Here is a 71,559-nt window from a genome sequence, read left to right as displayed (position 1 = left end):
GGTTTGGTGGTGATGAACTCCTTTAGCTTTTTCTTGTCTGTGAAGCTCTTTATCTGACCTTCAATTCTGAATGATAGCTTTGCTGGGTAGAGTAATCTTGGTTGTAGGTTCTTGCTATTCATCACTTTGAATATTTCTTGCCACTCCCATCTGGCCTGCATAGTTTCTGTTGAGAAATCAGCTGACAGTCATATGGGTACTCCCTTGTAGGTAACTAATGGTTTTTCTCTTGCTGCTTTCAAGATTCTCTCTTTGTCTTTTGCCCTTGGCATTTAAGTACGATATGTCTTGCTGTGGTGCTCTTTGGATTCCTCTTGTTTGGGGTTCTCTGCGCTTCCTGGACTTGTAAGTCTATTTCTTTCACCAGGTAGGGAAAGTTTTCTGTCATTATTTCTTCTAATAGGTTTTTAATATTTTGCTCTCTCTCTTCTTCTGGCACCCCAATAATTCAGATGTTGGTATGCTTAAAGTTGTCCCAGAGGCTCCTTACACTATCTTCATATTTTTGGATTCTTTTTTCTTTTTGTTTTTCTGGTTGGGTGTTTTTTGTTTCCTCATATTTCAGATCTTTGGTTTGATTCTTAGGGTCCTTTGATCTACAGTTGAATTTCTGTATATTCTTTATTTCAGACAGTGTATGCTTAATTTCTGACTGGTCCTTTTCCATTTTTTTTTTGGTATTCTCATTAAGATCCTTAAAGGTCTCACTAAGTTCCTCAGAGGTTTTTAGAAGATTCTTGAGTAACCTTATAAATGTGGTTTTGAACTCTGTCCAGTAGTTTGCTTTCCTTCATTTCTTTCATTTGTGACATGTTTCTTTGTCTCCTGAGGTGGACACTCTTGGTGCACCCCTTTGTGGGCTGAGTGCAAAGTCTTGGTGTAGTTAAGCCTTGATTGCTGTTGGTACACTGGGAGGAATTGACCTCCAGGCCAATTGGCTGTGAGGACCCGCTGTGTCTATAATGGAAGAACTGCTGTGCTGGAGACACGCTTATGGGGCAGGACTTTCTTCAGTGGGGCTTTGGTGCTCACTGAGTCTGCCTCTTAAATGTGTCACCTATGGATGTGAGTAGTTGAAATCTGGTGTTGTCTCACACTGACCACTAGATAGACTAGCTTCTGGATCTCCAATGGTGTGCAGGTCAGCTACTGTCTGAGGCCACCCAGCAGGAGCTACAGCGAGAACTACATTTTTCTCCTCTTTGCTTGGGGTTTGGAGGTTTTGGAGCTGTCTGACCAGAGCTGCAGTTTGTTAGGTTAAGCTGCGATAGGGCAGGCCATTTATATGCAAAAGCCGCTGCATGGAGCTTGGGTGGGTTTGTAGATTGTGCGGGACGGGGTCTCAGGGAGTCACTCGGCTAGCGCGTGGCAAACAGCGATGGCTGCCAGTTAGCCGTCTCTGCGTCTCTGCGTTTCCAAGTCCCTGTGTCCCATGCCCCAGCGCAATAAATAATAATTGCTGCGTGCACCTCTGCAAGAAAGCCACCCTCACTTTCCGACCCGATGGCAGACAGTCCAGCTTCTCCCCGTAGGAGTTTGGGTCCCCAGCGTCTCCCCAGAAACTTGTGTTCAGAGTAATCAGGATCTTGTCTCCCTTTGAGTTGAAAAAAGCAGTGCACCCAGTTGCACTCAGCCAGCCCGATTTGCGAGCCTCTGTACCTCAGCTTTTCAGCACTTGTGCACGTCTCAATGCTCTTTTTTCTTTCCTTCTAGTTGTAGAACTTCCACTCAGCCAGCTTTCCCATGGTTCTGGGTGATAGACGTTTTGTCTTTTAGTTGTAGTTTTGAAATTGTTGTGTGAGGCAGCAGTTTAGGTGTTTACCTATGCTGCCATCTTGGTTTGTGCCCCTCTTTTCTTCTTTTTAAAAAAATATATTTTTATTGATTTCAGAGAGGAAGGGAGAGGGAAAAAGAGATAGAGGCATCACAACCCCCACTAGGGATTAAGGCCACAACCTGGGCAGGCCAATGCTCTATCTACGTGCCAAACCAGCTAGTACTGTATATATTCCTTTCCAAAAGTGACAGAGGTGGTGTAAATTTTAAAAATAGATGTCTTTATTGATTTCAGAGAGGAAGGGAGAGTGAGATAGTTTTGCTGAGTATGGCCTTCTAGGTTAATAATATTTTATTTCATTACATTCTACTGTCTTCTGTTTTTTTTTTTTTTAAAATAAATCTTTATTCAGATTATTATAATTGTTTCTCCTTTTTCCCCCCATAGCTCCCCTCCACCCGGTTCCAACCCCACCTTCTGCCCTTACCTCCCCCACACTGTCCTCATCCATGGGTGTATGATTTTTGTCCAGTCTCTTCCTGAACTCCCCATACCCCTTTCCCCCTGAGAATTATCAGTCCACTCCCTTTCTATGCCCCTGATTCTATTATATTCACCAGATTATTCTGTCCCTCAGGTTTTTAATTCACTTGATTTTTAGGTTCACTTGTTGATAGATATGTATTTGTTGTTCATAATTTTTATCTTTACTTTTTTTCTTCTTCCTCTTCTTTAAGAATACCTTTCAGCATTTCATATAATACTGGTTTGGTGGTGATGAACTCCTTTAGCTTTTTCTTATCTGTGAAGCTCTTTATCTGACCTTCCATTCTGAATGATAGCTTTGCTGGGTAGAGTAATCTTGGTTGTAGGTTCTTGCTATTCATCACTTTGAATATTTCTTGCCACTCCCATCTGGCCTGCATAGTTTCTGTTGAGAAATCAGCTGATAATCGTATGGGTGTTCCCTTGTAGGTAATTAACTGTTTTCCTCTTGCTGCTTTTAAGATTCTCTCTTTGTCTTTTGCTCTTGGCATTTTAATTATGATGTGTCTTGGTGTGGTCCTCTTTGGATTCTTTTTGTTTGGGTTCTGTGGGCTTCCTGGACTTGTAAGTCTATTTCTTTCACCAGGTGGGGGAAGTTTTCGGTCATTATTTCTTCAAATAGGTTTTCAGTATCTTGCTCTCTGTCTTCTTCTGGCACCCCCATAATTCTGATGTTGGTACGCTTGAAGTTGTCCCAGGGTCTTCTTACACTATCTTCAACTTTTTGGATTTTTTTTTCTTTTTGCTTTTTCGGTTGAGTGTTTTTTGCTTTTTTGTATTTCAATTCTTTGACTTGATTCTTGTGTTCCTCTAGTCTGTTGTTGGGTTATTATTATATTATTTATTTCAGTCAGTGTATGTTTAATTTCTAGTTGATCCTTTTTCATATCTTCGAGGGTCTCATTATATTTATCGGTCTTTTCTAGGATATTCTTGAAAAGCCTTATAACCGTGGTTTTGAATTCTATATCCAGTAGTTTGTTTTCCTCCATTTCTTTTGTTTGTGATCTGTTTCTTTGACGCCACATTTTCGTTGCTTCCCTGAGTTGGTAGGGTAGATTTGTGTGCTAGGTTTCCTATATGGCCCATTGGGTCGGCCTTTCCAGTTAACCTGAGGTGGACACTCTTGGTGCACCCCTTTGTGGACTGTGTTTACAGCCTTGTTATAGTTAAGTCTTGATTGTTGTTGGTATCACTGGGAGGAATTGACCTCCAGGCCAGTTGGCTATAAGGATCAGCTGTGTCTACACTGGGAGAAGTTCGGTGCTGGAGACAGCCTTATAGGATTAGACTTGCCAAATTGCAATAGCCTCTGTGCTCAGCTTGGAAGGGGTGGAGTCTCAGGGCGGAGCAGACAGTCTTGGCTTCCCGTCAGCCTTGCCCTTGCGTGCACGCGTCGCCTCCAGACCTCTGCCTTCCCTGGCTCCCGAGTCTCCGCCCGAGAGTCCAGATTCCCCCCACAAGAGCGTGGGTCCCCAGGGGCTCGCCTGGAACTGGGGTTCAGTGCAAGCAGAATTGGGGTTCAGTGCAGTCATGAGCTTCGGACTCCCTTCTGCTAGGGAAAGCCTGTGGCAACCTCCGCAGCCTTTGTGCACACTGGCGCGCGGCTCCAGAGCTCTGCCTGCTGGGGCTCCCCCGGGTCTCCTCCAGGTCTCCGAGTCTCCGGGTGCCTTTCTCTCTACCTGACAGTCCAGACTCCCCCTGTATGAGCCTGGGTCCACGGGGTTTTGCCCGGGACTGGGGTTCAGTGCAGTCAGAACTGGGGTTCAGTGCGGTCGGGGGCTTCCTTCCCCCTTCCGCCAGAGAAAGTCAGCCAGGCTCTCAGCCACCCTTCCTCTCTGCGCGCACAAAGACCCTTTGCTGTACCTCCAATTCTCTGTGAGCTTTTCTCTTTCCTTCTAGTTTTAGAATTTTCACTCAGCCAGCTTTCCTGTGGTTCTGGATGGTGTCCGTTCTGTCTTTTAGTTGTAGTTTTGAAACTGTTGTGTGAGGCAACAGTTTAGGTGCTTACCTATGCCGCCATCTTGGTTTCTCCTCTTCTGTTTTTTTTTTTTTTTTTTTTTATTGTTTCTTTTGGATAGCAGATAGTCTAATTGTCTCCTGAATCTCTGAAGGTAGGCTCCTTTGCTATTTCTTTTCCACAAGGGCACTTCAGATTCAGCTTGGGAATCTCTTTTAGAAAGACAAATGACTGTGGACTCACTAAAGGACATTTTCTTGAGAAGGCTCCTTCTGAAGGTATCCTTTCTAAAGGAAAGTTGATGAGTGATAGCTCCTGGTGTGGTAAACATGGGCAGGATAGTTCCTGTGGCCAGAGAAAGCCTTCAAAGAGCTTTGAGATGCAATGTTGGAAGTTGCTGGTATGCACTGAAATGGTAAAAGGCCAAGTGTGTGTGTGTGTGTGTGTGTGTGTGTGTGTGTGTGTGTAACCAACCTGTCTTTTTTTTACCCCCTTTCTATGTAGGGATTGAAATTTTGGGGGTGGGGACAGGAAGACCCAATAAGGAGATACTGGAATTGCTGTTATTAGGGTAGGTGGGGACTTGCATAATTTAACTGAACACATGTAGCATATGTCACCATGGGTTTGTGGAGTAGTTGATATTGGTTATAAATGGATGGTGAGTGAATGTATAATTAAATACATTTATTTCACAGCAAGAGAACTTGTATTAGCTTGGTTTGTGGCCTGAACAAAGCTAAATGCCATATACACATATATCTGTAATTTACCTTCTAGTACAGAAGACCTTAGACTAAAGACATGTCCAATGTGAAGTTTTAGTGATTCCTAAAATGGCATAATACTGGTGTGTCTTTTCTCCTCTTCTGCCAGTATTTTTTGTTTGTTTCTTATGTTTTAATTTTACCTCCTACACATAGCTTATAGCTTACTTTTAAGTTAAAAATTTCAATCTAAAAATCTTAGTTTAGCCCACATACATTTATTTTCTCTACTAATATATTTGGCTTTATGTCAACCTTCTTTTTTTCTCTGTTTTTTTATTTTTATTTTTATTTTTATTTTTAGAAAGAGAGAGAAACATCCATGTGAGGATGAAACATCAATAGACTGCATCCTGCTCACCCCCTATGGGGGCTCGAGTCTGCAAATGAACGACACTGGCCAGAGCTCAACCTTCTTATTTTATTTATGTTTTTTTTTTAAAACTATGTTTTAATTGATTTTTTTTTAGAGAGAGAGGGTGGGAGAGGGAGAAAGAAAGAGAAACACTGATGTGAGTGAGAAACATCAATCAGCTGCTTCCTGCACACACTCCAGCTGAGATCGAACCCTGAAACCTGGGCTTGTGCCTTGTTGATGGAGAACCAAACCAGTGACCTTTTGCTGCACAGGATGATGCTCAGCCAACGAGCCATACCAGCCAGGGCTTGTTTTTCTGTTTGCTTATTTACTTATTTCTATTTTTAAAATCTTCTCCTTTCTTGTCTTCTGGAGTGATTAACCACCCCCCTTCCTTCCACTAATGCTATAAACTCTATGTCTTTTATTTTAGAGGTTTCCCCAGAATGTGTAGTATGCACAATTAATAAAGTCTAAATTTTATCAATATCTTTATATTCTTACTGTATAATACAATATATAAAGGGTTTTTTGATTCTCCAAATTAAATATTATTATTATTTAAAGTAATCATTATCTTTTGTTCACCATTTGTTTTTTACATTTTAATTCTTCATGCGAAGACTATTTTTTTCATTTAATTAATGAAAAATTAATTAAATAAAAATAATTCATTTCATTTCATCTCATTATTTTAGAGAGGCTTTCTAAATGGCCTACTTGCTCAGGTTCTGTCTGACTTAAAATGTCTTTTTTTTTCTTCTTTTGGTTAATCCTCACCTGAGGATACTTTTTCATTTGTTTTTAGAGAGAGTGGAAAGAAGGGGAGAGAAACATCAATGTGAGAGAGACACATTGATTGGTTGCCTCCCTGAATCGAACCCAGGACCCTTTAGTCCGCAGGCCAACGCATTGACCCACTAAGCCAAACTGGCTAGGGCTTAAAATGTTTTTAGTTTGCTGTTGTTCTTAAGATAGTTTTGCTGAGTATGACCTTCTAGGTTAATAATATTTTATTTCATTACATTCTACTGTCTTCTGTTTTTTTGTTGCTTCTTTTGGATAGCAGATAGTCTAATTGTTCTTTTGCAGGAGATATATATTTTTCCTATCTGGTTGCTTTTAAAATATTCTCTTTGCTTTTGGTGTTCTAAAGTTTCATGAGAATGTGTGTGGTGTATGGTTTTGCTGAGTGTCTTGAATCTGAGTATGATGTCTTTCACTAATGTAGAACCTTTCCAGACATTTATCTCTTAGAATATGAATTTTGTCTATGTAATCTTTTCACAGTTCTCATTGATTTATATTGGGCTATCTCACCGCAATCACCATTTCTCTCTCTCTCTCTTTTTTTTTAAAAAAAGATATCTTTACTGATTTCAGAGAGGAAGGAAGATGGAGATAGAGAAACATCAATATGAGAGAGAATCATTGATCAGCTGCCTCCTGCACACCTCCCACTGGGGCTGGAGCCTGCAACCTGGGCATGTGCCCTTGACTGGAATCGAACCTAGGACCCTTCAGTGTGCAGGCCGACACTCTATCCAGTGAGCCAAACCGTCTAGGGCCACCATTTCTCTTAAAGTCATTTTTATATTTAATGTTTCTATCTTGCTGCACTGCATTCTGGATAATTTCTTCACATATATTCTGAGTTCACTTATTCTGTCTTCAGCTGTATCCAAGCTGCATTTTAGCTTGAAAATTAAGATTAAAAAATATTTAGTGATATATAATTGACATACAGAAATACACTTATTTAAAATATACAATTTAATGAGATTTAATATATGTATATATTGATCAAGCCATCTTGAAAATGAAGATAAAATTCTTATTATCATAAAAATTTCCTCACATATCTTTGTAATTAATCTTTCCCTCTATCTTCAAACCAAGCAAAACTAATCTGCTTTCTATTATAGTTTAGTTTTTATTTTCTTCAACTTTATATAAGTAGAATAATAAATAATAATAAATTTAAGCAAGGAAGTGAAAAATCTGTACACTGAAAACTATAAGACACTGATGAAAATAACTAAAGAAGACACAAATAAATGGAAAGATATTGTGAATTGTGTGTTAATGGATTGAGAGAATTAATATTGTTATAATGTCATACTACCCAAAGCAATCTGAAGATTTCAAGCAATCTTTATCAAAATTCCAATGGCACTTTTTTTTTTTACAGAAATAGAAAAAACAATCCCACAATTTGATGGAACCATAAAAGACCCCGATAACCAAAGTAATCTTGAGAAAGAAGAACAAAGTGAAGGCATTACACTTTCTAATTTTAAATTATACTGAGTGGCCAGATTATTATGATCTCTGAATGCATAATAATCTGGCCACTCAGTGTATATCCCATATAATAAAAAGTTAATATGCAATTGTCCCCTTGACCAGGAGTTCGGACCAGCAGGCCGGCCGGCCAACTGCCCAGGTCCCCTCCCCCTGCCCAGGCTGGCCGGACCCCACCCATGCATGAATTCATGCACCAGGACTCTAATATACATACACACACACACACACACACACACACACACACACACACTGAGTGGCCAGATAATTATGCATTCAGAGATCATAATAATCTGGCCACTCAGTGTATATGATAAAGCTAGATAAAGCTAGAGTAATCAAAACAGTATGGTACTGGAATAAAAATAGACACATAGATCAGTAGAACAGTCTAGAAAGTCCAGAAATAAAATCATGCAATTAATTATCAACAAAAGAGCCAAAAATATACAATAAGGAAATGAACAGTCTCTTCAATAAATGGTGTTGGGAAAACTGATAGCCACTCGCAAAACAATGATACTGAACCTTTATCTTGCACCACTTACCAAAAAGCAACTAAAAATAAAGACTTAAACATAATACCTAGAACAAAAAATAGAACACAAAATATAACTTATTTTCTATGGTCATGAAATGTCTGAAAGCATAAAGAGAGTCAATATAAAGTTAACAACTTTTTAAAAAGCTTCTTGGGTATTTATGCTTTTTAAAAAAATGGGAATTATGGCCCTGGCCAGTGTTGCTCAGTTGGTTGAGTGTTGTCCCAAGCACAGAAAGGTCACTGGTTTGAATCCCAGTCAGGGGACATACTCAAGTTGCGGGTTTGTTCCCCGGTTGGGGTGCATATGACAGGTTGATGTTTCTCTCTCCCTCTCTAAAATCAAGAAAAACATATTAAAAATATAAATTGTGTTATATCTATATTTGTGGAGAATTGACACCTGGGTATATATCACTATCTACACTAATAAAAGAGAAAGATGCAAATTGACCATACCTCCACAACACCCACCAGCCAATCAGGAATGAGTATGCAAATTAACCCAACAAAGATTGCAAGTTAATTTGCATACACAGGCACGGAGTGAAGACTGAAGACTGAAGGCTCTGCTGCGGCTGGAGCCAAGCCTGAAGGCTGAAGGCTTGGCTCTGCTGAAGGCTGAAGGCTTGACTCTGCTGCAGCCCGGATCCCGGGTGCCAGAGGAAAACCGGTGCTGGCAGCCAGGGCAAGGAAGACCTATTGCACAAATCTTCGTGCAATGGGCCTCTAGTTTATTTAGAATTTCATTGTTTTCTTTCATGGATATTTTATAATTTTCAGCATATAAATCTGGCACATATTTTGTTAGATTTACACTTAAACATTTAAATTTTTAAAAATTGATTTTAGAGAGCGAAGACAGGAAAGAGAGAGAAACATTGATATGAAAGAGACACTTAGGAAGAAGAGCTTGATGATGATCTGAGTACATTAAATATTGTATTTGAAAGATGGAAATCAGCCCTCTGTGTAATATATTATGTGTGTTTATTTAAGGGAGTACTTGTTCACAAATATGCAAAAGATTTTGCTTGGGCAAGGTGAGTAAAATGAAACAGGTAATATCACATTAAACACTTTGCACATCCTATCTAATAAAAGAGTAATATGCAAATTAACCATCACTCTGCTACAACCATAAGCCACGCCCACCAGCCAATCAGGAGTGAATATGCAAATAAATCCAACCAAGATGGCTACAGCCACAGAGAGCAGGAGGGAGGCTTGGGTTTCCCCGGTAATGGAGGAAGCCAAGCTTTCCACCTGCCCTTGCCAGCCTAGGCCTCCACTCAAGGCTACAAAGTTTCAATGATAGAAGATACATAAACCCAAACAGAAATGGCAGCAGCCACGGTGCTGGAAAGAGCAGGAGGCTAGGGTTGCCCCAGGCGATGGAGGAAACCAAGCTTTCTGCACACCCTGGCTGGCCCAGGCCTCTGCTCCAGGCTACAAAGTTTCAATTGTAGAAGATAAATAAACCCCAGATACTGGGGCCTCTGCTTGGGTCGCCAGGGGGGGTGGCCAGCCTGCAAACCACCACAGGCCCCTTGCCCAGGCTGCCCCACACCCCAAGGGAACCCCCACCCTGATCCGGGACACCCTTCAGGGCAAACCAGCTGGCCTCCACCCGTGCACCAGGCCTCTATCCTATCTAATAAAAGAGTAATATGCAGATTGACCATCACTCCAACACACAAGATGGCTGCCCCCATGTGGTCAAAGATCCTGCCCCCATGTGGACACAAGATGGCCACCATAAGAAGGCCAGCAGGGGAGGGCAGTTGGGAGGGACCAGGCCTGCAGGGGAGGGCAGTTAGGGGTGACCAGGCCTGCAGGGGAAGGCAGTTGGGAGGGACCCAGGCCTGCAGGGGAGAGCAGTTGGGGGGGACCAGGCCTGCAGGGGAGGGCAGTTAGGCATTACCAGGCCTGCAGGGGAAGGCAGTTGGGGGGGACCCAGGCCTGCAGGGGAGAGCAGTTGTAAGGGACCAGGCCTGCAGGGGAGGGCAGTTAGGCATTACCAGGCCTGCAGGGGAAGGCAGTTGGGGGGGACCCAGGCCTGCAGGGGAGAGCAGTTGTAAGGGACCAGGCCTGCAGGGGAGGGCAGTTAGGCATTACCAGGCCTGCAGGGGAGAGCAGTTGGGAGGAACAAGGCCTGCAGGGGAGGTCAGTTAAGGGAAAACAGGCTGGCAGGGGAGCAGTTAGGCATCAGTCAGGCTGGCAGGGGAGTGGTTAGGGGGTGATCAGGCTGGCAGGCAGAAGCGGTTAGGGGCAATCAGGAAGGCAGGTAGGCGAGCAGTTGGGAGCCAGCAGTCCTGGATTGTGATAGGGATGTCCGACTGCCCGTTTAGGCCCCATCCTGGTGGGCAGTCGGACATCCCTCGAGGGGTCCCAGATTGGAGAGGGTGCAGGCTGGGCTGAAGGACACACACCCCCGTGTACGAATTTCGTGCACCGGGCCTCTAGTTTATCATAAAGTTACACCTTAGGAAATTGCAAGAGAGCCTGGCATACACTTTTGAAGTCATGTGTCTCCCACCTCTAGTTCTTTTTAAATTTAAAAATTTTATTTTTAAATTACAGTTGATATTCAATATTATTAGTTTCAGGTATACAGTATACTGGTTAGACACTTATATAATTTATGAAGCGATCCCCCTGAAAATTCTAGTACCCACCTGGTACCATACAAAGTTATCACAATATTATTGACTATGTTCCTCATGGTGTATTTACACCCCTGTGACTATTTTTGTGACTACCAATTTGTACTTCTTAATCCCTTCACCTTTTTTTATCCAGTACCCTCTACTTCCTCCCATCTGTCAACCCTCAGTTCTCTGTATCTGTGAGTCTGTTTCTGTTTTTTTTTTGTTGTTGTTCATTTATTTTGTTTTTTAGATTCCAAATATAAATAAAATCATATGGTATTTGTCTTTCTTTGGCTGACTTATTTTACATAGCATAATACCCTCCAGGTCCATTCATGTTGTCACAAATGGTAAGTTTCATTCTGTTTATGATTGAGTAATATTCCATTGTATATAGGCACCACATCTTTTTTTAAAATTTTAAATTGAGTTTAGAGAGAGAGAGGAAAGGCGGGGAGAGAGAGAGAGAGAGAGAGAGAGAGAGAGAGAGAGAGAGAGAGAGAAAGAGAGAAAGAGAAACAATGATGTGAGAGAGAAACATCTATTGGTTGTCTCCTGTGTGTGTTCCAACCAGGGATCAAACCTACAACCTGGGTATGTGCCCTGACTGGGAATCAAACCTGTGACCTTTGGTGTATGGATGATGCTCTAACCATTTGAGCCATACCAGCCAGGGCAGTACCACATCTTTATCTACTTGTTTGTTTGTTTGTTTGTTTATTTATTTATTTATTTATTTTTAAATATATTTTTATTGATTTCAGAGAGGAAGGGAGAGGGAGAAAAAGATAGAAACATCAATGATGAGAGGGAATAATTGATTGGCTGCCTCCTGCATGCCCCCTACTGGAGATAGAGCCCACAACCTGGGCATGTGCCCTTGACCGGAATTGAACCCGGGACCCTTTAGTTCACAGGCCGGCGCTCTATCCACTGAGCCAAACTGGCTAGGGCTCCACTTGTTTATTGATGGACACTTGAGTTGCTTCCATAGCTTGGCTATTGTAAATAGTGCTGCAACATAGGGAAGCACTTATATGCATATGTATTTTTGAATTAGTGTTTTGAATTTTTTTGAATATTACCCAGAAGTGTTCTTTTTAAAAATATATATTTAGGTGCTCCTATATTGGGTGCATATATATTTGCCAGGGTTATATCCTCTTGTTGGATCTATGCCATTAGTATTATGTAGTGACTTTTGTTGTCTCTTATGATGGCCTTCATTTTGAAGTCTATTTTGTCAGATATGAACATTGCTATTCCAGCTTTTTTCTCCTTTTCCATTTGCATGGAAATTTTTTTCCCATTTTTTCACTCTCATCCTGTGTAAGTCTTTTGTCCTGTGGTGGGACTCTTGTAGACAGCATATAATGGAGTCATGTTTTTATATCCATTCAGCTACTCTGTGTCTTTTGATTGGAGCATTTAATCCATTTACATTTAAGGTTATTATTGATAGGTACTTATTTATTGACATTCTAATTCTGTATGCCTACATTTCTCTATTTCTTCTTCTCATTAGAGCAGTCCCTTTAGCATTTCTTGTAATGCTGGCTTGGTGGTGATGTACTCTTTGAGCCATTTTTTTTTTTGGTCTGGGAAGCTCTTTATTTCACCATCTATTTTGAATGATAGCCTTGCTGGATATAGTAATCTTGGTTTCAGATCTTGCCTTCTTTCTTTGTTGTTGTTTTTTGGTTAATCCGCACCCAAGGATATTTTCCCATCTATTTATTTATTTGTTTATTTATTTATTTATTTATTTATTTATTTATTTATTTATTATTTTTAAAATATATTTTTATTGATTTCAGAGAGATAGAAACATCTCTGATGAGAGAGAATGATTGATTGGCTGCCTCCTTCACGTCCTCCACTGGGGATCGAGCCCACAACCCAGGCATGTGCCCTTGACTGGAATCTGGGACCTTTCAGTCTGCAGGCCTAGGCTCTATCCACTGAGCCAAACCGGCTAGGGCATCTTTACCATTGATTTTTTTAGAGAGAGTGGAAGGTAGAGGGAAAGACAGAGAGAAATATTGATGTGAGAGAAACACATTAATTGGTTGCCTCCTGCATGCATCCCAACCAGTGCCCAGGTCAGGGAGGAGCCTGCAACCAAGGTACATACCCTTGACTGGAATTGAACCCAATACCCTTTGGTCTGCAGGCTGATGCTCTATCTACTGAGCCAAACTGGCTAGGATCAGATCCTTGCTTTCCATTACCTTGAGTACTTCATGCCATTCCCTCTGGCCTGTAGAGTTTCTGATGAGCCTTATGGAAGCTCCTTTGTAGGCAAGTTTGTTTTTCTCTTGCTGCCTTTAAGATTCTCTCTTTGTCTTTAATTTTTGGTATTTTAATTACGATGTGTCTGGGCTTGGGCCTGTTTGGGTTCTTCTTGCTTAGGACTCTCTGTGCCTCCTGAAATTGTGTGACTTTTTCCTTTACCAGGTGAGGAAGTTTTTTTGCCATTATTTCTTCAAACATATTCTCTATCCCTTTCTTCCTTTCTTCCTCTTCTTGCACACCTGCTATTCGAATATTGTTACATTTCACGTTGTCCCACAACTCCCTTAAGCTGTCCTCCTGTTTTTAAACTGTTTTTTTCTCTCTTTGGTTCTCTGATTGAGAGATTCTTTCAATCCTGTCTTCTAATTCACTGATTTGATCCTCAGCTTCTTCTAATCTGCTGTGTATTCCTTTCAATGTGTTCTTTATTTGTGCTATGTTATTCTTTATTTCTGTTTTCATAGTTACTATATCTTTATTCATGCTGTTGAGCATCTTTACCATTATTATTCTGAACTCTATATCAGATAAATTTTTAAATTTCCACTTTATTTATCTCTTCTTCTGGAGAATTCTCTTGTCCTTTCATTTAGGGGTTGCTTCTTTGTCTCCTCATTTTGGCTGCCTGTTTGGGTTTGTGACTATGTATTAGGTAGATCAGCTAGGCCTCTCAATCTTTAGTGCAGGACAGTGTCAAATGACTCAAAGCATCCAGAAACTGCTTCTGCCTACAGACTGAATTCCATCTTGAATAGACCTCAGGGAATCGTCCACAGGTGTGGCGAGAGATTTTTCAACAGCGTGGGGCAGTTGCTTCTGCCTGGAGGCTAATTGTTATTCTCAGTCTCTTAATGGGCCTCAGGAACTCTGCAAAGTGGGGCAAGGTGCTTTCCAATAGGGTGGGTCAACTGTCTTCTCCCCAGGCAAAGCTGCCTGTATAGCAAATGCCTGCATGAGAAAGATGACCTCTGCAGCATGAGGGAATGACTCAGCACAGGAAACTGGGGTGTCTGCCTTCTGAGCTCTTAACCCCAGAGACCCGATCCTGGCTTCTGCTCAGATAGTTCTAGTCCACTCTGCCCTCCCTCTGCCAGAGCACAAAGTGAGTATCTCCACAGGGAATTTTGCGTGTTGGCTTTTTAAGAGGGTGCCTGCATTCCAGCCATCACTCCCTGGCCAACAGCAACCCCGGTGTTTTTCACAGCCAGATTTTATGTGGGTACCTTTCTCAGTTCTGGTGTTCTCTGCTGAGCAGCCCAGCTTGGAGATTCCACCCGAGAGCTCTCAGTGGCAACCCCCCACAACTGAGATATTGACAGAAGTTATCTTGAAATGCAGGCAGATAGAGCAGGGATCCAGTGGGAAACAAAGGCAGGTGGAACATAGGAAGGGGCAGATGGGGCAGTTTGAGCCAGCCTAATCAAAGAAACCAACCATGCTGAAATAATATATTTTTGGATACAGAGTGCGAGGCATGGGAAACCAAGGGAGGGCCGGCAGCAATAAAGTGTATTGACCCATAGGAACAGGGAAAGTTCAGATCTGTTGCTAGGCCAGAACAATGAGGGAATTAATCAGGTGGCAACACAGATATAGAGCAGGCTTATAGCAGATATATATACCTCTAGAGTACAAGGCTTCATGGGCAGCCCATTATTGCCCCCCGTCACTCACCACCGGGAGTCTGAATCTGCTTATAATAAGTTTTCCACACTTTTGCTTAAATCTTCTGGTCTACAGAGCTCATTCTTCAGCTTTGCAAGACATGACTTGACTATCTTGGCTATCCACTTCATTAATTTCTCCATACATATACTAGTAATATTTCTGAAGTGTATTATAAATATATTCTTGTTGAGGATATTTTTATCAATTTTGAAAGGCTTTCTGCCTCTCCTTGGCTGAAGGGATGTGTAGGATGGTGTAGCAAGCATCCTCAAACTATGGCCCGCAGGCCACATGCGGCCCACCGACATTTATCTGGCCCGCCGGGTGCCGCTGCCTGTCCTGCTTAGCAGCCGACTCATCCTGGGCCTGCAGTGCGCATAGGAATTTGTTCATAGTTTTTTTTTTTAAACTATAGTCTGGCCCTCCAACGGTCTGAGGGACAGTGAACTGGCCCCCTGTTTAAAAAGTTTGAGGACCCCTGGGAGAATGTGGAATGCTAAGCTTATAATTACAACTTAAAGATTAAGAAGCTCAGATATAGGCTAGGGTCAGAAACATTAAGACATAGCAGACATGGACTGCCCTTGGTCTTGGGGTTGGGCTGGCACCGAGGTCGCAGCATTCAGGATGAATTTAATTCAGCTTGTGCGTGACCACTGGGTACATATACTTGTCCCTATGGGATTTGTCGTTGGATGTTATCTAGACAGAAAGAGTGATGAAAAGCTAACTGCCTTCCGGAAGAGTTTGTTATTTAAAAGAGAACTGAGACCCAATGAAGAAGTCACCTGGAAGTGAAGGCTGTGGCTGAATTACAGAATGGTCACATTTTTTAAATTATCAGAAAAATAAAAAAACTGAACAATTTGGAAAAAAAAAAGAAGACATAGCAGACATGGTAGTGGTATACTGAGTTTTTTGTACTCTGACAAAATTTCATAAGTCACTAATGATATATGTAAGAAAGCCCTATAGATTTGAGTACAAGGTAAAAAACTGTCTAGGAGGAGATAGTTCATGGAGATCAGGACAGGAGCTGCATTTGCAGAGAAAAGGAGGCAATTTTCCCCTTTCCTCAGGTCCAGCTCATCTTTTTAAAAAATATACATATTTTTATTGATTTCAGAGAGGAAGGGAGAGGAAGAGAGAGATAGAAACATCAATGATGAGAGAGAACCATTGATCGGCTGCCTCCAGGATGGAGCCCGCAACCCAAGCATGTGCCCTGAGAAGGAACTGAACCATGACCTCCTGGTTCATAGGTCAACACTCAACCACTGAGCCATGCTGGTTAGGCCAGCTCATCTTTTTAAGAGGAGCTTATTCATTTTCTCACTAAATACCTGTTTGACTTGTTTGTTCCTCAGGGTGTAGATGAAGGGGTTAAACATCGGGGTCACCACTGTGTTGAGCAAGGCCACAACCTTGCTCCTGTCCTTCTCCTGGTCACCCTTGCCCAACCGGATATACATGAAGATGCAGCTGCCATAGAAGAGAGACACAACAATGATGTGGGAGGAACAGGTTGAGAAGGCTTTCTGCCTCTCCTTCGCTGAGGGGATGCGTAGGATGGTGTAGAGGATGTGGCCATAGCAGGTGGCCGTCACAGACAGAGTGCCCAGTAAGCTGAAGTTGGCCACAATAAAACCCAGAAGCTCTATCAGACTTGTATCTGCACATATGAGTTCCAGGAGTGGAAAGTTGTCACAGAAGAAATGATTAATGATATTGGGACCACAAAATGGCTGCTGAAATACGATGAAAGTTGGAATGATGATGAGGATGAATCCTGTCATCCATGAACAAAGAACTAGATGGACACAGACCCTTTTGCTCATGATGGTGGCATAACGCAAGGGATTACATATGGCCACATACCTGTCAAAGGACATCACTGCCAGTAGGAAGAACTCTGTTGTGCCCAGGAAGAAATACAGGAAACTTTGTATGAAGCAGCCTAGTAGGGAGATGGTCTTATATCCGGTCAGGATGTTGGTCAGCATTTTGGGGAAGATGACTGAGGTGAACCAGATCTCCAGGATAGCAAAGTTGCGGAGGAAATAGTACATGGGAGTGTGGAGGCGCTTGTCCATGAGGGTGATGACCACGATGAGGAGATTCCCCAGTAGAGTGAGGAGGTAGGTCAGGAGGAGCCCCAGGAAGATGAGCATCTGCAGCTCACAGGCATCTGAGAGCCCCAGGAGGACAAACTCAGTGACAGTGGTGTGGTTTCCCATGGCTCCTCTGACCTCTGCTAGGATGACCAATCAGAGGTGTGCAGCATTAGGAGCTGTGATGATCTGGGGAATCTGAGGCCACCTAAAACTGAAAGGAAAGAGGAATGAGTGTCACACTTCGAATGGAAGGAATCCTTTATTTATGTGAAGGACATATCTTCCCACCACTGACCACACAGGCTTGTTTTGCAGAGCCCCTGTCTTATGTTTGGTTCCTGGTGTGTCTGCGAGTTAGAAGAGAAAGTGGTGATCTACAGGGTGACCTACGTAACACCTCAAACCAAAAATTATCCTTGCTTACTTTTCTTAACCAAACTTCTATTACTGATTCTTCAATGAATTCCTTTGCGTTAACATTATAACCTATTTTCAACATTTTACATTTTTATTTTATTTTGTATTCAGTATTATTTTTATCTTTATTCCAATACTGGGTCTTCATTCATGAGTAATTCATATTTGAGGTGGTAACTTTTCTGCTTTACTTAGTTCATGATACAGATCCATGTCCATGGGTAAACTGATTTAGAATGTGTAGACACTCTATTGCTGTTTTAAGATTACCTGAATCTCTGATGCTTTTCATTAGTATTTGGATTAATACAAAGGAAAGAGAAAATCTGTGAGAGAAAAGCCCAACTCTTACAAACAAAAATATTCAAGTAATATATGCATAAATAAAAGTTCTTTAGTGGGAGCTTAGATTCAAGGTTCTTAATGATGTTCCAAAAGATATATCTAGATTTTCCTCTCATTACATCTTCCAATGGGCTCTAGATAAAATAGACTCTGTGATTTTTTTGATTATTTATGCATTTCATGCATTTGTGCTTTTGCATGTGGCATTCATTCTGTTTAGAATCATCAGCCATTCAAATCTTATTTATCCTTTAAGTCCCTCCCCCATACATGCTGTTTTTTCCTATGGAGACTTTTATTTTGAATGAATGATTCTTTCCTCTGTATCCCTCACAATGTTATTATATCTCATTTAATTTTCATTGTGTTTTGTTTTTCATTTCTTGATGGGTCAAAAACTTCTTTATTAATCTTTGCATTTTATATAGCCCTTAGAACAAGTTACTTGAAACAATCAGATTTAATAAACACTTATCAAATGAGTGAATAATACCTCAAATGTGTAAGAGATGGATTTGGTGGTGTTTTGACATACAAGAGGCCGAGGACATATCACTTATGTAATATTTCCTAGGGGATAGCAACTTTGCAGAATCATACGTCTTACATTGACTTATCTGAAGAGAGTTTGCTTTTCTTTATAAAGAGGTGGAGATGTCTCCCCACAACATTCTTAAGGGATACTCTCCATTTTTGAGATGGTCTAGAGTTTGAGCTAGTAAGTAGACAGTGGTCTGGTTGGGTCTGCTAGACTGCTCCTAGCAGCAAAAAACCTGAAAACCCTTTAAAAGACCTCTCTTTTAAAGTCAGCATCCTTGGTGCTCACTTTGGCAGTATATTTACTAAAATTGGAATGATGCAGAGAAGATTAGCATTGCCCCTGAGCAAGGATATCATGCACATTTGTGAAGCATTCTATATTTTTAGATCTGGTGAACACCACTTGCCCTACCTGGTGAGTCACTGAGAACATATCCCAGGCAACTTGAATACTGCCAGAGGATTTTTCAGTGACTGAACCAAACAGGCAGCCAACAGATGGAGGCCGGCAAAGGTAGATTTTATTTATTTATTTTTTAGACTTTTACTAACCTGCTCCAGGGTCTGGTGCTGGTAAAAGCCAGCCTTGGTGCACAGCTTGATCCTTGCTGTGCACAACCAGGCACAGCAGAGCCAGCCACAAACTGTGGATCACTTTGTAACTCCAAATGGGTTGCTTAGAGCCAGTCATAGGCTGTGTCTGACAATAGCCTGCACCAAAAGGCTCCAGAACCAATACATCAGTGGCTAGCTTCAGACAACATCAAAACAGGATCCAATTAGCTTCACAAGAGGCATGTCCAAAGGGAGATCAAGTGGGATTTATTCCTGGGATGTAATGTTGGTACAGTATCTACAAATCAGTAAATGTGATACATCACATAAATAAAAACAAAGGATAAAAATCACATGATCAGCCCTAACCAGTTTGGCTCAGTGGATAGAGCGCCAACCTGCAGACTCAAGAGTCCCAGGTTCGATTCCAGTCAAGGGCATGTACCTTGGTTGCAGGTACATCCCCAGTAGGGAGTGTGCAGGAGGCAGCTGATTGATGTTTCTCTCTCATCGATGTTTCTAACTCTCTCTCCCTCTCCCTTCCTCTCTGTAAAAAATCAATAAAATATATTTTTAAAAAATCACATGATCATGTTAATAGATGCAGAGAAAACATTTGATAAAATCCAGCACCCATTTATGATAACTCTCAGCAAAGTGGGAATAGAGGGAAGATACCTCAACATAATAAAGGCCATATATAACAAACCTATAGCCAACATCTTACTCAATGGACGAAAACTAAGCGTTTCCCTTAAAATTGGGAATAAGCTCTCAGCAGGTGGCTCAGTTGGTTGGAGCACCATCCTGTACACCAAAAGATTGCGGGTTTGATTTCCAGTCAGGACACACTCCTAGGTTGTGGGTTTGATCCCTGACTGGGGCACATATGGGAGGCAACCAATTGATGCTCTCTCACATCGATGTTTCTCTCTCTCCCTTCTCTCTCCCTAAAAATCAATAAAAACATATCCTTGGGTGAGGATTAAAAAAAATCATGAACAAGACAGGGATGTCTGTTTTCACCATTCTTTTTTTTTTTTTTAATGTTTTTATTGATTTCAGAGAGAGGAAGGGAGAGGGAGAGAGAGATAAAAACATCAATGATGAGAGAGAATCATTGATTAGCTAGCTGCCTCTTGCATGCCTCCTACTGAGGATCAAGCCTGCAACCCCGGGAATATGCCCTGACCTGGAATTGCACTGTGACCTCCTGGTTTATGGGTTGACACTCAACCACTGAATCACACAGGCTAGGCTGCTTTCACCATTCTTATTCAACCTAGCACTGCAAGCCCTAGACACAGTGATTAGACAAGAAGAAGAAATAACATATCCTAAGTGGAAAGGAAGAAGTAAAACTGTCATTATTTGTAGATGACATAATACTATATATAGAGAAGCCTAAAGATTGCACCCAAAAGAACTAGAACTGATAAATGAATTTAATAAAGTAGAAGGATACAAAAATACCCAGAAATCAGTTGCATTTCTATACACCAATAATGAACTATCAGATAGAGAAACTATGAAAACAATTCCATTTACAATAGCATAAAAAAAAGTCCTGGCCAGTGTTGCTCACTGGTTAGAGTGTCAGCCCGTGCACCAAAGGGTCATGGGTTCGATTCCTGGTCAAGGGTACATACCTGGGTTTCAGGTTTGCTTCCTTCCCTGTGTCAGGCACATGTGGGAGGCAGCCAGAAGCAACCAGTGGATGTGTCTCTCTCACACTGATGTTTCTCTCTTCTTCTTTTCTCTCCCCCTTCCACTCTCTGAAAAGCAATGGAAAAAATATCCTCAGCTGAGGATTAACAACAACAACAAAAATATGTAGGAATAAACTTAACCAAGGATGTAAAAGACCTGTACTCAAATTATAAGACACTAAAAAAAGAAATTGAAGAAGATACAAATAAGTAGAAGCTTATACCATATTCATGGATAGGAAGAATTAATATCATTAAAATGTCCACATACTCAAATCTATAGATTCAACATAATTCCTATCAAGATAGATTTATTTCACAGAACTAGAACAAATATTCCAAAAATGTATATGGAACCACAAAAAAAAATTCAAATAGTCACAGCAATCTTTAGAAAGAAAAACAAAGTTGGAGGAATCATACTGCCTGATATCAAACTATACTACAAAGCCACAGTAAACATAGTACTGGCAGAAAAACAGACATATAGATCAATGAAACAGAACAGAGAGTCTAGAAATAAACCCATATCTTTATGGTCAATTAATATTTGACAAAGGAGACAAGAACATACAATGGGGTAAAGATAGTCTATTCAATAAATGGTGTTGGGAAAATTGGATATGTGCAAAAATATGAAACTAGACAACCTTCTTACATCATACACAAGAATAAACTCAAAATGAATTAAAGACTTAAATCTTAGACTTGAAACCATAAAAATCTGAGAAGAAAACCTAAGCAGTAAAATCTCAAACATTTCTCATAGCAATATTTTTTTCTGATATATCATCTCAGGCAAGGGAAACAAAAGAAAAAATAAACAAATGAGACTACATTAAACTAGAAATTCTTGCATGGTAAATGAACAAAATGAAAAGTCAGTCCACTGAATGGGAGAACATATTTTCTAATGATACATCTGATAAGGGGTTAATAATAAAAATTTATAAAAAATGTATACAAGGCAACACCAAAAAAGTCCACAATCCAATTAAAAAGTGGGCAAAAGACCTAAATAAACCCTTCTCCAAAGAGGACATACAGATGGCCAATAGCATATGAAAAGATGTTCTAGGTCACTAATCATCAGAGAAATGCAAATTAAAAGCACAAGGAGATATTACCTCACACCTGTCAGAATGGCTATCCTATATAATAAAGAGGTAATATGCAAATTGACCCTCACACCATTGCACAAGATGGCAGCCCCCATGTGGTCAAAGATGGCTGCCACAAGATGGTCAGCAGGGGAGGGCAGTTGTGGGTGACAAGGTCTGCAGGGGAGGGCAGTTGGGGGGAACCAGGCCACAGGGGAGGGCAGTTAGGGGCAACCAGGCTGACAGGGAAGGGCAATTGGGGGTGACCGGGCCAGCAGGAGATGGCAGTTGGGGGGGGATAGGGCTGGCAGGGGAGCAGTTAGGTGTTGATCAGGCTGGCAGGGGAATGGTTAGGGGGTGATCAGGCTGGCAGGCAGAAGCAGTTAGGGGCAATCAGGCAGGCAGACAGGGGAGCGGTTGGGAGCTAGCAGTCCTGAATTGTAAGAGGGATGTCCGACTGCTCGTTTAGGCAGTCAGACATCCCTCAAGGGGTCCCAGATTGGAGAGGGTGCAGGCTGGGCTGAGGGACAACCCCCCCCCCCAGTGCACAAATTTCATGCACCGGGCCTCTAGTCATTAATAAATCAACAAACAAGTGAAGGCGAGGACATGGAGAAAAGAGAATCCTGTGCTCTGTTGGTGGGAGTGCAAGTTGGTGCAGCCACTGTGGAAAGCAATATGGGGTTACCTCAAAAATTAAAAATGGAACTTGCCTTTTAACCCAGCGATTCCACTTCTGGGAATATATCTGAAGAAACCCCAAAAACTAATTGGAAAGAATATATGCACCCCTATGTTCATTGCAGCATTATTTACAGTAGCCAAGATTTAAAAGTAGCCCAAGTGCTCATAAGTAGAGAAATTGACAATAAAACTGTGGTACATTTATGCAATGGAAAACTAACTAGGGCTATAAAAAAGAAGGAAATCTTACCTTTTGCGATAGATTGATGGACCTGGAGAGTGTTATGTTAACTGAAATAAGCCAGTCAGAGAAAGACAAATGCCATATGATTTCACTTTTATGTGGAAGTTAATGAACAAAATAAACTAACAAACAAAATAGAAATAGACTCATGGATACTGACAGCTGTCAGAGGGGAGGGTGTTGGGGGCTGAATGATCAAGGTGAAGGGATTAAGAAAAAAACAACTCAGACAAACAACAGTATGGTGATTACCAGAGAGAAAGGGTGGAGGAGGGAGATAGAAGAGAGTAGAGGGAGTATAAATGGTGATAGAAGAAGACTTGACTTGTGGTGGTGAGCACACAATACAATATACAGATGATGTGTTATAGAATTGTACACCTGAAATCTATATAATTTTATTAACCAATGTTACTCCAATAAATTCAATAAGAAAGTCAGCATCCTTGGAAGTTCCTGTCCTTAGGTAATATCAACTACTACTGTAATTACCAGCAAGAATTATTTTCCAGCCTCTAGAAAATAAGATTGGGACCCAGTTTAGGGAGGAAGAAATTCTAAACTGTATATAAACTTCCCTTGGTTTTTGCTTTTTTTTTTTTTAGCACAGGCCACACTATTCTAAGTGATTTTACAAACTACCATTATACCTAATATTTGTTGATAGTTATTAAAGAACACAAAATAGTCAATCAGCTTCTGAGGATATAACTATTTGCCACTGGTTAATTCTAGGCTCAATGTTGTCTAGATTTGTCAGCGATTTGAAAAGGAAGTCTCTGCAGCTTACTAGTAATCTTTTGATTCAAAGGTGAGCCCAGGGAGCCAAGAGATGTACCCAGCTCTTTTCAGAACAGAAGCAGGATCCACCAAGAACGTCACACTCAGAAACATCATCAGGAGCTAGTAGAATGAGTATTATTTAGGCAAGGTCCTGGGTAGGACACACTAAGAGGAAGATGGAAATAGAGACTAAGATGATGAAGAGTTGGATATGAGTGGGAGGGGAGAAAAAAAGCTCTGGGTCATACTGAATCATGAGCTGAGCACAGATAAACTGTAAAAATACATTGTGACCACCCTGGCTGGTGAGGCTCAGTTGGTTAGATCATCGTCTGTGCACTGAAGAGTCTTGGGTTCGATACCCAGTCAGGGCACATACCCGGATTGCAGGTTCAATCCCAGAGAGGGGTGTGTTCAGGAGGCAACTGATGGATGTTTCTCTCTCACATCAATGTTTCTCTCCCTTTCCCTTCCTCTCTCTCTCGAAGTGATGAAAAACATGTCCTTGGGTGAGGATTAAAAAAAAAAAAGAAAAAGATATTGTGACCAGCCCAAGTATATAGCACATAGGGCTGCTAATAAACTTTATTTTATTTATTTATTTATTTATTTATTTATTTATTTATTTATTTATTTATTTATAACCAGAGATTAATAGCTTGGGAGCCTTCCAGACACAAAAGGAAGAAAGCCACTTCATGAATCCCAGGCGTTTCTCCCTTCATCCTACATGCTTGATGAATGAAAGGAGAGACTTGCTTGACCACCTGAGAGCCTGGACATGGCTGCACCATCCACTCAGACCATTCATTGTTTTAAGGGTCTATCATGTAGTGCCCAGTGGGAAAGTGTCTACAGATGCCCTGGAGGTTTGTCCTGCCATGGCTGGAACTGCATGGTCTTCTGGATTGTTGTAGTACTTAGAAGGAGGGTGAGATTTTAACAGTTTCACCTGAGACTCAATGTTGACGAGTTTGGGGTTTTCCAAGGGGACAGTTACACAGAAAACAAGGTAGACCAGGCATTAACTTAATGACTCTGACTGGATAAACTTTGACTTGCCTAGCATTAACCTGGATGGTGGGGCTAAAGTTACAAATGAGACTAGTGTGTGCGCTCGATGTGCCACATTTTATAAAGGAATATAAAAAACGAGTGCCAGGAAGAGGAGGGTTTGAGAAAGCCAGTACTGCTCTGCCATCCTCAGCAGTGCCAAGGTGGAGATTACCCCACAGATCCAGGGTCAGGTGTCTAACAGTCCCAGTCAATCCATCCCAAATACACTACTCACAGGATTGAAGAAGATACCTGGTTCTCAGGGGTATTTCTTGAGGTTGCAATGTTGTCTATGAGCTCTAAATGCAGATCTTATACTCTTGGTGTGAGATCTCCATTTCTCATGAATTTATGGCATTCTCTAAGGACACCTTTTCTTTTCCAAAGCGTCCTGAATGGTCAGCTGTCTTCCTTGGTTAGGAGAATGGTTTCATTGGACTTTGTCATCATTCAGCTCACAGGATCGGATGAGTCCAAAAATGTTTCAAAATCTTCCATTTTCAGCAAGCTCATCTTGGGAGCCACCTTGGAAAAGTACAGTTATTTGGTGAAATCCTCCTTCATCCTTCCCTTAGACTAAAGGGGGTGATTTTGATGATAAAGACTTCTATTATATCCTCACATTGGCCCAGTCTCAGTGAGATGATATTTCTTCTGTGGGCAATGGGACTCTAGGAGACAGTGGGTGAACTACTTCTGAAATAAACACATCTCTTTGTGGAGGTGACATCAGGGCTGAAAGATTTTGGTTGCAGCTTTGTTTTCTTAAGGGATCTACTCTTCTCCCAAGTTTGATGGGGTTTGCGATCCCCAGAGAATTATTATAATGAGCCTCAGTCAGCCTCTTCCCAAATCTCTTGGCTGTTACTTACTACAACTTTGCAAACAAAAGTTTCTGTTGTTTGTTCAGATCAAGAATAACAGTTACTTTTAGTTAAAGTAATAAATCTAATTATGTCTCTGAAATAGGGGACTCTGTCTAATGTTAGGCAGTCCTATTGTTACAGGAATGTAAGGGACCATCAACAAGTAATATAGAACCTTGGCTAATTTTATGCTGCCCTTCTTCACTGGGGCTTGGAGATGGTAAAATACAGGGTCCTGGGGGAAGGGACAAAAGGAAAGATAATGGAAAAGTGAGGATTAAATCCCCTCCTCGGCTTTATTGAGGTGTAATTGACAAATAAAATGGTATATATTTAAAGTGTACAATGTGATGTGATACATGCACACACACACACACACACACAGTAAAATGATTACTACAATGAAGTTAATTTAATACATCCATCACCTCACACAGTTACCATTCGTGTGTGTGTATGTGTGTTAAAGTGTATTTTTGTCACTTTAAAAATTCTGAAGTACAGGGAAGCCTTCATTTGGAAGTAATATATCCTAAATTGGGGCAAAATGCTTTGTGAGCCACTTGCTTGCTTTAAGATTATGAAAATGCTTTGGTAGTCTGGCAATTCCTCAAAAAATTAAGAATAGAGCTACCACATGACCCAGCAATTCCTCTCCTGGGTGTATACTTGAAAAAATAGAAATCATGTATTCACAAAGATATATGCACCCCTATGTTCATTGCAGTATTACTCATAGTGGCCAAGTCATGAAAACAACCAAAGTGTCCTGCGATAGAAGACTGGATAAAGAAGATGTGGTACATTGCCGGGGTTCTTGTCCCAGCCTTACAAAGGGTTCAGCATTCTAGAGAAAGGGGCTGCGCGTAGATGATTAAAGAGTCCGGAGACGAAAGATAATTTTGAAAGGCATTGGGGGTCAGAGGATCTTCAGCTGAAGGAGCTAAAGACTCCTACCTTAACCAAGGACCCATGCTTTTATTCAACGCGATTTGTCCTAAGGCAAGGGGAAATATACACTTCAAAGGGAAAGGTATCAAAGGTACAGAAGCATTGTCAATTTGGGGAATAGCCTACAGCTGTTCAGGTGTTTGGCCAACAGGAGGCAATAAAATGTCCTGAGCTGTCTGGCAGCAGACAATCCTATTCAGGTTTGGGGGAAGTGCTGTTTAGCCGTTTCCAACAGGTAAACTACATATGTGGCTCACCCTTGTTGAGCCGCCCAAGCTTCACCAACCTTTTGGTAAAACTCTTATAATTATTACATGCTGGAATTGGTTCCTGGCAGTACATATACACAATGGAATACTACTCAGCCAAAAGAAAGGATGAAATAGGCCATTTGCAACAACATGGATGGACCTTGAGAACATTATGCTAAGTGAAATAAGTCAGTCAGAAAAAGCTGCCAAAACCGGTTTGGCTCAGTGGATAGAGCGTCAGCCTGTGGACTGAAAGGTCCCAGGTTCGATTCCGGTCAAGGGCATGTAACTTGGTTGCGGGCACATCCCCAGTGGGAGGTGTGCAAGAGGCAGCTGATCAATGTTTCTCTCTCATCGATGTTTCTGACTATCCCTCTTCCTTCCTCTCTGTAAAAAATCAATAAAATATAAAAAGAAAAAAAAAAAAGAAAAAGCTAAGAACCATATAATTTCACTCATATGTAGGATATAAAACTGAAACTCATGAACACAAACAGCAGTGTGGTGGTTGCCAGAGGGAAGGGGGTGGGGGGAGAAGGGAGTCCTAATATATGGTGACAGGAGAAGATTTAACTTTGGGTGGTGGGCACATGGTGCAATATACAGATCTTGTAACATAGAAACCCACACCTGAACCTTTGTGTTTATGTTGATCAATGTTACCCCAATCAATTTAATAAATAAAAATATTAAAAACAACCACAAAAAAGAAAATGCTTTGGATTGGAACTTACACTGAAGTGTTAGCACTATTGTATTTGCTTTTGTTTTATCACCATTTCATCTCTTGTGATGAAATCAATGTAAGCTTCCTTATCAAGGTTTGCAAGGTCTATCCTTTGAGATTGGAAAAGTTACTGATTTTTATTTTATTTATTTTTTAATTTAAATTCTTTATTGTTTAAAGTATTACATATGTTTCCTTCCCCCCACCCCCCCACCATTGACCTCTCTCTGGCTGCCACCACCCCCCAGCACATACCCTCATCCCCCTACTGTCTGTGTCCATTGGTTATGCTCATATGCATGCATACAAGTCCTTTGGTTGATCTCTTCCCTGCCCCTCCTCACCCTCCCCTGCCTTCCCTCTGAGGTTTGATGGTCTGTTCAATACTTCTATGTCTTTGGATCTATTTTTGTTCATCAGTTTATGTTGTTCATTATATTCCACAAATGACTGAGATCATGTGATATTTATCTTTCTCTGACTGGCTTATTTCGCTTAGCATAATGCTCTCCAGGTCTATCCATGCTGTTGCAAATGGTAAGAGTTCTTTCTTTTTTACAGCAGCATAGTATTCCATCGTGTAGATGTACCACAGTTCTCTAATCCACTCATCTGCTGATGGGCACGTAGGCTGAGCCAGAATCTTAGCTATTGTAAATTGTGCTGCTATGAACATAGAGGTGCATATATCCTTTCTGATTGGTGTTTCTGGTTTCTTGGAATATATTCCTAGAAGTGGGATTACTGGGTCAAATGGGAGTTCCATTTTTAATTTTTTAAGGAAACTCCATACTATTTTCCACAGTGGCTGCACCAGTTTGCATTCCTATCAGCAGTGCATGAGGGTTCCTTTTTCTCCACATCCTCACCAGCACTTTCGTTTGTTGATGATAGTCATTCGGAGAGGTGTGTGATGATACCTCATTGTCATTTTGATTTATATCTTTCAGATGATTAGAGACTTTGAGCATGATTTCATATGTCTCTTGGTCTTCTATCTGTCCACTTTCGAAAAGTGTCTATTTAGGTCCTTTGCCCATTTTTTTGATTAGTTTATCTTCCTTTTGTTAAGTTGTATGAGTTCCCTATAAATTTTAGAGATTAAATCCTTATCGGATATAACATTGGCAAATATGTTCTCCCATGCAGTGGTTTTTAGACGTTATGAAATTTAGCAGCAGATAACTTTGCCTTCCCAAAGTGATTTGAAATGAGCATCCCAGACATTGAACCTTCCTCTGACAAACTGAGCTTGTGCTTTGTTGTCAGCTGTGATGATTTAGATCCTCCTTTTCCTTGGCTCAGAAATCAATGTCACAGCTGTACTATGTACTGGGCAAATGATGTTCTTTTTATCTGCCTTTAGCTATGAAACCGTGTTCTTCTTATCACTGGATTGAAGAACATCTTTGTACCTGAACACTGTGATTTGAGGGTGATGTCAAACACATTTTGACTCACATAAATATTCAGTTATGCCAAGAATAACAAATAGAATCTTGTGACTTGTTTCAATCAGGAGAAACCTGGATAAAATTTTAAAAAGGTATTAAAATAACATTTTTGTTTCCTATTTGCTGCAAAATAACTTATGTTCCTCATAGGACATTTTAGAAAATTCAAGCAAAACGAGAAAAATAAAAATCACCTGTATTCTTATCACCTGGATGCAATAATTATTCACATTTTAGAATAAGAATTTGTACATACATACAATTGTATACACCACATTTTTTTAAAAAAAAGGATCATGGTGTAAATGTTATTTATCATCTGGATTTTTTAAATTAAAAAATTTAACATAGTGTGGGGACCTTTCCATGTCAGTAAATACATAAAATCAATTTAAATTATTTAATCAGTCTGCTATTTGTCTAGGTATTTTTTGAGGATATGTTTATTAATTTTTTTAAAAATATGTTTTTATTGATTTCAGATAGGAAGAGAGAGGGAGAGAGAGAGATAGAAACATCAATGATGAGAGAGAATCATTGATCAGCTGCCTCCTACATACCCTCTACTGGGGATCAAGCTTGCAACCCGGCATGTGCCCTGACCAGGAATTAAACTGTTACCTCCTGGTTCATAGGGCAATGCTCAACCACTGAGACACACCTGCCTGGACTGCCTGGCTGTTTATTGATTTTTTTTTTTTTTTTTTTTTTTAGAGAGAGGAAGGAAGAGAGAGAGAAACATTGATCAGTTGCCTCCCATACACACTATGACTGGGGTGCCCTGACCAGGAATCAAACCTGCAACCTTTTGGTGTACTGGGCGATGCTCCAACCAACTGAGCTTCTGCAGGGTGGCCCCAGGCAGTGGCTGACTTGGCACCTGCTGGAGGCCCTAGAGCCAGTGTGCCCGGTGGATAGCTTCAGACCATACCAGATTACAACTCTGCACATCCCAAAGTGACACACTCAAGTGACAGACTCAGTGAGCACCAAAGCCCCATTGAAGCAAGTCCTGCTCCATAGTGGTGTCTCCTACATAGCAACTCTTCCACTGTAGTCACAGTTGGTCCTCACAGCAAATTGGCCTGGAGGTCAATTCCTCCCAGTGATACCAACAGCAAGCAAGGCTCATCTACAACAAGACAGTGCACACAGCCCACACAAGAGGACATCTAGAGTGCCCAGCTCAGGAGACTGGGGAGGCTGAGCCACTGGCTCTGCAAGACACCTACTACACAAGGCCACTCTGCCAATTCCAGGAGACATAGCAGCTCTACTTAATACAGAGAAACAAACACAGGGAAGCAGCCAAAATGCGGAGACAAAGAAACATGTCAGAAATGAAAGGATGGAAGAAATCTCCAGAAAGAGAACTAAATGAGATGGAAGCAAGCAAACTACTGGATACACAGTTCAAAAAAATGGTTATAAGGTTGCTTAAGAATCTTAATGAGAGCTTCAAGGGATTTAGTAAGACTTTCAAGGATCTTAGTGAGAATTTCAAGAACCTTAGTGAAAACATCAAAGATATGAAAAAGGACAAGTCAGAAATTAAAAATACACTAACTGAAATAAAGAATAATTTACAGGGATTCAACAGTACAGTAGAAGATTCTGAGAATCAAATCAATGATTTGGAATATGAGGAAGCAAAAAACGCCAATCAGAAGAGCAAAATGAAAAAAGAATCCAAAAATATAAAGATAGAGTAAGGAACCTCTGGGACAACTTCAAGTGTACCAACATTTGCATTATGGGGGTGCTGGAAGGAAAAGAGAGGGAGCAAGATATTGAAAACCTATTTGAAGAAATAATGAAATAAAACTTCCCTGACCTGGTGAAAAAAAAAAGGACTTATAAGTATAGGAAGCACAAAGAGCCCTAAACAAGAGGAATCCAAAGAGACCCACACCAAGACACATCATAATTAAAATGTCAAAGGTTAAAGACAAAAAGAAAATCTTAAAAGCAGCAGAGGAAAAGCAATTAGTTATCTAAGGGAGCACCCATGTTACTATCAGCTGATTTCTCAACAGAAACTGCAGGCCAGAAGAGAGTGGCAAGAAATATTCAATGTGATGAGTAGCAAGAACCTACAACCAAGATTATTTTACCCAGCCAAGCTATTATTTAGAATTAAAGGTCAGAAAAAGTGCTACCCAGACCAGGAAAAGCTAAAGGAGTTCATCACTATCAAACCAGTATTACATGAAACTTATTCTTTAAGAAGAAGAAGAGGAAGAAGAAGAAGAAGAAGAAGAAGAAGAAGAAGAAGAAGAAGAAGAAGAAGAAGAAGAAGGCGGCAATAAAAAATGGTATCTATCAATTGAATCTAAAAATAAAAAAATGAACAAAGAATCTAATAAATAAAATAAACTGATGAATAAAATAGAGTCAGAGGCATGGAAACATGGAACAGACTGAGGAATCTCAGAAGGAAGGGAGGAGGGGAGGGTGGGATGAGATTAACCAAAGATATTATTTGCATACTAGAGGCCTGGTGCATGAACTTTGTGCATGGGGAGGGGGGGGGTCCCCTCAGCCTAGCCTGCGCCCTCTTGCAATCTAGGACTGCTGCCTCCTAACCGCTTGCCTGCCTGCCTGCCTGCCTGCTTGATTGCCCCTAACCACTTGCCTGCCTGCCTCATCACCCCTAACCCTTCTGTCTGCCTGCCTGATCTCCCCTAACCACTTGCCTGCCTGCCTGATCATCCCTATCCCCTCTGCCTGCCTGCCTGATCATCCCTAACCACTCTGCCTGCCTGCCTATTCGCCCCAACGCCTCTGCTTGCCTGTCTGATAGCCCCTAACCACTCACCTGCCTGCCTAATCACCCCTAACTGCCTCTGCCTGCCTGCCTCACTGCCCCTAATCACTCTGCTTGCCTGCCTGATTGCCCCTAACCACTTGCCTGCCTGATCACCCCTAACTGCCTCTGCCTGCCTGCCTCACCGCCCCTAATCACTCTGCTTGCCTGCCTGATTGCTCCTAACTGCCTCTGCCTGCTTGCCTGATCACCCCTAACCACTCTGCCAGCCTGCCTGATTACCCCTAACCACTCGCCTGCATGCCTGATGGCCCCTAACTGCCTCTACCTTGGCCCCTGCCACCGCAGCTTCATCCAGAATGACGTCTGGAATGACGTCTGGAAGCTGTGTGGTCTAATTAGCATATTATACTTTTATTATTATAGATATGTATTACCTATGGACACAGAGAATAAGGTGGTGAAGGCCTGGGGCGGGGAGGGAACTGGGTGGAGGGGGACAATGGGAGAAAAAAGAGGGACATCTGTAATACTCTCAACAATAAAAATTTAAAAAACTATAATTTTTATCTCTTTATTGCTATCTTCTTTCTAATTTCTCCTGAATATTTGTACCTCACAGTGCACATGACATGAACATTTTTGTAGCTAGAAACAGTAAATACTTTAATTGTTTAAAGAACTTTAATTCTTGTTTTAAAAAATATATTTTTGGAGAGAAACCAAGAAGGCGGCATAGGTAAGCACCTAAACTGCTGCCTCGCACAACAATTTCAAAACTAAAACTAAAAGACAGAACGGACACCATCCAGAACCACAGGAAGGCTGGCTGAGTGGAAATTCTAAAACTAGAAGGAAAGAGGAAAGCTCACAGAGAATCAGAGGAGCGGCAAAGGAGGGCTGAGGTACAGAGATGCGCGCAGAGAGGAAGGGCGACTGAGTGCCTGGCTGACTTTCTCTGGCGGAAGGGGGAAGGAAGCCCCCGACTGCACTGAACCCCAGTTCCGACTGCACTGAAACCCAGTTCCGGGCAAAACCCCATGGACCCAGGCTCATACAGGGGGAGTCTGGACTGTCAGGTAGAGAGAAAGGCACACGGAGACTCAGAGACTCGGAGACCCGGGGGAGCCGTGGCAGGTCTGTAGGCACGCATGTGTGCGCGTGCACGCAAGTGCTCACAGAGAAAGCTGAATGCGGAGGTTGCCGCAGGCATTCCCTAGAGGAAGGGAGTCAGAAGCTCCTGACTGCACTGAACCCTAGTTCTGACTGCACTGAACCCCAGTTCCGGGTGAGCCCCTGGGGACCCACGCTCTTACAGGGGGAATCTGGACTGTCAGGTGGAAACTCAGGGGAGTCGAGGAAAGCAGAGGTCTGGAGGTGCGCGCGCAAGGGCAGGGCTGACGGGAAGCCAAGACTGTCTGCTCCGCCCTGAGACTCTGCCCCATCCAAGCTGAGCACAGAGGCTTTTGCAATTTGGCAAGTCTAATCCTATAAGGCTGTCTTCAGCACCGAACTTCTCCCAGCATAGACACAGCTGATCCTCACAGCCAACTGGCCTGGAGGTCTATTCCTCCCAGTGATACCGACAACAATCAAGACTTAACTACAACAAGGCTGTACACACAGTCCACAAAGGGGTGCACCAAAAGTGTCCACCTCAGGTTAACTGGGGAGGCCGACCCACTGGACCATACAGGAAACTTAGCACACAAAGCTACCCTACCAACTCAGGGAAGCAGCGAAAATGCAGAGGCAAAGAAACAGATAACAAACGTAAGAAATGGAGGAAAACAAACGACTGGATATAGAATTCAAAACCACGGTTATAAGGCTTTTCAAGAATATCCTAGAAAAGGCCGATAAATTTAGCGAGACCCTTGAGGATATGAAAAAAGACCAACTAGAAATTAAACATACACTGACTGAAATAAAAAGTATTATACAGAGACCCAACAGCAGACTAGAGGAATGCAAGAATCAAGTCAAAGATTTGAAAAACAAAGAAGCAAAAAACACTCAACTGGAAAAGCAAAAAGAAAAAAGAATCCAAAAATATGAAGATAGTGTAAGAAGCCTCTGGGACAACTTCAAGCGTACCAACATCAGAATTATGGGGGTGCCAGAAGAAGACAGAGAGCAAGATACTGAAAACCTATTTGAAGAAATAATGACTGAAAACTTCCCCCACCTGGTGAAAGATAGACTTACAAGTCCAGGAAGCACACAGAACCCCAAACAAGAGGAATCCAAAGAGGACCACACCAAGACACATCATAATTAAAATGCCAAGAGCAAAAGACAAAGAGAGAATATTAAAAGCAGCAAGAGAAAAACAGTTAGTTACCTACAAGGGAGCACCCATACGACTGTCAGCTGATTTCTCAACAGAAACTATGCAGGCCAGAAGGGAGTGGCAAGAAATATTCAAAGTGATGAAAAGCAAGAACCTACAACCAAGATTACTTTACCCAGCAAAGCTATCATTCAGAATGGAAGGTCAGATAAAGAGCTTCACAGATAAGAAAAATCTAAAGGAGTTCATCACCACCAAACCAGTATTATATGAAATGCTGAAAGGTATTCTTAAAGAAGAGGAAGAAGAAAAAAGTAAAGATAAAAATTATGAACAACAAATACATATCTATCAACAAGTGAACCTAAAAATCAAGTGAATTAAAAATCTGAGGAACAGAATAAACTGGTGAATATAATAGAATTAGGGGCATATAAAGGGAGTGGACTGATAATTCTCAGAAGGAAAGGGTATGGGGGGTGCAGGTAGAGACTGGACAAAAATCGTACACCTATGGATGAGGACAGTGGTGGGGAGGTAAGGGCAGAGGGTGGGGTGGGAACCGGGTGGAGGGGAGCTCTGGGGGGAAAAAGGAGAAACAATTGTAATAATCTGAACAATAAAGATTTATTAAATTTAAAAAATACATATATTTTTACTGATTTCAGAGAAGGAAGAGGTAGAAATATCAATGATGAGAGAGAATTATCGATTAGCTGCCTCCTGCATGCCCCCCACATGGGCATGCATCCTGACTGGGGACCAAACCATGACCTTTTGGTTCATAGGTTGATGCTCAACCATTGATTCACACTGGCCAGGCAGGAACTTTAATTTTTTAAATTCTATATTTAATGAGAAAGCTTCTAGTTTTTCCCCATTGAGAATAATTCTTTGGAGATTATTGATATGTATTGTTAAGAAGGTATTAATCTTTCCCCATATTTATCAGACCACTTTTTTCAAAAGTTAAGTATGGAAGTTGTTATTTATTAAAAAAATTTTCAACATCCATGGAAATGATCATGTTTCTCTCTGTATATTCATATGATGAATTATGTTAACAGATCTCCTAATATTGAATAATCTTTCTATCCCTCAGAAAAACCCCATTTAGTTATGGCATATAATTTTTTTAATGTTTTACTGGTTTCTCATTCGTATTATGTTGTGATTTTTGCATTGATATTCATAAATGTGTAGTTTTCCTTTTTAGCACTAGTTTTGCTGTTTTCCTATTGATATAACACTTGCTTTATGAAAAGAATTTAAAACTTTTCCCTATTTATTTATTCACTTATTTCAAGTGTGCTTGTGCTTAGTTCTGTGAAATTATCTGGATGTGGTGACTTTGCCAGGGTGTCAGGTCGGGGAGGGGAATGTAGAGGGTAACTTTTTTTTTTTATTTTTTATTTTTAATATATTTTATTGATATTTTACAGAGAGGAAGGGAGAGGGATAGAGAGCCAGAAACATCGATGAGAGAGAAACATCGATCAGCTGCCTCCTGCACACCCCCCACTGGGGACGCGCCGGCAACCAAGGCACATGCCCCTGACCGGAATCGGACCCGGGACCCCTCAGTCCACAGGCCGACGCTCTATCCAGTGAGCCAAACCGGTTTCGGCTAGAGGGTAAGTTTTTGACAGCGTCCAGGCTAGTGCTGTGCTACTTGGTATATTTGTTTTTCATCTTTTCTGGGGTCAGTTTTCAAATGTATTTGGATATATGTGACCAAGAGAGAAATACATAAATATATAAATATTTTCTGCTGTATCTAGTCTCCCTCCCCCCAACCCCCCCACCTTCCCGCCGCCACCTATTTGGTGTGCTTGTCCTTTCTCCTTTTAAAATGAAGAACTACAGGCTTGCTAATAATATATTTAGTTGATTTTCAAAAATCAGTTCTTGTATTTGTTGTTTTATTATTTTCTTAATTTCTTCCTCCTAATTTCCTTAGGTTTACCTTTTTTTCTTTCTAGTTAATTGTTTTAGATCCTCAATTCATTTACTTTTTAAAATTCTTTCTTCTTTATTGACATAAGCAATTTAGGCTGTGAATTTCCCCCTGAGTACTTATTTAGCTATATATTCCATATGTGAGGTAATGATAATAACAATGGTGAATGAATCAGCCTCTCATGAAAATAGAGGTTGCAACTTTAAATGAACATACACTTCTGAAAACAAACATTTTAGACACATGTGGTTTCTTATAACAAATATTTTTAGTTTTAAGTTACAAGACAACTATCCTTGGAATTATTTTTTTAAAAATCTTTCAACAATGTAAGAAAGTTCTTTTAGTTGACTGTTTAGACAAATGCTCAATTCTACAAGCATAAGATACAGAAAAAATATTAATTAATTTTTTTAGTAACTGATATGTAGATATTTTTGCTGTTTCCTTGCCTCTCTAATAAGTTAAAATGGTTTAGCGCTTTATTTTCTTAAAGCATTGATGTCAATGGACCCCCTTTCCTTCAAGGCACTTAGATTGTTAATTAGGGCTTACAGCTTTTGTCTTCAGTTACAATTTCTAACCAAGGTCAAATTAATGCATATGAAGCTTATATTTTTTCTGATTTCAAAATTAGAATTATTTTAATATTTCACCATTGGGGTTTTTTGTGAATATTTGAAATTTTTTCTTACTCTTAGACATTTTATCTATCCGTAAAAGCATAGATGCTTATTAAGAGATTAAAAAATTGGACTAGGTGGCGGGTTTCTGGTGTTCATTGTATTATTCTTTAAGTTTTTCTGTATATTTGAACATCCTATATAATAAGAAGGTAATATGCAAATTGACCCTCATGCCCTTGCATCACAAGATGGCCGCTCCCATGTTGTCACAAGATGGCCACCCCATGTTGTCACTAGATGGCTGTCCCCACATTGTCACAAGATGGCCAACAGGGGAAGGTAGTTGGGGGTGACCAGGCCTGCAAGGGAGGGCAGTTAGGGGTGATCAGGCCAGCAGGGGAGTGGTTAGGTGTCAATCAGGCCGGCAGGGGAGTGATTAGGGGGCGATCAGGCTGGCAGACAGAGTGGTTAGAGGCAATCAGGCAGCCAGGCAGGTAAGTGGTTAGGAGCCAGCAGTCCTGGATTGTGAGAGGGATGTCTGACTGCCGGTTTAGGCCTGATCCCCAGAGGGGTCCCAGATTGGAGAGGGTGCAGGCTGGGCTGAGGGACACCCCCCGCAGTGCACGAATTCATGCACTGGGCCTCTAGTCTATATCATAAAAGGCCTGTGGTCACGACCAACTACCGGACTCATGACCAACTACTGGACTCACCAGGACATGCATTGATCGGTCCTACAGAGGCCACGGCGGGCAGGACTTCTGGAGCATCTGAGGAGCGTCGCTGGCTGCCAGCAGCGTCTGCAGAGCGTGTGAGGCTTCGCGGGGTGGTGGACATGACCCTGATGGCAGGTTAGGCCTAGGGGACCCTGCACATGCACGATTTAATCGTGCACTGGGCCTCTAGTATTCATAATAAAAAGTTGGACAAAATCAGATCTATTTATATAACTGTAAGTGATATCTAGGAGTGCTACAAAAATGATGAAAAAAGAAGGGGAGTCAGCCGTGACAAGGGACACAGTAGCTGTTTGAATTGTAAGCATAGAGTGATTACCCTCTGTTGTTATTTCTCATGGAGAGCAGAAATGCTCTGGTGTGTGGCAGGAAATACTCAGGTTTGATATAACAGGGATGGCCTTCTGTAGTAGAAAACATAGCTGCTTTGCCACGAGTGTCTTTAGCCCCATAGATACTCTCTGTCTAGCATGTGAGGCCACCTATGGGCTTGAGGTAGTTAGCCCTTTGATAGGAGAGAGGAGGCAACAGAATGGTTCCTCAGAGAGATCAAGGGGCAGCTGCGGCTCACATGACTGTAGAGAGTTAACAGAATGGTGTCCAGCTGTTCTGAAAACAGTAGAATAGTTACAGGCAGGGATGTAGATTAGGTTCAGACTCAGATGGACCCGCAGAGCTCTACAGGTTTGCTCTGTGGATTATCCTCTGCTTTGCTTATCACCCAGAGTGGTTCCATTAGAACTTTGAGCACAAGAAAGGGAGGGGCCCTGGAGTTCATGGAGCACAGCTCTTTATTCTTCTGGGAGCAAAGAGTTCATACCAACACTTACAAAAGTATGGGATTTAACAAGAGAAACGATCTTCATGGCATTGGTCAGGCAAATTTCCCTGATAGTAAAAAGTCATTCATGCACAATTTTAGTTGGTACCCACTCTATCCAGAGCCATACTGAGACTATGGCTATTGGAGTTTCCAGAGTGCCATGCACATAACACCTGGGGTACAGATACTCAATCCTGACTCTCCCATTAATTAGCGATGTAACTCTGGAAGCAAGTGCCTTATTAGTCTCTGTGCCCCAGCCTCCTCCTTAGTGGACTGGATATCATAGTAATCCCTAGCTCACAGGATCTGCCTGGAGGATTAGAGAACATGTGAAAAGTGCTTAGAATGGAACATAGTAAGTGCCCAGTAAATGTTAACTATTATTATTTAGCATGGTTGTATTGTATTCTTTTTGACAAGCCCCATGCTCCTCATTTTTCAACCACTCAGCTACCTTACACAGGCCCCAAGTTACCTCTGGGCTAAGAAGCAGTTACTCTTGGATCTTCCTGGTCACTCATCTGGAGGGGATTTCCCAGATCTCAGGATCTCCTTGCCTTTCTAGCTTTATCAAAATATTAAATTCTCAGGTGAGAGGACTCTGACCCTTGTTGTTGAGTTTATGGGTGAGAGAGCAAGTGAGTCATCCTGTGTACATGTCCTTGGAGTCTCTCCTTCTGTCCTTTCTTCTTGAGCTAAAGAGGTACCTGTGGGCAATGAGATTCATTTAACTCAACCATCAACAGTCCCAGGGGTTCTGCTGGATTATTCTTAATCTACATTAGAATTACCACTCCTAACAAGACCTCGGTATAAGCCATTTTGGGGAGACTTTGTGACTTTATGTGCATCTAGTACAGGCCTGGTGTATTTGGATTGTTTCCCGGTTTCTATGGAATTTTGAAACTTGGAGCCCCAGATATTGATTCCCTGATGGAAGCTTTCCCTTCTCTGGAGTGAAGTTGTGGGGTTTCTCTGGAGACTCATTACAACACCGAGATAATAAGGCCCCAGCCACTTCGAATCCCTTGGCTGTTGATTGCTCTAATATGTTTTTTTTAAATTGATATTTAGAGAGAGTGAGGAAAGGAGAGGGGAGAGAGATAGAAACATCAATTGGCAGCCTCCTGCACACCCCCACCCCCCGCCACTGGAGACCGAACCTATAATCCAGGCATGTGCCCTGACCGAGAATTGAACCAGCGACCTCTTGGCACATGGGCTGACACTCAACCACCAAGCCACACTGGCCAGGCCTGATTGCTCTAACTTTAAAACTGGAAGTTTGTCTTTTTCCTTTCAGTTGTATAGCATAGTAACTTTGGAAATGTTTAATGAGTCAGGTAGAGGGGAAAATGGTGGGCAAGGCCCTTCCAAGGGCTGGACCAGTAGGGTTATGACCATGGGCATTGTGTGGCTGTCCCTTTCCTAGGAGTCTCTGCCTGTCCCTTGACCTCTTCATCCCCCATCTCACTGAGCTTGCTCCAGGGTGGCCTTCCTGTTCTTCAGCCACACCAACTCATCTCCATCTTGGGGCTTGGGCCCTACCCCTGTGGCCTCTGCTTAGTGTCACCTCTTTTCCTGTCCATCTTATACAAAATAGAACCCCTCCTTGTTATTTCCTATCTCTTTATTTACTTTTATTCATAACACTACCTCATATCTTATTTACATATTACATATTATATTTGTCTGTCTTTCCCACTAGAAGAAAAACTCTATGATGGCAGATACTGACTTGTTCATTGCTGTATCCTCCTCTATGCTTAGAACAGTCTTTTTTTTTTTTTTTAAACCTTTTTTTTCTTTTCTTTTTCTTTTTTTTTTATTGATATTTTACAGAGAGGAAGGGAGAGGGATAGAGAGCTAGAAACATCGATGAGAGAGAAACATCGATCAGCTGCCTCCTGCACACCTCCCACCAGGGATGTGCCCGCAACCAGTGTACATGCCCTTGACCGGAATTGAACCCGGGACCCTTGAGTCCGCAGGCTGATGCTCTATCCACTGAGCCAAACCGGTTTTGGCCTTAGAACAGTCTTGACATAGCGTAGGTGCTAACTAAGCATTTTCTGATGAAAGTGACAAAGCAGCAAACCTCTTATCCAGAGGAGTCTGTATGGAGTGGAGTAGCTGTGGGGTAAGGGCAGAAGGGGAGTCATGAGCACTTCTTGCAGCATTTTGCAGGGGTTTTGGGTATAAAATTCAGGAGTGCCTTTTGAGAGGGGGATGTGAGGCATGAAAAAAACAAAGGTGAATAACTTAGACCAATTCTTGTCCTCTGGGATGATTGACCTCTCTCTGAGAACTAGCACCAGTTAACTCAGGAAGTCTTCAGCACATGTGATCGCTCCACGGAGACTGGCTCAGTATGTTTTTATCTCTGGGACTCAAGAATGGGACCTAAATTGATATGAAGTTTGGAGGAAGAATATGAAAGAAAATAGACTTGCTTCCAGCCAGACAGGACCATTTCCTTGTTTAAAGTATACACTTTGGCTCCTTCCTGCTTTGGCTCCTGCCATTTCTCCTAACAGGAGCACTCTTCCTCCTCTTCTCTCTTTCCAATTGCTACCCCTCTTCAAGGCCTACTTCAAATTCTTCTTTTGTGAAGCCTTCTTAGATCTTATGGGGAAGAGCAACCTTTCCTTCCTCTGAACTCTTTGGAGTCTTACTGTTCACACATTCATGACATTTGGCCATGAATGATTTTGGGGTAGCTCAAGTAACTAACTAACTAACTAATTAATGAACCAACTAACTAACTCTGAAGGCTTTGGTTTGTTTGGTTTTCAAAGGTCACCCTTCCCTTTGGTGCTTAGAAATCACAAGTGTCCAAGCTGGGCTCCCGATTGACAACTGAAAGTTTAGGAGTTTACTGGATCCACTCCCATGGAATTCCCAGAGGAAGGCTTACATTTTCTGCCAATCCTGCTGGTTCTGCAGATCATCTGGCCATCTTGTGACCAGCTTCTCCAAATGATATGCTTTCCCCACACCTCCTCATCCCAAGTGCAGACAAAGACCCTGCTATTATCTGACCAAGCACAACAGAGACCAGCTATAATGCTTACCAAAAAAGCTTGTCAAAAGCCTTGGGATAATAGGCGGGAATTCTAGTGTAGAAAACCTACAGAACAAGATACAGGAAATTATTATTCTTAGAGTCCAGCAGCCATATACCTACACAGGTTTCTTTTTTAAATTTATACTTCCTTGATCCCTCATTATGCTGCCACATTGTCTTCTGCCGTGCAGTACCCTCCCTATATCTCTCTCTGCTCTGTTTGCCCTGGGTGCAGGACCCAGGTCTCTGAGGCCCATTGAGAAAGAAAAACCCCATTTTGGCCCTAAGCCAATTTTCCAGGGAAAATTCCTCAGAGATGTATCTCTTCTCACAATGCAACTCATCATAATGTCATGAAGGACAGCAATGTAGCTGTCCATACTATCCAAAGCAATCTATAGGTTCAATGCAATTTCTATCAAGATACCAATGGCATATTTCACAGAACTACAACAAATATTTTAAAATTTTATATGGAACCACAAAAGATCCCAAAAGCCACAGCAATCTTGAGAAAAAAAGAACAAAGTTGGAGGATTCACACTACCTGCTATCAGCATGGTACTGGCAGAAAAACAAACATATAGATCAATGGAACAGAATAGAAAGGCCAGAAATAAACCCACACCTTTATAGTCAATTAATATTTGACAAAGGAGGCAAGACTATACAATGGGGGTAAAGATAGTCTATTCAATAAATGGAGTTGGAAAAATTGGACAAATACATACCAAAAAAAATAAAGAGAAAATAGACCATCTTCTTAAACCATACACAAGAGTAACCTTAAAATGAATAAAGGTTTAAATCTTTGACTTGAAACCATAAAAATCCTAGAAGAAAACATAGGCAGTAAAATCTCAGACATTTATCTTAGCTATATTTTTCTGATATATCATCTTGGGCAAGGGAAACAAAAGAAAAATAAGCAAATGTAATTAAAAGTTTTTTTTTTGTTTTTTTTAAAAAATATATTTTATTGATACTTTACAGAGAGGAAGGGAGAGGGACAGAGAGCTAGAAACATCGATGAGAGAGAAACATCGATCAGCTGCCTCCTGCACACCTCCCACTGGGGATGTGCCCGCAACCAAGGTACATGCCCTTGACCGGAATCGAACCCGGGACCCCTCAGTCCGCAGGCCGACGCTCCATCCACTGAGCCAAACCGGTTTCGGCGTAATTAAAAGTTTTTGCACAGCAAAAGAAACCATCAACAAAATGAAAAAGACAACCCACTGAATGGGAGAACATATTCATTAATGATACATCTAATAAGGGTTAATATCCAAAATTTATAAAGAACTTACACAACTCAACACTAAAAAAACAATTGAGTTTAAAAGTGGGCAAAGGCCCTGGCCGGGTGGTTCAGTTGGCTGGAGCATTGTCCAATACACCAAAACACTGAGGATATGATTCCCAGACAGGGAGTCTACGGGAGGCAACTGATTGATGTTTCTCTCTCTTCCTCTCTCTCTAAACAAACAAACAAACAAACAAGCAAACAAGAACATATCCTTAGGTGAGGATAAAAAAATAAAAATTTAAAAAAATTGGCAAAGGATCTAAATAGATACTTCTCCAAAGAGAACATACAGATAGCCAATAGACATATGAAAAGATGCTCAACATCACTAGTCATCACAGAATTGCAAATTAAAAGCACAAGGAGATATCACCTCACACCTGTCAGAATGGCTATCTTCATTAGGTCAACAAACAGCAAGTATAGGTGAGGATGGGGAGAAAAGGAAATCCGTATGCACTGTTGGTGGGAATGCAGATTGGTGCAGCCACTGTGGAAAGCAGTATGGAGTTACCTCAAAAATTAAAAATGGGCCCAGCCAGCATGGCTCAGTGGTTGAGCATCTACCTATGAACCAGGAGGTCATAGTTTGATTCCTGCTCAGGGCCCAGGTTGCAGGTTCGATCCCCAGTGTGGGGCATGCAGGAGGCAGCCGATCAAAGATTCTCTCATCATTGATGTTTCTCTCTCTCTCTCTCCCTCTCCCTTCCTCTTTGAAATCAATAAAAATATATTAAAAAAATAAAAATGGAACTTGCCTTACGACCTAGCAATTCCACTTCTGGGAATATATCTGAAGAAGCCCAAAAACACTAATTGGAAAGAATATATGCACCCCTATGTTCATTGCAACATTATTTACAATAATATCCAGGAGTTGGAAGCAGCCCAAGTGCCCATCAGTTGAGGAGTGGATAAAAAAAATCTGTGGTACTACAATATTGTACTACATGGCTGAAAAAAAAAAAAAGAAAGAAAGAAAGGAAGAAAGAAAGAAAGAAAGAAAGAAAGAAAGAAAGAAAGAAAGAAAGAAAAGAAATCTTACCTTTTACGACAGCATTGATGGATCTGGAGAGCATTATGCTAAGTGAAAGAAGCCAGTGATTTCACTTACATGTGAAATCTAATGAACAACATAAACTAACAAACAGACTCATAATAGACTCATAATAGAAACAGACTCATAAATACAGAGAACAGACTGACAGCTGTCAGAGGAGAGGGCGGTTTGGGGTTAGGTGAAAAGGTGAAGGGATTAAACAATAAACAAAACAAAACTTGTAGACACAGACAATGGTATGGTAATTACCAGAGAGCAAGGGGGGTGAGGGAGGTAGGAGAGGGTAAAAAGGGATAAATGGTGATGGAAGGAGACTTGACTTGGGGTGGTGAACACATAATACAATATACAGATGATGTGTTGTAGAATCATACATCTGAAATCTATCTAATTTTATTAACCAATGTCATCCCAATAAACCCAATAAAATTTAAAAACAAACACAGTCTATTCCAAAAATTTAATCAGAAAATTGGTGGTAATTTAAAAGAGACTTATTCTGGCTTCTAGGCATTACATATTCAAGAATATTGGGGTTCAAGCTTGTTAGAATACTCCATTTTAAAATTTAAAAGTTTTATATCTTACAGAAGTCAGCAGAAAAGTAAAGCATTGAGGAAGAGAATGGTAGTGTTATTCCAAGGAAGCTCAGGAGAATCTGTCTCTCCTTTTTGAAGACTCAAATTGTGTCTGATAATGGATAGGTGGTGTCTTGAGAAAGTCACACTAACAAAAAGGTACTTAAGAGTGATGAACATTTAAGAATGACACTTTATTAATTTGCATGGGAAATAGGACTGCTAGACCAGACATGCTCTGCCCAGGGTGCTGGCTCACTCGCTTTGCCTTCTTCCTCCTAGTCTGAACCACTCACTGAGCTTTCTTTGGCCCTTTGTAAAAGAAAAGCGTGTTTTTCCGTATCTGTCAGTGGGTGTTTAGTTTGGAGAAGTCTCAGAAAACAAGTAGTACTTTCAAAGAGATAAAAATTCCTCCCTAGTCATTCTGCCTGTCAGGTTGTAATGTACCAGTAGGCAGTGCTCTGCCCACTGGATGAGTTATGATATTCCAAAAGAGCAGGGGCAGCCACTCTCTGGAAAAACTCATCTTTCGTGGGACAGAGCTCCTGGGAACTACAAAGGACAGCCATGAGGTATGCTTTTCTCCTCCACCACTGGGACTGCCTCCAGCTCGTGAGGAAGTCATATTATAGCAAAGGTGAGAAGACACCAGAGAGGTGCTGTAAGTGCTTAGATACTTGCCAAGAACTTACTAGTAGAAATGAGGAAAATGAACGGTCCCAAGTCAGTGGTTCCTTTTTCTTTTTAAAAATGTTTTTATTGGTTTCAGAGAGAGGAAGGGAGAGGGAGAGAGAGATAGAAACATCAATGATAGAGAATCATTGATCGGCCGCCTCCTGCACACCCCCAACTGGGGATCGAGCCCGAAACCCAGGTGTGTGCCCTGACCAGAATTGAACTGTGTCCTTCTGGTTCATGGGTCAACACTCAACCACTGAGCCACACTTGCAGAGCCCAAATCAGTGGTTCTTAATATTTTTTGAATCAGGAAGCCATTTGAGAATTTGACTTTTCCCACTTCCCTCCCAATTTATATAGATACACTATTTTGCATATAATTTAAGGCATTTCCCAGCATACCCTGCAGTTCATCTGTAGACTTTCTGTTCCATACTATAAACTCTGGAGGCAAGGACTGGGCTTGTTCTCTGATGTGTGTGTGTCCAGCATCTACTAAAAGTTCCTGAGATATAGGATGGATCAGTAAATGTTTGTTGAGTGGCAAAGAGCAGAAACAAACCTGCACTTGACCAGCTAAGGGCAGGCCAGTGGCATCAGTGCCTTTAGAAGCTTTGATAATGATATCTCTGTCTCTATTCTTTTTTAAAAATATATATTTTATTGATTTTTTACAGAGAGGAAGGGAGAGGGATAGAGAATTAGAAACATCGATGAGCGAGAAACATCGATCAGCTGCCTCCTGCACACCTCCTACTGGGGATGAGCCAGCAACCAAGGTACATGCCCTTGACCGGAATCGAACATGGGACCTTTCAGGCCTCAGGCTGATGCTCTATCCACTGAGCCATACAGGTTAGGGCTATCTCTATTCTTGACATTTAAGACCAGGACTAATGAAGATGAGCCCTTTATTCTTCAAATTCTCTGGTCCTGACCTAGTCTGGTGATCTGAGACATGCTGGGTCACTGGCGGTTGCAGGGAAGAGATGAGAAATAACATACAGAGGGTTTTCACATTGCTACCCAGTTTTTGCCATGGCTTTCATATCACTGTATTCTAAATGCTTCTCTGAAGTTAATATTCAGTTATTTATGCATGCTGCATTTACTGAGTATCTTCGGGTCTACTGTGTTCCAAAAGGATGTGTGGCAGATGCTGAAGTCCTTGAATTTAAATGAGGGTCAGAGTTTTTTTTTTTTTTTTTTTTAATATATTTTATTGATTTTTTACAGAGAGGAAAGGAGAGGGATAGAGAGCTAGAAACATCGATGAGAGAGAAACATCAATCAGCTGCCTCCTGCACACCTCCCACTGGGGATGTGCCCGCAACCAAGGTACATGCCCTTGACCAGAATCGAACCTGGGACCCTTCAGTCCGCAGGCCGACGCTCTATCCACTGAGCCAAACCGGTCTCGGCATGAGGGTCAGAGTTTTAATCTTCATTTCATATACAATTTATTTATGCAAATAGATGTGAGAGGGCATTTCTTATCTATATTTGCTGTAGAATTCAAGGCACTAATGTAAGTGGAAGCTCTGAGGAATGGGTTCAGGTAGCATGTCAATGGTGCCAGGCTGGGGATGATGTTACCTGCTCTTCTCAGCTACACTGGAACCTCAACTCTTGCCTAGCCAAAATATGCTGTTGTCCTAGCTTATTAATAGACATTTTGCCTTATTATTTTTTAAATTGTTCAATTACTTTTTCTTCATTCTTGTTCTCCATAACCTCTTCATATAGTTGGTGCTGTTGATACTCCTACCATCTTGAATTTCTCCTTCCCCACTTGTATGATTCTGTTTCTGTTGGTTTGTTTTCTGTCTCCTCTTATTCCCATGGTGACTATTTCTCCTGCCTTTTAAATGAAGGCCTTCACTGAGGTTCCATTCTTTTTTCTTCTCTGCATAAACTTCTCCAGAGTACACAGTTTCATATCCACTATTTGCTCACCCACTCAGTCATTGTTGAGCTTTTCTGGTGTCCCTTACATGGTAAGGAGAATACCAAGAGGGTTAAAACTTAGTTTCTGCCTTCAGGGAGTCATATAACTGCTAAATGGTAGCCTGATCTAGTACCTGGCTCTTTCTACTCACACCCCAGTGCTCATTAACCCCAATTTAAAGACTTTAAGGCTCAATTTTAATCTCACATCTACCATGAATCCTGTGTATGCATGTCCAGCCTTCACTGATTTTTTTCCTCCTCCAAACTGCTGTAGTAGTCAGGAGAACTGGGTTTTACTCCTTCATCAGTTTTGTTACCTTGGACAACTCATTTAACCTGTGTTGGACTTAATATCTCCATCTGTGGAATGAGGAGGCTGTAGCACTAGGATCCTCCCATCTCCAAATTTCCAAGGTTCTATGATCACATAAAATTGGAGGGAGGTAGTGGCTAATATGAAACAGCAATTATATAATGAAGTTAATGTTTGTTTAAAAAAAAACAACACATGCGTAGCATGCTCATGAGAGTTGCTAGTACATCATAGAATTGTTTGTTGGGTCTGGAAAATATTTGTCCTTGTCACCTATCATTATTAGCCAGTTGCTGGAACCATTAATATGCTCAGATAAATGGAAGGCAGGCATGGGAGTGACTGGAGTTAAAGCAGGATAAGGTAGCAGCCTTAAACTTTCTGGGTAGATTGTTCTCATTGCTCTAAGCTTATTGACCTTTATACTAATATTATGGCTTAATGTATAAATTTATGAATGTCATTTATGTTAAGTAAATTTCTGTAAAGTATGAATTCTGCTTTGGACCTTAAAAGAGAACTCTGATTAGAAAGGTGATATTTTTTTCTTAGTCATTGACACTTTGAATTTAAAAAACAGAGGCCCAATCAAGCTAGCTGACTAAAGGTGTGTGTGTTTGATGATAAAATAGTATATGGCAATGAAAATGAGTCACACAGCACAGTTGAATCTCTCAAATATAGGTTGAACAAAAGATGGCAAACACAAAACAATTCATGATTCCATTTATATGAATTTCAAAAACAGGCAAAGCTAACCCATGTTGTTAGAAATCAGGATAAAGGTTACCTTTGGAATGGAGGTAGGGAGCTTAAAAGGGACTTCTGAGGTGCTAGTACCATTCTATCACTTGACCTGGGTGGTAGTTACATGAGTGTGTTCACTTTATAATAATTCATTGAGCTCATGATTTGTGCCCTTTTATGTAAATGTGTTATAGTTAAATAAAAAAGGTTAAAAACGTTCAAGTTCTATACTGTGGATTCCTGATTCCAAGTGCAAGAAAAGTATTTCGGGAGAGGGAGAACTATAGGTTTGAGCAGGAGGAACAAGAGCTGGGCTCTGGAGACTAGCTGGGTGGAGAAGACACATGGGGACACAAGGCCATTTTGGGGCAGAGTAAAAACAGTGGTAAAAGATGTGTATGAGAGGATGTAAGGAGGGAGCCGAGGCTGGGAGGTAATTCTGGGAGAGATTAGGCGTGGGGCTCTTGAGTGTCAGGCTGAGCTGCTTGGATTTTTTCTTTTGGATGGTAGAAGGTCACTTATGATTTGGTATATTGATAGAAGTTCTTTAGGATATTGGAGAGGGTAATACTAGGTAGCATGGAGTAAACACAATTGTCATGATGGGACTGGAGATGGGGGCAGATAAAGGACTGTGCATGGTGAGGCTAAGATATTCCCTGTGGTGTTAATGTTGGCTAGTGTTCTGACTTCAGTTCTTGCTAGTGTAGACATGTTTGAGTTTGCATCTTTTCCTAAGTGGGCCTCAGGGGCCTCAGGCTCAGGCATGGTATTCAGGGACAACTTTGTAAATTGTGCCCCTGAGGACTCACCATGATTGGATCCTTTTCTAAAAGTGTATGCTCTCACCCACCCTGCCTTGCCCCACCCCGCCCCAGTGGAAGCGAAAGCATGGGATCCAAACGTAAAACCCTTCCACAGTATTGCTCTGTTCAGCCCTGAGAGTGCAGTTTGTGGCGGTAGAAGTCTCAGCGTTACAGTGCCCAAGCCAGGGCTGCTGTGTGGGCAGGACATGCTGGAGGTGGCCAGTCGGCCTCATCTAGCTAATGTGAGTATTGCTGAGTCTCCTCTGTGAGTGTTGCTCTGGGTATTATTATTATTATTTTTAAATATATTTTATTGATTTCAGAGAGAGAGAGACAGACAGAGAGACAGAGAGACAGAGAGACAGAGAGACAGAGAGAAAGAGAGAAACATCAATGATGAGAGAGAATCATGGACCATCTGCCTCTTGTTCACCCCACACTGGGAATGGAGCCCACAACCTAGGCATGTGCCCTGACTGGGAATCGAACTGTGACCTCCTGGTTCATAGGTCGATGCTCAACTTCTGAGCCATGCCGGCCAGGCTTACTTTTTTAAAATATGTTTTTATTGATTTTAGAGAGAGAGAAGAAGGGGAAAGGAGAGGGAGAGATAAAAACATCGAGAGAAAAACATTGATCAGCTGCCTCCTGCACGCCCTCTACTGGGGATCCAGCCCGCAACCTGGGCATGTGTCCATCTGGGAATTGAACCAGTGACCTCTTGGTGCATGGGATCACATTCAACCAATTGAGCCACACCGACCGGGGCTCTGAGTATTATTGTGTGGAATGTGGGGGACAGAGGATAGTTTCCTCATTCCAGAAATCTTAGGCAAGAAGGATTAAGCAAAATTCTCATGTAGAGAAGCAGTTTCCCTTTGTCTTCCCTCTTTGTAGGCAATTAGATATGCTGTTCAAGGAGAAAACAATTTAGGCAAAATTGTGACCTGACAAGATGTATCCCAGGGCAGAACTGATAGTGCTCCAGGGTGGATGGCCAATATCTCAGTAGAGACAAGGAAAACAGGATTTGCTCTTTGCCAAAACTGCAGAACAGCAGAGTTTCTAGAAATAACGGCAACACTTGATATGATGGTTTATGATTTCCTAAGGCGCTTCATATGAATTATCTTATTTTCCATTTTGAGCTTCTCAACCCAGCTATGAGAAAAATGGGGAAAAAGAACATTATCTCTTGTCCTGTGAAGATTCATGTGTAGCCAGGCCAGCATGGCTCAGTGGTTGAGTGTCGACCTATGAACCACGAGGTCACGGTTTGATTCCCATAGCAGGGTCGCTGACTCGATCCCTAGTAGGGGGCATGCAGGAGGCAGCCGATCAATGATTCTCATAATTGATATTTCTATCTCTCTCCCTCTTCCTCTCTGAAATAAATAAAAAAAATATTTGAAAAAGATTCATGTGCAGATGTCCAGAAAGATAAGGTGATTTGTCCAGTCTTAAAGATGGTAAGAGGTGGGACTTGAAACCAGGTCTCCTGACTCTAAATCCAGAGTTTTCTTGATGGACTAGCTATATTGCCCCTTGTCAGGATTCGGCTATCTTGCAGTATAATGGGTATAAAGCTATGTTGTTATTGTCTTAATTTGCATGTCCCTAATTACTTATGATATCAAACATCTTTTTGTATATTTTATTGGCTATATTTCTTTCCTCAATAGAATTCATATAAAATGTTTAGGCCATTTTTTTTTATTGGGTTGCTTTTCTATTATGGCTTTGAAAGAATCAATATATTGATTATATATTACAGATAATAAACATTTGTCCATTATCTATGTCACATTTGTAATTTGCCTTTAACTTTATTTTAGGGGTCTTTTAATAAACAATAATTCTTAATTTTTATGTAGTTTAATTTATCAATATTTTCTTTTTTGTTTATCATTTCTCAGATCTTTAATCAGTATTTTTCTACCATAAGGCCCAAAATAATATTCTCCTATATTTTCTCCTGAAAGTTTTCATTTTTACATTTAATATTTTTGTCCATTTAGAATGGATGTTAGTGTCTGATATGCGGTGGGGAATCCAATGTTATGTTTTCCCATACAGACAATTAGCAGTACCAGCTTCCTTTCACCTCTGACATATATCACTGTTTCATATTTGTGTGGGTCTGTTTTTTGGCTCTCTATTTTGTTCTGCTGGCCAGTTTGTGTGTATTTGTGCCAATACCATCTTGATTTACTAGTAATTAGCTATTTTTATGTCTTGTATGTACTAGGGCAAGCCCCCCCGCCCCCCAGTTTCTTCTTTTTCAGCAATGTCTTGATTATTGTAGGACTTTTGCTGATTTACATTTAACCCCCAAAGTGAGATCATAATGTTACTATTAGTTTACACCTTGCTTTAAAAAACTTAATAATACATTGTGGCTATTTTGTTATTACATAAAATTTTTCATTTACATATTATGGTAAAATATAATTTTTAATGGCTGCATAATGCTATTATTTATATATGTCATAATTTATTTATTCCATCTCCCATTTTTGGATATTAAAGTTGTTCCTAAATTTTCATTATTATAAGCAATTCCGTGGTGAATGCTGTTGCAGCAAAATCACTGAAAACTTCCATGACTTTCTTTTGGGTGGATTTCTGAGTCTAAGAATTTACTCAATTTTAAAGATTTTGATATAAATTGCTATATTATTTTTAGAAAGTTCATATAAACCATGTAACAGGGTAGGACTTAAGGCAGACACCTTGTTAACAATTAAAATGATCATTTCATTTATTTCTTTTTTCTTTTTTTTTAAATGATCATTTTAAAAAGTTTTAAAAACAAGTTAAATTTAGTTTACATATCTAAATTTGGATTGGATTAACACATTTTATGTTCATATTTTTCTAGTGAACAGCTATGGGTTTTGTACACCGAACACTCTCCTAAGCACCTTCTCCTTTTGTTCCATCAGAGGAATTGAGCCCTGCCTCCCAGGCCCATGGCCAATTAGACTGCCACCATGGGGGAGTTTATTTTGCTGGGATTTGCTCTCAGCAGGCAGGTGGAGCTGCTGTTCCTGATGCTGCTGCTGTCCACATTCCTGCTGACCCTCCTGGGGAACCTGCTCATCATTTCCATTGTGCTGTACTACTCCTGTCTCTACACCCCCATGTATTTCTTCCTGTGCAACCTCTCTATCCTAGACATCCTCTTCACCTCAGTCATTTCTCCAAAAGTGTTGGTCAACTTAGCATCTGGGGATAAAACCATTTCCTTTGCTGGGTGTATCACCCAGTGCTATTTCTACTTCTTCCTGGGCATGGTAGAGTTTCTTCTGCTGACAGTCATGTCTTATGATCGCTATGCTGCTGTCTGTTACCCGCTGCAGTACAGCACCATCATGAGACCTTCTGTCTGCATTGGGACTGTTGTGTTTTCTTGACTGGGAGGCTTCCTATCTGTGCTCTTCCCAGCCATCTTCATCTCTCAGCTGCCCTTCTGTGGCTCCAACATTATTAACCACTTCTTCTGTGACAGTGGGCCCTTGCTGGCCTTGGCCTGTGCAGATACTACTGCCATTGAGCTGATGGATTTCATGCTTTCGTCCACTGTCATCCTCTGTTGCATAGTCCTTGTGGCCTATTCCTATACATACATCATCTTGATGATAGTGCGCATTCCTTCCTCAAGTGGAAGGAAGAAGGCCTTTAACGCCTGTGCTTCCCACCTGACCATAGTTATGATTTCTAATGGCATCACAGTGTTTTTATCTACGTGATACCCTCCCAGAAAGAATATCTGGAGGTCAACAAGGTCCCTTCAGTACTGAGCAGTGTTGTGACTCCATTCCTCAACCCCTTTATATATACTCTGAGGAATGACATGGTGTTGGGGGTGCTAAAGGACGTGTGGGTCAGGGTTCAAGCAGTTTTAGAAAAGAGGATGATGGCGATGCTGAGGAGCAGATTGTCCTCTTACAAAGACCAATAAGGAGGGGCTAGTCCCTCTTCCTCTTGGCCACCATGTATGCAGTGTATCAATTCCCTGCCGTAGAAAGATAGGACTTGCTTTAGCAAAGAGATGAGCTAGCTAAAGGATCCTGAATGGTTTCTAGTGGAAAGAAGACTTAGTTTGGAGACAGGGACTTGAACTCTAGCCTTGGTTCTAACTTGAACTCTGTGGCCACAGCTGTGTCACTGAGTCACCAGTCACTGACCTTTAGTGCTCTCATTGGAAGTGTGTCAGGGCTGGACTTGAAGATCTCTAAGCCACATCCACAATGAATATTCTAGGAATTACAGAAGAACCTTGCCACCTGTGTCCTATTCGTAGTCCCAGCATGTTTGGCCCCATTTCCTCATAGATCCTGACCACAATTCTTCTACCAGCTGACACAAAGTCCTTCCTGGTCCCCTTCTCATGGATCCTCTTTCCTTCCATCTTCTCTAGGAATCTCTCTAAGAATAACCTTTATTATTCTCTAGTCCACTGTCATATTCTCAGTGGACATTTGTAATGATTGTGGTGGATATATGTAGTCTGTGTTATTTATTTTTATTTTTTATTAAATACGTTTTTATTAATTTTAGAGAGAAGGAGAGAAAGAGAGAGAAATTTTGATGTGAGATAGAAACATCAATTGGTTGCCTCACACATGCACCCTGAACCTGCAACCTGGGCATGTGCCCTCACTGGGAATCAAACTGGCAACTTTTAGTGCACAAGATGACACTCCAACCAACTGAGCCATACCAGGTGGGCTGCAGTCTGTGTCATTTAATAATACTGCTTCCTATAATAGAACATATTTACAATATCCAACATGCTCACATTCTTATGCTCACATGACTTTTTTCCTTCAGACTCCAATGATTGACACATGGGTGGATGATCTGAAGCACAATCCATTGCCTTACCATGATCTATGAAGAACCTGTGTGGCTTGGCTGGGATAGATAAATTGTGTCTCTTTTTGAGAGTTTGAACCAAGAGATGGAGAGACTGTACCACACAATGATGCTGCTCCCCATGGAAGCTCAAGTAGGTTTGGCACCTGGAGTGGCCATTTTGGGGGTCACGTACAAGCTGATGCATCATTAGAGGAAACCAATACGACCATTAAAGAAAATGGAGTTTGTGTGGAGAGAAAAATAGGGAGAGATAGAGGACAGTCCTCTCAACTACAGAGGGAAGGGCCCTTCTCTCTAATGACTTCCCAGGTCAGGGAGCTGGCAGAGTTTTGTTTCCTATTCCTGGGTTGGATGAAGTTGCCTATACCCATATAAATCAAACCCTTGGTGCATGGATGGATGCTCAACCAACTGAGCCACACCTGCCAGGGCAAGGCCACTCACATTTAAATAAAGGAGTTCAGCCCATCAGATAGGAAGCTTGAAAAGAAGGGAGGAGGCAGCAGCTTGAGAGCATTGGGAGGCCGGCCCTTGACAGGTAATAGGAAATGGCTATGTGTTCAGATATGAGGATAAAGGTCAACAAAGAAGAGTTTTTCTTCTTGAAATCTGTGCTTCAGCTGATCTGTACTTGCTCCCACTTTTACACTCATTCCATTTCCAAGATCAAATGGGAAGTAGCTTTCCCCCACCCTCAGAAGACAGCCTTACATATGGCCTGTCTTATAGTCCGAGAAAGCCTGGGGATTGGAATAATGAAACTGAGGGTCCTTATGACATTGATTAAATTTAGCTTTAAAATCTAGCTCTAGAAATCATCTCTCTCTCTCTCTCTCTTTATCCCCTCAGAGACTTAGCCTTCCATCCTCCCCCACCCCATAATCAGCAACCCCTGAGGCAGAAGACAATAGCCCCAACAATAGCCCCAACCTGACTAATGATCACAAGGACTGGACCTCTGGCAAGCTAAAGATAACATCTTTTTAAATATATTTTATTGATTTTTTACAGAGAGGAAGAGAGATGGATAGAGAGTCAGAAACATCGATGGGAGAGAAATATCGATCAGCTGCCTCCTGCACACCTCCCACTGGGGATGTGCCCGCACCAAGGTACATGCCCTCGACCAGAATCGAACCTGGGACCCTTCAGTCCGCAGGCCAATGCTCTATCCACTGAGCCAAACCAGTTAGGGCTAAAGATAACATCTTGACCTAAGTTATGTTTTAGTTTCTGAGCCTTAAGGTGGAATGACCCCTGGCTACTTTCCCATGAAACTGGACAGAGGGATTCTGGAAAAGACCTCAGAGCTGTCTTGTGATTTTGCCCTAAGTAATCTGCAGCCTATACACCTTTGGGGGTCAGTTTGTTTAGAGCACAAACTCATCTCCTTATTGCCATTCAATATTAAACTATTTTTTCTTTCTATACTGCAAACTTCTGCTCATTAATTTCGTTGGGCCAGTGCCTGCAAGCAGGGGGATCCAAGAAAAAACATTGGGGTTCTGGTAACAATAGCGTGTCCAAGTGGGCCCCAGCAGACTGCTCTAGTCTGCGATGTGACTTCTTTTTCCTAATGCATCTGTGAACCTCTCAGAGTGCTGTTCCAGGCTGCAACAGGCAGAAGCCAGGGCCAGGGTTGGGGGTGTTGCTTCCAGGCCTCCAAACTTGTATGGCTTCTCCCAGTCCTTTACATGGTCATCAGTTAGAGAATGGGAACTTGTCTTCCTAGGTTCGGGGGAGGGCTCTTGCATCTGTTAGCATCAATGAACCCCCTTAGTATTCTGTCTAGGAATATATTATTCTCACAAAAGTGTAGGCTGTGACTGTTTTTCCTCTTCAACCCTAGTGAAGAGTGGTATTTAGTAGGTTAAAGACAAAGACTTTTATAGCATAATAATGCTAAATTTATGCTATGAAAAACAGTCAACATCACCAAGTGAAGAGCTGGTTTGTCTTGAGCTATTTCACCTGGATGGGTTTGGGATTGACCCTCAAAAATTTCAATCATCTTGCTTGCTTCTGTAAGACACTAGGACCCCGGGGAAGGGGAGAAGAGAGAAGTCTAAAGGAAGAGCTAAGCTCTAGCTGGTTTGGCTCAGTGGATAGAGCATCGGCCTGCGGACTGAAGGGTCCCAGGTTCGATTCCAGTCAAGGGCATGTACCTTGGTTGCGGGCACATCCCCAGTAGGGAGTGTGCAGGAGGCAGCTGATAGATGTTTCTCTCTCATCAATGTTTCTAACTCTCTATCCCTCTTCCTTCCTCTCTGTAAAAAATCAATAAAATATATTTTTTAAAAAATCAATAAAATATATTTAAAAAAAAGAAAAAAAAGAGAAAGAGCTAAGACCCCATGCAAGAAGGACTCTTTTCTCACCTGATGAGAAAAGAGATGCTTTGCACCATTCATTGGACATTGTATTTGTTATCAGTCAATGGGATTATTTTCTAGGAAGTCATGAACTGTATCTGCAGTTGGGGCGTAGAGGGTGGTATGTCAGAGTGGAGAGAGGTATTTGTTGGGATTTCATCACCCTTTGGACAATGACACCAGACTGCATTTTTAGCACACTTATTTTGTTGTGTATCCCAAGGAGGAAGTTAAATTTAGCACATTTTCTGCTAGCCACTAAATAAGGAAAGACCTCCCTACTCTTGGGTTAGTCACAGTCTTTTATGTGTAGCTGTGGGATCTCTCCTTGTAAATTGCTAGTCCTCTGAGGAACCCAAGTTTATAGCATGAACTGTAACCATAAATCCTTAGAATATATGAAGAAAGGTACTGATTGAGTGGTATGTTCATAGTGATTTCTTAGTCCTGGGAATGTTAGGAATGGCCCATTCAGATGGAGTGTGTGTGTGTGTGTATGTGTGTGTGTGCACATCTCAGCATACACCCATGTGTGTATACCTGGTAGTGTAATCAGGGCACTCTGGTTGACCTTCTTCAGGCCCTTCTTGCACCTGCTCCTGAAGAATGTGTTGGCATGGTGTTGGAAAATCAGATCAGCATGTTGTGCAGCCTCCCAAAGTGGTTCTGGAGTAAGGAGATGAACTTTCAGAGTCACAGGCCCTACTTATTCACATCAGGGCCTTCTGGGTCAGGTGTCAGAGACAGGGTCCCTTAGACCAGTGCCTGTAGACGGGGGCAGCAGAATCTCTTAGGGAATGTTTTTTTTTTAATATATATTTTATTGATTTCAGAGAGGAAGGGAGAGGGAGAGATAGAAACATCAATGATGAGAGAGAATCACCAATTGCTGCCTCCTACTGGGGCATCCCCTACTGGGGATTGAGCCCATAACTCAGGCATGTGCCCTTGACTGGAATCCAACCCTGGACCCTTCAGTCCATAGGTGACACTCTATTCACTGAGCCAAACCAGCTAGATCTTAGGGAATTTTTTTTTTTAAATGTAGATGTCATGGTCAGACTCCATCCAGATTTACCAAATAAACTCTGGGGAATAGTGTCCAGGAATCTATCTATATATATAAAAGCCAAGTGACTGGAACAATGGAACCACCGGAATGACTGGTCACTATGACGCGCACTGTGGTGGACAACAGGCCTGATCGGGGCTCTGATCGGCCCCCCGCCGCCCCCAACCTCCTGCAGCCCCTCCCTCTGGTCTGCCTGGCCCCTGATTGGCTCCCCCCACCCTGATTGGGGGCAGGGCCAGCCAGACAACTGACTGTGGCCCTTCCTCCCACACCAGCCCAGCCCCATCTCATCTGTGCATGAATTCATGCACCAGGCCTCTAGTATTTTAACAAATACCCCAGCTGTTTTGTGAGCAGGTTTGGTTTGGTGACTACTGCCTCACTTGGCCTGGTCTCCAAAGGGGTGGTAACATCACTAGTGTTCAAAAGTTCTTTTGACTTTACCTCCTAAAGATTTCTTGCGTCTTTCTCCTCTGTATGTCCACTGCCCACTGGTCAAGTCCAAGCTACCAGAATCTCTGGCCTGGACCACTGTAGTAACTGCAAAGTTCCCAATCTGTACTCTACAAAGCAGCCAGAGTGGTCATGTCACGTTTCACATTGGATTGTCACACTCCCCAGCCCACCCTGACACGCAGTCCAGTTATTTTTTCCCATTGCTTTCAAGATGAACACAACATTCCTTTCATGGCCAGAGGGCCTGCATGAGTAGGTTCCCACCCACCTCCCCAGCTTCATCTCACAGCCATCTTCCCTGCTAATAGACTTGCACTTAAAGTTCTCTCCAGATACCCCTTCCCCTCCCTTTGCACTTCAGGCTCAGCTGTTATTACTTTTGAGGGAGATCCTCCCACCTTTCAGGGACAGCCCTTTTCAGTTGCAATTTTGTTTTGATTTACATAATAATTGGATTAAGTGTGCATCTTCATGTAGATTGCAATTTGCCAGGAAGGTAGGGACTTCTTTTCTTCACTATTGAAGCCTTAGTGGTTGGTATGCAGTAAGCTCTAAACACAGGGTGGCACCCTGGCCAGTGTGGCTCAGTTTGTTGAGCATCCTCCTGTGCACCAAAAGGTTGCCAGTTGGATTCCCAGTCAGGGCACAAGCCCAGGCTTTGGTTCAGTCCCTGGTCAGGGTGTGTGGGAGGCAATTGATCAATGTTTTTCTCCAATTGATGTTTCTCTCTCTCTCTCTTCCTCCTTCCCTCTCCTTTTTTCCTCTCTCTCAAAAACCAATAAAAACATATTAAAATAAATAAGTAAATACAGGGTCAGACAAAAAGTAATTTACAGTTGTTTGTATGGAAAATAACACAGCCTGGCCAGAGTGGCTTAGTTGGTTGGCATGTCCTCTCGGACACCGAAAGTTTTCTGGTTCTAATCCTGGTAAGGGAACATGCCTGGGTTTTGGGTTGGATCCCTGGTTGGGGTCAGGGCAAATATGAAAGGCAACTAATCAACGTCTCTCCCTCCCTCCCCCTTCCTCTCTCTAAGCATATTCTCGAGTGAGAATTTAAAAAATATAATAATAAATTAAAAAATATACAGTAATTAATAATAATATAAGAATAAACTCTATTTTTTGTACTCATAACTGTAAACCTACTTTTGCCCCACCCTGTACCTGCCCTCTTCTTCATACGGCTGCGTTGGCAATCAGCAATTTTCAGTCACTGAGAAAACATGGGGTCTTGGGATCAGAACTTTATAATTATACCCAGAGTTCCATTCACACATCTGTTCATTCATTCATCACGATATATGTGGCATTATGTGCCACTTTGAGCTGTGGATTTCTGGGTCTGGCTGGAGTCAGCCAGCACACAGCGGGAACTGTTGGTAACGATTTGAATACCTGGCATATCTCACTTATCTCGGCTCTGTCAAAACAAACATTTATTAAACACAAGCTAGGTGCCAGATGTGCCCTTGTTCTTATGATCTACGGAGGAAAGACTTACATGAAATAAGTGGCTACACATTTATGAGTTTTACAAAAGGGGCAGTAGTGTGTGCCATGGAGACACAGAAGAGGAGGTCCAAGTCCAGCCTGGGAGGGGGGGTGGTGTCAGAGACAGGCTTCCCTGCATAAGGACTATTTGAGGGGATGCTAAGAGTTAGAAAAACAGGCTACAGGGCAGTCCAGGTGTAGGTCAATGTGGAGTGAACTTCAGAAGATGGCTATTTACTGAGCAGCAGGGAGTACCCAGTTTTGCCCAGTTCTCCTCTCGAGTTGGGGTTTGGCCCTTCCACACTCCCCAACCATCCTCTGAAGGGGTTGGCTGAGATGGCCCCTGCCAATCTGCATCTAGAGGGCAAATGCTGGACTAAATGGAGAGGGAAAGGTGTGTAAGTGGGAAGCCCTCAGGGCCCCTTCTCTGACTCAGGCATCACATGGGCTGCTGTGAATTCAGCACCACTCCCAGCACTCCTGTCGACCAATATTAAACATCATCACCACCAGCAGTTTTTACTCATTTCTTTATTAATGTAGAAAAAGAGCCCAAGGCAGCTGGACCAGTAGTACAAAGCACGGCCAGTTAATACTATTCTGGTGAAAGGGTTGGCTTTACAAAAGAGAAGGAGCAGGTAGGAGCTGCCCTGGTTCTGGGGCCAGGCCCAGCCTACTGTTCAGAACCTCATAGGAGCACCTGGAACCAGCCCCTGGGAGAGGATGACAGATGGGTTGAGTGGGATGAACTCGAGACCATGGAGGACAGATGGCAGGGGTAGAGGGCCAGGCAGTGAGAATCATCCTGTGGCTGATGAGGACAGGTAACTGCTGGCATGAGACTCCCCGCTGGACCATGGGTAGGGGCTCCAGGTGGCCTCAGCTCAGGGAATAGGAAGAAAAATCTTGCCGGGAGCAAGGGAATCCAGGCCTGGCCCTGAGTTGAAGGGCCTTTCCCTTCTCTCTCCACCAGGGGCCACCTTTGCTCTGTACTACAGGTGGGGCTTCAGGGCCCAAGGCACAGAGGGAGGCCCAGAGGCTTCCCTGTTGGGAGGAAGAGTGGGCAGGGAAGGAAGCACTTGAGTGTTCCTGGCTTAGGCAGCCAGGGCTGAGACACAGGGCAGGATAACAGCACCCCTGTGCAATGGGGTTGGAATGTGGGGCAGGGATGGGCTTACCCTTGGCCAGTTACCCCATGGCAACGGTGCCTGCCTCGAACCTTTGCAAATGGAGTCTGCACCAGCACCGGATGTCAGCAGACCTGGGTTCTAGCCTGAGCTTTTCTGGAGCAGAGCTATATCACCGTGGGCCAGCCATGCCCTGCCCTGGCTTGCTCCTCATCTGCTAATGAGGGCTTTGGCTATGACCTCTCAGGTCATGGGAGAGACTCTGAAGAACAAGGGACTCTCCAGAACCTGCTTTTGGTAGCTAAGTGGGAACTGGTCCCAAACATACCTTGGACACTGGCATGGGAGGGGGCAAGGAGGTGGAGGAGGAAGATGTTCTTTCATGGAACCTACCCCCAGAAACGTTCCAGAGTTAGGAAAGACTGTGGGAGCCTCTGCTTTGTCCAGGGGTAGAGAGGCTGCCCTCCCTTTGGCAGGGAGGGGACGTGGTTCAGTACAGGCCCTTCACAACCACTATCTGGGTAACACTTGGCATGGAGAGAATGGGGTGGCACTAAGTGACCCTTTATGTTCTTCCCCGGGGGTGGGGAGCTCAAGGCCTCATTGTGGCTTCTGCCTCCAGCCCTTCGCTTGGGGTCAGGAGTACTCTTCACTGTGTTCTTGCCTTGGGAACAGCCCAAGACTCTGACTGGCTGGCACATGTTAGTTGGTGAGGAAAGGACAGAGGGTGAGTAAGCAGCCAGGGAGGTGAGAGCGACTCTCTGGCTTTCTCCGCTTCCTCTAGTGAGAGCAGCTCAATCAACCGAGTCACAGATCTCTTCCACCACAGCATTGAAGATGTGTGGCTGGTCTGCATAGACGTGGTGCGAAGCACCCTCGATTTCCTGTGAAGAGAGGAACTGCCAGGGTGGGACAGCCCTTTATTCCAGGCACTGGAAAGCTGTCAAACCATTTCTTTTCCTTTAGACCTGCTTGCCTCTCACCCATGAGCACTTGTCAGAAACAATGGTCCACTTTTCTCCCTGGATCCTGGCACTTTCCTGTAGGAGCCAAGGACTATCAATATCCCATTTTCCTTCTCCCATGACCATTCACTGTATCTTGCCTTCCATGCTAGCCCCACCACCGACCTGCTCATTTTACCCACAGGCACAGTAAACCAGGGCCCAAAAGGCAGCCAGCCTAATTAAGCACACTCATTAGCAAATGAGGGTTGAGTGGGGAAGAAAAAAGGGAAGGCAGGAGTATGGTAGGAAGGCTTCATGTCAGCCTCTACCATTCACTCTACTGATCAAAGCTCTGGTTTTGAGTGGGAATTACAGGTGGGGTAGCATGATGTCTGTGCCTGGCTACTGGACAAGGACAGAAGTGAGAGGCCTCCTAATTAGGAAATGACAAAAAGCCAAACCTTTCAACTCCACTGTCTCATCTCAGTCAGTTCATCCCTCTTTTCCCTGCTGACTCTTCCATCACCCTCTCTACCCCGAGTTGCTCATCCCTGCTGAGAGTCAACCAACATGTGCCGGCATTCAATGCACAGCTTTTCCACCTCAGTTCTGCTCCTTGGGTGGCCAACGTACCATGTCTCGGACATAGGAATCCGGCCGCTGCAGCTTCACCTTTTTCCCTGTGCTGGTGTCTATCCAGGTGTTGGACCCATAGATCATGGTGATGGGCACATCTTTTCGAATCAAGTGAATTCGTTCTATCATGGGGCGCCGGGCCCAGCCAAAGGACTCCATCATGGCTTTGAAGGCTGTCTCACCACTAAGAAGCAAAACAGGGCGAGGAATTAGAATAAACCTCACAGCATAAAATGTCAAATGGTTGGTCTCTTCAGAGGCTGAGGCAGTATCTTCATCGTGTTGGTAGTCGTCTCAAACCCTGGGTTTGAGACTCATTAAATATGGGTAAGATTAGGAGAAAGGACTGAATCTCTAGAGGCCTCTTAACACAAAACAGAGTTAGAGGGATACACTTGTGAAAACCCGCAGGCCACTGAGTATTGTCCAAGAATGCAATGGGTTAATATTTATTCAAAAAATATTTATGTGTCATGCCCTAACCTGAGTGAGGGGACATATGAACAAGACACATTTCAGCTCACACTTTAGGCATTAAATAACGAATTATATGATTCATTAACTACACATTTCCCAAGAATTATGAAAGGGTAGTGGAGTGCTATGAGAACACAGACTAAGGACTTAGCCGGCTGGGGGTGGAGGGAGAAGGTCAGGAGTTCATTTGAGGTGGAGTCTCAAGAGCGAGTACTATGGTAGTACAAAGGGTTTCCTGAGGAAACTGTGAATAAAACATCAGTCTTGTGAAGACCTGGGGGAGCAACAGTTTGTATTGTGTGAGACACAACGACTGCCAATCAAATCTGTTTTGCTCCCTGGTCATTCCCTCAGGTAGAGCTAATTGAGGCGGTATCATGACGGGTCTGCGAGGGGTCTGCATGCATAATGCAGAACTAGTTCTCAGGCTGGGGGACATTCTGAGGAAAGGGCTAGGATTGTGCGTGAGGGGCCTCAAGTGGGTCTGAGACTGGCACCTAGCCCAGTGGGGGCTGAAAGACAGGGTAGAGAGCAGAAGCAGGGGGCTACCTGATTTGACTGTTGAGCTGAGTTTCTATACTGCCTAAGTAGCGCCCTTCAATTAGCGGAGCTCATGAGGAATGTTGAATGGACAGTTCCCACGCTGCCTGAAAGCTGTCTGGGTTTGAGGCTAATGCTCAGACAGTACTGATGGAATGCAAATCCCCTCCTTCTTCACAGCTTTGGCTCACAACAGTGACCTGGACAGTCCTGAAATGAGGCAGGGCAATGCTGCTGCTCCCAGTGGACTTGGCTCCCCTGAGGTGCCTCCCAGCAGCTCAGGGTGAGGCCACGGCAGAGGAGGTGCCACCAAAGCAGCCTCCTGGTATCAGCCACGCACACAGCATGGCCTGAGGGGAAGATCGCCTCCTGGACTCCGCCCTGGCTCTCAGCTGCAAGACTGCGGGTCGCAGGCTTATGGGGCCTGCTGTGTGAGCAGTCATAGACATGAACCTCTCAAGATTCTGGGGACACCCGGAAATGTCCAAAAGATTTGGAAAGAATTCCTGTCCCAACAATACTTCAAGGTGCACATAATTAAATTTTAAAATAGGTACTTTCTCAATCAGAGATTCTATTTGTAGGAATGTACTCTAGAGACACAGTCACATGTGTGCAGAGGGAGACAGGCAAGGAGGTTCTCTGAAGTTGTCATGTGATATGTCAGACTGGCAGTAACAAGGAAATTTGGGAATTACAAGTCTGGGACAGGCAAAGACTTCTTTCTTTCTTTTTGCTTTTATCAAAATACCGTATTCATATCATCTTTTAGTTAAAAAAAAAAGAAAAGAAAAAGTCTTTTCAAGTGTTTTCCAGACTCTTGCCTGTCAGGATAACCGCCTATCTCTACAGAAGAGTAAGGGTCACCTGTAGAGACAGTGGCAATTTTAATTAATGTTATCTTCTCCATCCCTTTGTGCCTACCCCTTGGGGAAGTCTCTGGACATGATCAAGCCTGCTAACGCTTCTGTTCTCCTAACTCAGCGATTTTTAACCGATGTGCTGCAAGAATTTTTAAAACATGCAATACCTGACTATTTAGTTAGAAGCACTGACCTCTTTTCCCTTAGATTGTCAAATTTAAAAAATGACAGCAGCCAACACAACAATAGTCATCCAGTATGCATGAATCAAAATTATACCTATTTTTTTGTCAGATCGGCAAAAAATATACTTTTTGGTGTGCTGCAGAATTTTAGTAATTAGTTTATGTGTGCCATGAGATGGAGCTTGAAAAACCGCTGCCCACACTGAATGAAAACTTTGTGGAAGAAGAAACACAGCACAGAACGATCCTAGGACAGTTCTGCAGTTTCCGTTACCTTGCCCACCTGGCGCTGGCTCTGGGAGCTGCTCTCACCTGGGGTTTTGTGCGTTGCAGTGGTAGATATACTCTGATATAGTATCATCTTCAAAGAAGTCTGCAAACTTGCGCTTGAAGTCTGGTCGGAATCGCTGCACCAAGCCAGGCCCTGGGAGGGGATAGGAGAGCATGGAGGGGCCAGTTTGGGTGGTGGGGGAAAGACTCCTGCCTGTGAATGCTTGAACAACTTTCACCAACATCCTTTCTCTTATTCCTGGGACCCTTATAGCCTTTTCATCTTGAGGTAGTGAGTGAAACTAGACCATCTCCCAAGAGGCCGATCATATTCAGGCCTGTAACATAATATGAGTGGAGAGGCCAACTTAACCCTGGCATCTCAGACTCGGGGCAGTTTTAGAGCAATCTGTTCTCTTCACCTTCTTTATATAGTTCATAAACAAGCAGGAGGGCACCCACAACAGACGGTCAAAACTGGGGCCTACTGGTCAACACCTGACCTCTCTCTTCTGGTCTTCTCTCTGCATGTAAGAAGCAAGGGGTCAGAGGGCGACACAGCCAGGATCCCCTTGGCCCTGGCCTCCTCCATGGCTGTCAGCCAACTGCCACAACCACACAAGCTCTGATGCCCATGCACGAGCCCAGCCAGATGCAAGTCCAAAAACGGGAGAGCGGTGAGAGCTGAGCTACTCCTAAACTCCTACCTTCTCCTCAAATGCTCATATTTCTCTTTTATCCAGAGCCATTCTGTTTCTCATGAAGGGCCTAGAGAGATAACTCTTATTTAGCCGTTTGCAATGAACTCACAATAATTGGCTATTGAACATTATCATGTATACATAAGCCATTAGTGTAAGACAGAGGGTCACCAACCCTTCCCATAAAGGTCATGTGCTTTTCACTTCATCAGAGTAAAAAGCTCCCCAGAAAGTTAGGGTGCTGGCAGTCTGAGGTCAGAAGCCTGGGGCCTATTGATTTCACTTCCTCTGGCCGGCTCCCTTGGAATGCCTTCCCTCTCTTCAGCCACAGAGTTTGCTGACAGCTACTAAATGGTGAAGGTGTGGTGTCTGACTGGAGCAGGGCATGGTTTCGAGGGGCTTGCCTGACACTGTGGGTTGTGTTGGAGGCTCTGGTTCTGACATCTCCCTGCTGCAGGTGCTGGGTGAGCTGCAGAGGTGGGAGCCAGTGGTGGTTACCACGCTGAATCGCCAACAGGTTGCCATAAACTCACACATGTAGCATAAGAATTCAGCGGAGGAAGAGTCACCTCATGGTCCCTTTCTTTCTCTCTCTCTGGGGGTCTAACCAAGGCACAGAGTAGTAGTTCTGCTCCATCTGTCCCTTGCATAGGAAAGCTTTTTCCATGCAAATGAAAGAAAAAAAGAACCTTCTGAAACTGCAGGCAGAGAAATCTGGTCCAGATTAATAGTTTAAAATAACAATGCTAGGTCCATTCCCACTTTTCAAGAACAAGCGAGGATGATGGGAGTCCAGAGCAGTGGGGCTTCTAGAATGGGATAGCCTTGGTTTGAGGAGATAGTTTCTGTATCTGTAGGCTACTCACCCCAGGGCCCAGCTATTCGAAGAACAGCCAGTGGGTTGGAACGCCCTAGGACAGAGGCCACAGCCTTGAACCAGGTTGGGGGTGCACGGATCTCACTGGGGTCAGTCGGTCGGAGAGGAAAGCCCCATGGGTCCACCAGGATGAGGTGTTTAACTCTACAGGAGGACAAAGGAAAAGCTGTATTTGCTTGGAGATGCCATAGCCCTTAAATCACCCAGGAAAAAGAGAACTATTGGCGATTAAAACCGGAAGGTTCCCAGTGAGGCAAGGAGTTGGATAAATGACCCAGAGGGTAGGTCCTTCTTACCTTTCAGGGTACTTGATCGAGTAAGAAGTGGCCAGGAATCCTCCCAAACTGTGTCCTAGGAGGATCATGCTGGGGATCCCCATGGTTTCCCGCCACGTCTCTATTGAGATCACAAACTCATTCTCGGCCCCTTCTGGGTCCCTCGGGAATGTTGGCCTGGAGCTTCTCCCGAAGCCAAGCAGATCAAAAGTGTGCAGTGTGCGGCGGGCACTCAGTGAATCCATGTTGAGGATCCAGAGGCCCACACCACCCCCAAAGCCATGCACCATCACCAAGGGGGTGCGATCCCTGAGCTCGGGGCTCACGGTCACCGTCCAGATCTTGTTCTGGTTTGGGAGCGACACATACCGGGCCAGGAACTTGTTCTGCAGACCTGGGGAGAGGAGATTCAGAGCGAGCAATATGTCTTTTTTCTGACAGCATCATCATTTTGCCTGGATGGTCACTCTTCAGCTCTGTCCCTCCATTCCCAAACCTACCTGACCTCCCTCACCTCTTTCCCTTTATAACCCTCTCACCATACACCCCAAGAGTTAAACTCTGAGTATAATTTGTAGGCCATCTACTCTATAGGTAATAAGAGTGGCCATCTTATTCCTTGAGGCTGTTTGCCTGGCTCCCTTTGGGCACGGGGTGGCAGTGACTCCACCAACCTACAGAGCTCCTGCATCCATCGCTCTTGTACCTGTGTGCTTGGGGCTTGACAGATGGACAGAAGTGTCCTCACTGAGGGTATCTGGGAGGAGGGCTTTTAATTGGCGTTGAGACAGGTGGAGGGTGTGACAGGTGTGAAGTGAGCCATTGGCTTATTCCACTTAGAGACAGACCAAGGTGGGCAGTGCTTGCTCTGCTGGTGTGAAGGCAACTACATGCCAGAGCTGCCTGGGGAAAGTCACTTGGATCCTCGACAAAAGCTTGAAAGCTGTGGTTATTCTTCAGTTGTACTTACTCAGGCCCATAAGAGGCGAGCCATGGCTGGGGAAGTAGAACAGGGCAGGTAAGACATGAGAAAAACAGGGAGATGTGGCCCAAGGGCCTTGTTTGAGCCAGTGGCTGCCGATGCTCTGCCCCAATATAACACTGCCCAGGAGCTGGTCTGTGGGAATCTCTAACTCCTGTCTCAAACCAGAGAAGTGGTGGGGAAATAGTAATAATAGAGCATATAGGATTTGTTTGCTGGTCCTTGGGTTGCAAGGTGGTAAATCTAAGAAGTGCTTGTGTGTTTGGAAGAACAGACAGGGAGAAAGAAAGAAGAGAGGAGTAGGAGAAGGAAGAAAAGGAGAGAATATGCGTATTTGTGTGTGTTGTGTGCTCATAGTTGGTATAGGGTTAGCGGTGAAGTTGTGGGATGTGGCAGGAACTACATGATGGACAGGGAGGGCGACATTGAGGAACCATTATCATAGAATTCAGTGTCCTCTGTATAAATCTATTCCCTTAGATCACTGACAACCTTTCCTCCCACCCCAAACATTTTTTATCAAGAGTCAGTGGGCTCAGTGTACCAGTCTCTGGGAAGATCCCGTATCCTCCTTAGGCCTCCTAAGGGAGGTGGCACAGGCTGTCCCTGCTACTTACACTGGAGGATCTTGGCTTCCACATTCTTCAATTGAGACATCGAAGTGGGGCGCCAAGCCGGCAGCCAGCTACTCAGCCAGCCTTGAGGCCTGGGACAAAAAGACACAGAGATGCTCATTGGCAACATTGGAAAGGAAACATTGATGCCCTGAGCCTTGCTGACAGATACAAAAGAGTTATCAGGGTACAGGGTGTTTTCCAGGCTCAGGAGACCTCCCACTATGGCAGTCAGCAATTCCCTCACGGCCTGATAGACTGTTACTCTTCTCTGGTAAATGGCTATTAACAACATGCTCTTTGTTTCAAAGATCCTCAGAATATCATGTGCACAGCACTTTACAGTTTACAAAGCACTTTCACATGTATCTCATTTGAGCTTTACAAACCCTTTTGCCACTGGTTTTCATGTTTCAGGAGATTATAGGGGGACAAAACCACTTTTAACTAATGCCTCAGTTATCTTTTGCTATCCCCAGGACTGAATGTTCCTTTAGAATAGGACAAGTTCCCATGCCACCTGCCCTCCTGGCAGGGCACTGCAGCTTGTGTGTGCCCTCTTTCAAGCCCTGGAAGTATAGAGCACTGTCAGTGCCCAGCTGGGCTCTCAGGAAATCCTTAAGCAATGAGATGGGATAGGCAGCAAGCAAGAGGTGGGAGACCTGGGTTCAAGTCCTGCTGTGAATCCCTGACTGGACACAGGTGCCTCTGGCCTTGTTTTGCAGATTATAAAGTGAGTAAAAACCTCACATAGTTCTTATCTCCCATAGCAGGCAATAAAACGGATAAGATAAGCGATTCTGCTTTCTCCTTCATATCCACTGGACTTTAAGTCATTGCAGAGTAGAAGTTGAAAGCATCAGTTTTGGAATAAAAAAAAAAAAAAAACCCACCTTGGATCTGAGTCACAATATTATCATTTTCGAGCAGAATGGCTTTGGCCTGATGAACAGCCTGTCTTTGAGCATTTAGATATGTAAGGGAATGTACAAGGTGCCTGGTACAAATTAGATGCTCAATGAATGAGTTTTTATTATTCTTTTTCCATTGCATATGATATACTTCTCTTCTCTGGGTGAAGAGGATTATAGGATGGACACACCAGCTGTAGGAAAGGCCTGTGAACATTAGTATAGTCACACAGAGCATTCTGTGAGAGAACGAGAGGAATCACTGCCAACTCCTCCCCCGCCCCAGCACACACTGGGCATCCTGGTACATCAGAGCTTTAGATAAGGATGGCCCTTAGAAATCATCTAGCCCAGTCTCTTTTATTTTACAGATGACCAAACTGATGCCCAAAGAGGTCAGACAGCTAGTGAGAAAAAGAAGTAGAACTAGAAAACCCAGATTTCAAATCCAGGTTTCTCTGTACTTCTTCTCTGGAAGTTCTAGCTTTGGCTTTTCAAGGCCATACATGAATACTTAACAGTATAAAACATAATTTTCACACTGGTCTCTGTTTTCAGAAAGGAAGTGTGATCTAAAGCCAGAAGGCCAGAATTCTAATCCTGCCACTGCCACTTACCAGCAATATGACTTCTACTTTCTTTGTCAAACTTTCCTCACCTTTAAAAGGGCGGTAGTAATAGTATCTACCTCACAGATAAAGATTAAATGAGTTAATGCACCTAAAATACATAAAGACTAGCACAAGATAAGTTCCCAATAAACATTTTCCCCAGCTAAATCATAAGCTGTTTTGTAAGTAGCAAGTCTCAATGATTGTTTGAGGTTTGAAAGAAATACTGAGGTTGCAGCCGAGAGTGGTACATCAATGGCATTATAGCCAGATGAGAGTTGTCAGTTTCATCAATCAAATCCTATGGAGACTCATAACCCTTTTAATTTTCCACTGGAATTCCTTGTAAGCTTGAAGCATCTGGATCCCACATTGCAGCACTCAGGAGAAATGTTGTTCCATGGAACAACACTATGGGCTGCTCAGCAGATAGTCAAGGGAGTTTTCCTTTGCCTCTCTTCTTCACCAAAAATGTTGCAGGTAAAGCACTGGAAATACTGTCTGGCACACTGAATCTGATTAATACAATTGGGGAGGTGAGGGATAGGGATGGGGGGTTCAGGCAAAGAGAAGAGAAGCCACCTAGCCATGAACTTAGGCTAGCCAGGGTGGTCTCTTCCCTCTAGAGCATTTTTATCCCGATGGAGGTAAGGCAGAAGGGGTTCTGTGTGGGTCTGTGATCTTGGGCAAGTCTTCTAACTTCTATGGGCACTGACTTCATCTGTAAAAAAAGAGCTGAACCACCTGCATCTCAACCAGCTCTAATATTGTTTCCCTAAGTCACTGTAGCTGTTGTACAGTTCTTGGAAAAGTTATCTTAGAGAGCAACTCTCCTGGGCAGCTTCTTCAAGCACAGGAAGCTACTGTTGTCATAAAGTTAATTCCTTTTGCAAACTGCCAGTAATGCTGGTCTGAAAAGGGGGACCGCTGGACCCACAAACGGCCCTGAGCTAGTGAAACCGAGGCTTGGCTGGGAGCTGAGTCATTCTTCTGGAAGCAATTTTGCCTGGCTCCTAGAGACTGCAAATGGCTAACCACACCAGCTACAGGTGGCGCCCCAAACCAATGCCCTTGAGGCAGTGGTAACGAGTCCCAAGAGCTCTATTTTTGAGACCACAGCATAAAAGATAGTTATGAAGATTAAAAACGTTATCAACTAGGATCGCAAGTTGCAAAGTGTCTCTGCGGGTGAGAACCAAAGAAGGCTTGCAAGCCCATTCATTATTCCAAGTAGACCAATCCCAGCGCGGTGGAGGCCTTTCTCCTCTTCCCGTGCCCTCTCCGTGCCCTGCGAAAGGAGGCTCTTTCCACCCCCGACTTCCAAACCAGGGCCAATCCAGACAGGCAGACCTGGCTGCTACCCCCCTCAACCGCATCCCACAAGCATGCTTCGGTGGATCTCAGACATTCCCACGGGATCTAATCCCCGAGTACAGCGGGTGGAGGAGGACGAGGAGCGACCGCGGAGACTAACGTGGAAAGTTCGAATCACGGAGCTGCATGCAGGCTAACTTATTTCCCATCGCTCCCCCGGCTCTGCCACCGCCTCGTCTGGGCAAAAGCAAAGCAAGCAAAGGCAGCCCCCAGCCCTCCCAGGAGGCCGACCTGAGACAGGAAAGGCGGGAAGATGTCTAAAAGTGTTCCTCAGCCACAGACAGTCCCAGGATCATGGGCTAGAGAGAGACAGAGAAAGAGAAAGAGACAGGATTAACTCACTGCTGCTCCAGATCATCAGCCATAGTAAACAAGCCCTGCCGGGTCGAGCCGAGCCAGCCCATCCCTCTGCCTGACGCCAGCACCAGCTGACCTAGCAAAGGGTCGGATAACAAAGTGGGGCGGGGCCAGCGCGGCACGGGGAGGCGGGGCCCCCGGTACGCGGACTCAGGCCTTGAACCTTGGCGGGTGGCGGGGACCCGGAACGGGTGCAGGCAGAGTGGTTTCCCGGTCTCGCAGAATAGGACCGTAATTCTGGGCACACATTTGGGAGACAGTGAGGGAGGTGAGTAGTACCGAAACCACCCAGTCCCTCACGGGAGCTCACCAGCCCTCCATGCTCTCATGATCAGAAAGTGACAGGACTACCCCCGCGGGCGCTCACACTTTTTGGGCTTCCCTATTATATAGCTCCCTGTCCTCGGAAGTCCTCCCCTGCGTCCTTTCTAATCAGATGCTTATGATGTTTGTGGAGACCACACCACTGGTTAAAAGTTCCTACCAAGGGCCTGTACCCTAAGTAGATTGCGAGGTTTCATAAATAAAGAACAGGACGCCTAGTTAAAGCTGAATTTCAGGCAAACAACAAATACTGTTATAGAACTAGTATGTCCCGTGTAATATTTGGGACATGACTTGGCATCCAGTATTTTATCTGTCAACCCTAAACCTAAGCCACATTATTTCAAGATGCAAATCCTTTGCTCTGGAGATTCCCCAACCTAGTTTCCAGGAAGATGTGGCTCAATCCCAGGTCTCTCACAGTTTGGAAGCTTCCCCAGCTCCCTCCTCCTCCCCTCAGAAGGGGGAGTTGAAGAACTAAAAAGACCCGGCCTGCTTTAAGGGTGTGGGGGTTTGGAGGAGAGGGTGGCTGGCTTAACTCAGAGGTGTTACTTCAGGTTTGCTTGGCAGAGGAGCCAAATCTTGAGGCTGACTCCAGACCTTACCTGAACTGGTAAACAGGACCTGATGTCCCTGGAGCTGTCTGATTTCAGGTTGTCCCTAGGTTAGGTTAGAACTAGACTTCGGGTGGTGGTGGTTGGGAGAATGCTAGTCCCGAAGGATTTGTCAAGGTGTTTTCTTTAGCTATCCTTCAGGACTCAGGAGATTGAGATTTCTTCTTTCTTGTAACACAGTATCAAAATGATCTGAGTATCATGGTAAGGGCCTAA

The 71,559-nt window shown here is 43.0% G+C and overlaps 4 protein-coding genes across 8 annotated transcripts; 2 read left to right on the top strand and 2 right to left on the bottom strand.

Annotated features, from left to right (window-relative positions):
* Window positions 1–15,494: 15,494 nt before the first annotated feature.
* LOC308243390 (NADH dehydrogenase [ubiquinone] 1 beta subcomplex subunit 1) lies at window positions 15,495–15,665 on the top strand (the record flags this gene model as incomplete). The annotated part of the gene is made up of 1 exon (XM_080658809.1): window positions 15,495–15,665. One exon carries the CDS (start codon window positions 15,495–15,497, stop codon window positions 15,663–15,665), a length of 171 nt encoding a protein of 56 aa, XP_080514935.1.
* A 503-nt stretch (window positions 15,666–16,168) lies between these two features.
* On the bottom strand, window positions 16,169–17,151 carry LOC308250947 (olfactory receptor 6E1; the record flags this gene model as incomplete). Its single annotated transcript, XM_080673922.1, has 1 exon — window positions 16,169–17,151. The coding sequence occupies exon 1, from the start codon at window positions 17,102–17,104 to the stop codon at window positions 16,169–16,171; it is 936 nt and encodes a 311-aa protein (XP_080530048.1). The 5' UTR covers window positions 17,105–17,151.
* A 34,222-nt stretch (window positions 17,152–51,373) lies between these two features.
* Window positions 51,374–52,344, top strand: OR6J1 (olfactory receptor family 6 subfamily J member 1; the record flags this gene model as incomplete). Its single annotated transcript, XM_080649964.1, is given in 3 exon segments — window positions 51,374–51,793; window positions 51,797–52,114; window positions 52,117–52,344. Coding segments are annotated over 3 exon segments (966 nt in total).
* Window positions 52,345–59,171: 6,827 nt separating this feature from the next.
* Window positions 59,172–70,483, bottom strand: ABHD4 (abhydrolase domain containing 4, N-acyl phospholipase B). Of its 5 annotated transcripts, none has more exons than XM_080648588.1 (7): window positions 70,280–70,483; window positions 67,156–67,244; window positions 65,578–65,950; window positions 65,271–65,425; window positions 63,746–63,857; window positions 61,366–61,552; window positions 59,172–60,684 (listed from the first exon to the last, which is right to left on the bottom strand). In XM_080648588.1, the coding sequence occupies exons 2-7, from the start codon at window positions 67,193–67,195 to the stop codon at window positions 60,580–60,582; spliced, it is 972 nt and encodes a 323-aa protein (XP_080504714.1). In that variant the 5' UTR covers window positions 67,196–67,244; window positions 70,280–70,483; the 3' UTR covers window positions 59,172–60,579. The 5 variants fall into 5 exon arrangements, with proteins under 5 accessions (XP_080504714.1, XP_080504715.1, XP_080504712.1 ...); XM_080648589.1 differs by having other exon boundaries at window positions 59,172–60,669; XM_080648586.1 differs by having other exon boundaries at window positions 70,391–70,454.
* Window positions 70,484–71,559: the final 1,076 nt, after the last annotated feature.

The sequence above is a fragment of the Plecotus auritus genome (genome assembly GCF_963455305.1).
Source record: "Plecotus auritus genome assembly, chromosome: 1".
NCBI lineage: Eukaryota > Metazoa > Chordata > Mammalia > Chiroptera > Vespertilionidae > Plecotus > Plecotus auritus.
This window is presented reverse-complemented; position numbering and strand designations above follow the sequence as displayed.

Coding starts and splice junctions, on each gene's coding strand:
- ABHD4 (XM_080648585.1), bottom strand. CDS start 67,447: ATGTTGTTAATAGCCATTTACCAGAGAAGAGTAACAGTCTATCAGGCC. Junction 65,426..65,577: donor TCGATCAAGTACCCTGAAAG/GTAAGAAGGACC, acceptor GTCCTCCTGTAG/AGTTAAACACCTCATCCTGG. Junction 63,858..65,270: donor TCGAATAGCTGGGCCCTGGG/GTGAGTAGCCTA, acceptor ATCCCCTCCCAG/GGCCTGGCTTGGTGCAGCGA.